The sequence below is a fragment of the Acinonyx jubatus genome, chromosome B1 (genome assembly GCF_027475565.1).
Source record: "Acinonyx jubatus isolate Ajub_Pintada_27869175 chromosome B1, VMU_Ajub_asm_v1.0, whole genome shotgun sequence".
NCBI lineage: Eukaryota > Metazoa > Chordata > Mammalia > Carnivora > Felidae > Acinonyx > Acinonyx jubatus.
The window spans coordinates 70,116,128-70,167,360 of record NC_069382.1 but is presented as its reverse complement, the minus strand read 5'-3'; the positions used below and the strand labels follow the sequence as shown (position 1 = coordinate 70,167,360).

At 37.0% G+C, this 51,233-nt stretch overlaps 1 protein-coding gene and 1 pseudogene across 1 annotated transcript; both read right to left on the bottom strand.

Annotated features, from left to right (window-relative positions):
- Positions 1-9,265: 9,265 nt before the first annotated feature.
- On the bottom strand, positions 9,266-9,611 carry LOC128314274 (non-histone chromosomal protein HMG-17-like; annotated as a pseudogene).
- An 11,343-nt stretch (positions 9,612-20,954) lies between these two features.
- Positions 20,955-47,332, bottom strand: ASIC5 (acid sensing ion channel subunit family member 5). The gene is given in 11 exon segments (XM_015080622.3): positions 20,955-21,281; positions 23,656-23,747; positions 30,559-30,727; positions 33,152-33,208; positions 35,713-35,860; positions 36,789-36,938; positions 39,531-39,656; positions 41,076-41,319; positions 46,901-47,138; positions 47,141-47,206; positions 47,308-47,332. Coding segments are annotated over 11 exon segments (1,506 nt in total). The 3' UTR covers positions 20,955-21,090.
- Positions 47,333-51,233: the final 3,901 nt, after the last annotated feature.

Below are 51,233 nucleotides of genomic sequence, written 5' to 3'. Positions count from 1 at the left end.
TTTTTAGTTTAGTCCCTGCGGCTGTTTCCAATTTTCCACTTTCTCTCCAGCTGCTTTCGGGGAGGGGTGCTTTTCCCATATTCTCTCCCCTCCAGTCCTCTCTCTGCTCACAAAAGCACCTCCCTTACCGCTCCCCAAGTTCAGCTTTCTGCGCCGCATACCTGCCGAATTCTGTGGTTCAGGTTGTGCAAATTGTTGTGTTAATCCTCCAGTCGGTTTTCTAGGTGCGTAAGATGGTTTAGTGTTGGTCTGGCTGTACTTCATGGACGCGAGACACACAGAAAACTTCCATCCTGTTCCGCCATCTTGGCTCCCCCTGCCTTTGTTTTTTAAGGCTAAAATAAATAGTTCCTCCTTTCCTAGATTTGTCCCTTGAGCCCAACACCAAATGGGCACTTACCGTATGTTGGGTGAAGGAGAGGAGGGAGCAGTCTCTTCCAGTGGTGGGGCCACAAACGAGAATCAAAGAGAATGATAAATGGAGACTGGACAAAAAGGGAAGCACAAAAGGACTTTAAAAAGTGGCATTGCATAATTTGTGTTTGGAGGAGACCATACTGTCACTGAGGTAGGGGCTGATTTAGAGAGAGAAGAACCAGGGTTGAGGGTGGAACTGGGGGGCCTCTGCTAGTTTGTGTACTACTTTATTGTGGTGGCGGGACAGAAGGTTTGCTGAAGACAGATCAAAGTTCAGTGAATCAATCCTACTGAAAACCATCCAAAAAAGTTAGAGCCAAATGTTATGAAAATGTTATGTCAGTTTGATTTGACGATAGAAGTACACATTTTAAAACTTTTACAGTCGAACACCGATTTATATACACACACAAAAATATCCTGCAGAAAGAATTCATTATTTTATTTGGTTTAAATAAATATAGGGGTAAGTCACCAAATGACATGTTCTGTTTTCTGTGTTATTAAAGTTTGTGACATTGTAATAAGAAATATCTATTTCAACTTTGTCTCCTCCCTGTTTCTAAACACAGGACTCCTTGGGGATGGCTGGGTGGCTCAGTTGGTTAAGCTTCTGACTCTTGATTTCGGCTCAGGTCATGCATGGTCTTGCTGTTCATGAGATCAAGCCCCATGTCGGGCTCTGTGCTCTCAGCATGGAGCCTGTTTGGGATTCTCTCTCTCCATCTGTCTCTGCCCCTCCTCCACCTGTGCTTACAGGCTCTCTCTCTCTCTCTCTCTCTCTCTCTCAGAAGTAGATAAATAAACATTTAAAAACAAAGAACTAAAACTCTTGGAATTTCCTGAGGGATGAGAGGACAAAGGTGTCTTTTTTACTTTAATGAGGTGACTTATTTATTTATTTTTTAATTTTTTAACGTTTATTCATTTTTGAGAGACAGAGAGAGAAAGCATGAGTGGGGAAGGGGCAGAGGGAGGGAGACACAGAATCCGAAGCAGGCTTCAGGCTCTGAGCTGTCAGCACAGGGCCCCACTTGGGGCTTGAACTCACGAATTGTGAGATCATGACCTAAGCCGAAGTCAGATGCTCAACCGACTGAGACACCAGGCGCCCCTATGAGGTGACTTTTAAATCACATGATTTAAAAGGATGGAGGCTGGTGCCAGTGGAGCCAACCATTGATTGGAGGGTTGGAACTTTCAGTCCCACATCTGAGCTCCAAACTCCGGGGAGGGTAAAAGGACAGGAAGCTGAAAAGAATTGCCAAATGGCCAATGATTTAATCAATCATGCCTATGTAATGAAACCTCCATAAAAGCTCAAAAGGACAGGGTTGGTGAACATGAAGACATAAAGGGTGAGTGATGCCATGGGAGAGGACTTGGGGGCTCCATCCTTCACCTTCACCCACCTTGCTCTATTCCATTTGACTGTTCCTGAGTTATACCTTTTATAATAAACTGGTAGTTTAGTAAGGAAAATATTTCTCTGAGTTTGCATGCTGTTCTAGGAAATCAATAAAACCCAAATAGGAGATTGTAGGAAACTTGGATCTATAGCCAGTTGGTCATAAACACAGGTGACAATCTAGACTTGCAATTATCCTCTAAAGTAGGGGACAGTCTTGTAGGACTGAGCCCTTAACCTGTGGAATTTGATGCTGTCTCCTAGTAGATAGTGGCAGAGATGAGTTGAATTTTAAGACACCCAGCTGGTTTCATGAGAACTGCTTGGCGGTGTGCAAAAAAAAAATAAAATAAAATACAAACAAAAACCCACATTGTAAATGGGCGCAGAATTCTTAAAGGGGAAAAGTCACTTACCTGCTTACCCCTAAGTAAGTTTCTCTTTTTGCTGTCCTCACTAATGAGTCTTAAAAGCTCTAGAGGGCAGCAGAGAATGCTATTTAGAATCTAAGTCTGATAAAGAATTGGGAGGGACACAGTACAGTACCTCTTGGAAGTACAGTTCACCACCTTGGCTCCCGACTGTCACTTCTTATGTGCAACCTTGAATGCCTCCCTTCCACTCATCCATCCTCCCCTAGGTTCAAAGGAATGTCATCAAAATAACTATTTCTATCTCATTATAACCGTTTGTGTAGCATGAAACGTATTCACACACATCTTGTTTCAAAATTTCACCCATGTGTTTCCTACCAATTCTGTAGGAAGCTGTTTAAATTTATTAAAACAGGCAATTGTGACAGAAGCTATAATTTTGTACAGAAGAATTATAGACAAACTAAGCTGTATTTGTCTCATGTTAAAACCTATTAAATACAAATAAGCAAGGACTATTTATTTACCAGGAGAAAATTAGAAAACCTCTTCTATTGTATTGAAAGTGTATTTAAATGATACCTCCTTGCTACTTCTACTATATTGGAGAGGAAATAGTGTAGGGTAGATTTTAAAAACCAAACGAAAGCAAAAAACACTGGACAGAAAGTTAAGAATCTGAATCCAGTTCTCATGAGTTTAGCCCTGTGGTTTTAACACATCATTTAACTTCTTAGGATTTAGTTTCCTAATCTTTAAAAAAGGAGTTGAAAAAGATACCTAAAGTTAATGCTTACTCTAAAATTCCATCATTTCTTCAGTAAAAATTCCAGTGGAGTGATGCTATGACTTTGGTGTGGCCCTTCTGGAAATACTTAGATAATCTGTACTAAATGTACTCTCTTGACAGTTAATGAACATTGAGTAGATCAACTGAGCCATTTTAAAGTAACTTCTAAGAAATGAACAAATCCAAGGCAAAGAGTTGATGAGGACTTTTGGCTGCAAGCTAAAACCAGAATGCCTAGATCCTGATTAGTGTATGAAAGTATTAACGTATGTATTTCTGTTAAAAATTGACCTTATATTATTTACCTAATTATGATACCTAAGTTTAAATTCTTTAAAAAAGTTTTTTTTTTAAATTTTGATTCTCTAAAATAAGGGGAGAAAATGTACCTCTATTTTAAGCAGTAATCCTTTTGAATAGAAAATTACCTCTTAAAATTAAAGACAGCAAGTGTCAATATTACCTGTAAGGTTTTTAAAATTAGTACTAGGGGCACCTGGGTGGCTCAGTTTGTTAAGCGTCTGGCTCTTGATTTCAGCTCATGTCATGATCCCAGGGTCGTGGGGTTGAGCCCCACATAAGTCTCTGCACTGAGCATGGAGCCTGCTTGGGATTCTCTGTCTCCCTCTGTCCGTCTCCCCTGCTTACACTCCCTCTATATATATAAAATAAGATAAGATAAGGTAAGATAAGATAAAATAAAATAAAAATGTTTAAAATTGTTACTAGTTAAATTTACTGCCCATTTTTTATTAACTTATGAAACATTTCCCTTAAAAAAAAAAGAAAAGAACTTCATTACTGAAACTTGAAAACAATCCGTGTCCATCAATGGATGAATGGATAAAGAAAATTGATACATACATACAAATGGAATGTTATTCAGCCCTTAAAAAAGAGTAATCCTGGGGCACCTGGGTGGCTCAGTCCTTAAAATGTCCAACTTTGAATCAGGTCATGATCTCACAGTTCATGAGTTCACGCCCTGCATTGGGCCCTGAGCTAACAGTGCAGAGCATGCTTGGGATTCTCTCTTTCTCTGCCTCTTCCCCACTTGTGCTCTCTCTTTCAAAATAAATAAATAAACTTAAAAAGACAGAGAGACAGAGAGAAATCTATTTGTGACAACATGGATAGATTTTGAGGACATTAAGGGCATTATGATAAGTGAAATAAGCCAGACACAGAAAGGCAAATAATGCATGATCCAACTTATGTATAGAATCTACTAAAGTTGAAGTCATAGAAACAGGGAGTAGAATGGTGATTACAAGAGATAGGGTTTGGAGGAAATGGAGGGAGTTTGGTCAAAGGTACAAACTTAAGATGAATGAGTTCTGGAGACCTAATATACAGCATAATGACTACTGTTAAGAATAATAATGTGTTGTATACTTAAAATTTGCCAAGATCTTAAGGGCTGTCACACACATATGCACACACATACACACAAAAGGTAAATATTAGAAGTGATAGATATGTTAATTAGCTTGTAGCAATCTTTTCATAATGTATACATATATACATACATCAAAACATCATATTGTATGCCTCAAATACATGCAATTTTAATTTAACATTTGTACCTCAGTAAAGCCAGAGAAAATGGTTTTGTCAACTTAAAAAAATAAATTAAAAAGTTTATAAATACTTTCCCTTTTGTGGTTTTGTGCACCACATGAATAAATTTCAACATAATTTATATATATTCACGAATATAAAACAATCATAAAGTTCTAAGCAACCACAACACGAAAATCTGGCAGTTTAGTTTAAATGTATTAGGACAAATAACAGAATCAAAGGGATTTGGCTCATCTCTGTGTAAAAATCATTACAGTGTAAGGCACAGGCTGAGCCAGCTTCTGGGCAATTGGCACTCTCAGTGGGAAGGGTCACAGTGTTTCCCAGGGAGTAAGGAGTTTGCATCCTGGAATCTGGGACAAGGTGATGTCAGGGCTGAAGAAAATATCAGTCTCAGGAAGTAAGCAGAAACCAAATTTAGGATCTGGCAGGAAAGCCTCATATCTTAGAGATAGGGGCCGGGAACCTAGAGATTGCGAGGCAGGAAAGATCTGGGAGTTAAAACGTGTCTTGGGGTCCAAAGCATTTTAAAAGCAGGGTGCCAATGTGTATGTACAATGATGGTTTTGAAACATGTGTGTTTAATGATTTTACATCCTCAATTTTAAATATAGAGCAGGATATAAAATAATAAGGTGGTTATAATTCCTTGATGCATTAGTAGAACTATTTCTGCATCCAAAGCACCATATCTTTTAAGCTTGTTTAGAAAATTGCAAGGGTGGTCTTTGTCCACATGGCCAAAAAGAAATATAACATCAGATGTAAATTTGAGTCACATTAAAATAGGGAAATTTTAAATGAAAAAATGTCTGGTAGCCACACTTCAAAAAGAAGAAAGAAACAGGGTGCAACAATTTTAATAATATGTTTTATGTAACCAAATATATACAAAATATTATCATCTCAATATGTAATCCATATACAATATTATTAATGAAGCATTTTATATTCTTTATATCTTCCTCAAATTTTGAAATCCAGTGTGTATTTTATACTCGTAGTACATCTCAATTCAGACTAGTGTTAAAATTTTATATGTTGAATATTTTAAGAGTCTATTTGAGCAGCACCTGGGTGGCTCAGGCTGTTGGGCATCTGACTCTTGATTCAGTTCAGGTCATGATCTCGCAGTTTGTGAGTTCAAGATGGTGCGGAGCCTGCTTGGGATTCTTTCCCTCTCCTCTCTCTACTCCCTGTCTCTCAAAATAAAGAAACAAACTTAAAAAAAATTTTTTTAAGAGTTTATTTGAGCAAAAATCCATTCCAAGTGGGCAGTACTATACTGGGAGTGGTTAGGAACACTCCACTGACTGGGATATCAGGGAGAGACTTTTCTAGAAAAAAGGTGGAAACAAAGTAAGGAAAATTTTGAATGGCTAATAGTTTAAAGTATAGATGGCTGTTTGTGATTGGTTGTCTTTGGGTTTCAATTTCATAACCCTGAGGCATTTTCAGGCTTAGATTTTGGGTTGCTTATGTAGACTTACATGGCCTTAGAGCCACATCAGTCTAATGACCTCCTCATTTGGAGGTCCTGCGTGCCTTGGTGGCTCAGTCGGTTGAGCATCTGACTTTGGTCAGGTCATGATCTTGCAGTTTGTGAGTTTGAGTCCCGCTTCGGGCTCTGTGCTGACCGCTCAGAGCCTGGACCCTGCTCCCGATGTTTGTCTCCTTCTCTTTCTGCCACCCCCTCCCCCCCACCAAATAAACATTAAAAAAATTTTTAAAACAAACAAATAAAAAACACCAGCCACTTTTCAAATGCTCGATGGTCACTCAAAGCTGATGGCAATTATCAGACAGTTCAGGTCTAGCTACACAGGATACTGACTGCATCTTCTATAAAAAGTGAATAGTCATATGAAATATTTGATTGTTTTGTTTCTTCCTTGCCAGCACGTTGAATCGTACCTTGTTATTTATAAAAACAAAACAGGGGGCTCCTGGATGGCTCAGTCATTTAAGCATCTGACTCTTGATTTTGGCTAAGAATACGATTTCATGGTTGGTGAGTCTGAGCCCCACCTTTTAGGGGGGAACCTAAAAGTGGGGAACCTACTTGGGATTCCCTCTCTCCTTCTCTCTCTGCCCTGTCCCTGCTCTCCCTCTCTCAAACTAAATAAATAATATAAAAAATATAAAAATATAAGAACAAAACAAGAAAAGTAGCTGAGTAGTTGAAAGTGAAAGTAGTCATGTGATAAAGAAAAAAGTATATGTATGCTTATACTTCCTATTTTAATTTATAATATGCAGTTTTGAATAGAGCCTTTTCTTTTAAACTTAACCACTCTGTGTACTACAACATAATAGAAATGGTGATAAGAAGAGTAATGAAGGAAAATGAGTTCTATCTGAGAGATTCTTAGAAAAATATTTAAGGAAAGAGAAATTGGACCTTTTCATAAGTTGCTAACATTAGCAACTTAATGTTAAAATATTATAAAGATTATAAGGAACCTTGCATTTCCACTTGACAATTCTTTTGCAAGTTTTGCGAAAGAAGCAATTATAAAGTACTAAGCAGCACCTATTATCTTTTGACAAAGACTATAAAAATCTAGTTTATCATTCAGTTACCACCCACATTCCATTTCTCCTCTTCATTTGTATTCTTGTTAAATGCTGCTCTTTCCCTGTCAACGGAGCCTATTTTTAACACCTGACAGGAGTATTATCAAAGTACTAACTGAAAATGAATAATGCAAAAGATAACTACTAGCAGTTTTGCACACCTGTGGACACATGAGCAATTTTTACTTCACTTGTGCTCAATAAAGTCCCCTGAAAGGTAGGAGTTCTTCAGATTTCAGTGGGAGAAAATATGCCTATCATACGGAGCTCATGCTCTCCTCTTTCGTGCTAAAAAGGTGTTCCTGATTTATAAACTTTTGGGGATTTAAAGCTGTTTATATATAGCTCATTGCATTTGTTAACATGTAAATCCCTTTTAAAAGTTCTTTTAAAAATAGCGTTAAAACTGTAATAAAAGTTACAAAATTCTTTCAGTATACGTTTCACAAAATTCTTTCAGCATACGTTTCTTTAAGTGTTGTACTGCACTGTAACAGTTATTTGAACTTGGCATGAAAAAGTTGAACAAAGAGGTGATCAGAATCCCTGCAGCCCCTCAAACTCACAAAAAAATCTACACTACCAATGGCATTTGGGGAGCAATACTACAGTCACTGGGTACCTCATGTGCCCAACACCGTTTTGAACATTTTCATGTGTTTAATCCTTAGAGCAACCCATTGGTAAATACTCTTATTATTACCTCCATTTATTTTATTTTATTTTATTTTATTTTATTTTATTTTATTTTATTTTATTTTTATTTTAACTTTTAATTTAATTTAATTTTATTTTATTTTATATGTTCAAACTGTATCCAGCTTTATTAAAGATACTTTTCATAAACAATCATGGTATTTCAGGCAGGACATAGGGAGACAACCGCTAACAGTATACAACAACTTTTGGGTTGCTTATGTGGCTTAGTCGGTTAAGCATCTGATTCTTGATTTCGGCTCAGGTTATGATCTCACAGTTTCTTGAGTTCGAGCCCCACATGGGCTCTGTGCTGACATATGGAGCCTGCTTGAGATTCTTTCTCTGCAACTCTCTCACTTACATTCTCTCTGTCTGTCTCAAAATAAATAAGCTTACACACACACACACACACAACAGTACACAACAACTTTCAAATTCTCTTCTTCAATGGACTACCAAAATCAGAAAGCCTCTATGAAACCCACTGAAGTCTTCATTTGATGTTCTGAACATCAAAGTGAAGGTTAACATTTCACATGTAACATGTTGTTTAACCACTTTTCACAAGTGGGTCCTGACTTTCAGGAAGTGAAATGAAAATGGCAGAATTACCAAGATCCAGAAGCTAAAAAAGAAATGGTTTTAAGAGATGCCATCTCCGTGGTGACACTGCAAAGTCCAGATTGCCTGGTGTGCTGGGGACCACTTCCTGGGCTCAGGTTCCAACAGGTCTTTGGGTTTAAGGGAGTCAAGTCTATGGTGAAGGCAGAAAGGGAAAAGAAGTCATAAAAAATTGAGGAGGAAAGCTGGTAAACGCAAGTAAAAAGGACCAGCCAGATGTCTGAGGCTGGACACTCCCCCTGCATGCTTTTGGCTTCTGCAATCTTGCTTGCCTCTTACATCAGCCAGCAGCCAGGAACCGGAAGCTTGACTATACTAGTCCTGCCCAACCCGGAAGCAAATATAATAACAGATCAGTAAAACCCGAGCCAGAGGCTAGGACTTTGAAGGTAACTCTGCCGGCCAGCAGCTGTGCGAAATAAACAGTCTTTTCTGATTTCCTGAGTGTGTGCTTCTTGTCCCTTCCTGGGCACCAAGTATTTGCTGTAACAAAATGAATTTCAGTTTTTCCACACCACAAGTGTTTGTGCCAAGGTGGCTAATGTGTGTCAACATCAAGGAATCCCCCACTCCTGGGAACCAAGAGGAAGTTTCTCAAAACTATAAGGCAAAGGCGTTTCACCCTTGTATCAATCCAGCTTCGGAAATATTCTATTAGTGACATGGGCCCTTTCCCCCAACAAAATGAAGCTTTCTGTAGACTACCAATATAGTTCAAAAAAAAAAAAAAAAAAAAAAGAGAGAGAGAGAGAGAGAGAGAGAAAGGAAGGAAGGAAGGAAGAAGGAAAAAGAAAATCCTGCATTTTTATAAAACTTGATGAAAAATAGTATTTCACCAGGAGTAAACAGTTGTCAAAAATGCACACACTTCACTTGGCGTCTCCAGGACCCTCACCTCCCTGTGCCTGGTCTGTTTGGGCATCTCTGTTTTCCGCAGGGTTGTTCCCATCCTCACCAGTATTTGCTTTTCCCTTTTCCTCTTTGGGTACCTTCTCTCCTTTCTTCACAGGGGTCTTTTGAGGGTTGGGCTCTGGCTTTGGAGGCACAGAGAGCCTGCAGACCTTTTCTGTGGCTCATCCTTCACCTTGGCTTTCCTTCTGCTAGCATCCCCTTCAACGATTCTCTTAGGTATGGTGGTCATGACAGGGGGATGTAAATGCTGGTTGGGGGGATGCAGTGGCCCTCGGTTTTAGCCGATCCGGGTCGTTCTTGCCTCTTCTTCACACAGCTCCACCTCCATGTTACTTAAAAGGAAATGGAGCACATAAAGTTTGGGTAATTTGCCAAAAGTCAAACAGAGAGTGAGTGGGAGAGCTAATAATTATACATGGCAACTAGGTGCCAGAACCTTCGCTTCTAAGCAGAATGTTCTGATGCCTAACATATTATAGGCAAGCAAAGCAGTTGGCAAGGGGTGAGCTTCTGATGAGGGTTTTAACATTAGATTATTATCTGTCAGGTGATAAAGTTCTAGTTGGACAAGTGTGCAAGGAGTGTGGGGGAGATATGACCGGTGGTTTTAGCCCTATACCTTATGACTAATACTGAAAGGCAGGATTTGGAGGGCTGGGGCACAGGCAGGTGACAAAAGCAGGTCCAGAGAAAGAACATGTGATAAAACTCAGTGTAGGTCACAAAGCAACAATCATAAGGATAGAACGAGAGGATCGTATATGTAGTAGGAGAGATGTCGTGATAGCGATCAGGCCTTCTAAGTATGAAAGGCTTACGCTCTGCCTGAAAACCAGATTTGCCTCAAGTTTTCAGGTTGTGGGACTGTTTAATTCCAATAGTATGCTTTGATGGGCCATAAAAGTAAGGATAGAAAGTCATTTACTGTACCTTTCCATTAAGGCATTTTCTAAGAGTGCGGACTCCTTGGATGTGGAGGGAACCCTCCGAACGTGGCCAACCTCACTCTCATGCTCCTCACCTTTATCGACTAGCAACTTCATTTTATTTGTAGCAGTTGTTGACTAAAAGAACTTTTACTGACTTTCCTTCTCAAGTCTTCTAACAAGGTCTGCCAGAAATACAGGAGACTCTGGTTTCCCATCTTAGTTTAGGTCTGTGCTTCCATTGTACCTGGGCATAATCCACTGCCATTCTTCTGTCTGATAAAATTTTGATGGTTTGTTCTCTTGTCAAATAGATTATGAAACAATGCATGTCCAAGACTGCATCTCCATCCACTCAAATCCCCGGCAGCCAGGCTAGAGCTTTGCCAGACGGCAGGAGTTCAGGATTGTCGATGTCGTTCTTCTGGGGGCGCCTGGGTGGCTCAGTCAGTTAAACATCTGACTCTTGGTTTGGGTTCAGGTCATGATCTCTCATTCATGGGATCGAGCCCCACGTTGGACTCTGCTTGGGATTCTCTCTCTCCCCTCTCTCTCTGCCCCTCCCCCCACCTCCCTCTCTCAAAATGAATAAATAAACTTTAAAAATAAATGACGTCCTTCCAAATACTAGAAAATCTACTGGGGAGGAAGAATGATATTTGCGCAGTTTCTAAAGCATCTGTGTTTTCCACTTAGCAGTTTGTTCTTTGTGCTGACTGTGGAGTTATTTATTGAAACAGCCTTCTCTTCACATACACATGCACATGGATGGTTAGTACCAAGTTGCAGTTTGAACAAAGCTTCACTGAAGATATGAGGGAAGAGATCAGATGGGAATAGCTGCAAAAAAACAAAAAACAAAAAAAAAAACAACAAAAAAATGTAACATTAAATTCATTATTCTTATTCTCAGGTGTCTGAATTTCACTGATTATACTCAATCACAGCAATCCAGCATTAGTCAAAAGACCACTCAGAATCTCTGCCATCTTGTCTCTTTGCCAACTTCTGGTGTCACCAATTCTCTGTTGACCACCTGGAGGAATTGTCTATTTCCTTTTAATCTCAGCGGAGGGCGGGGGGAGGGGCTGGGGGAGTAGGGAGGATGACAATTTATTATTATTTTAAGGAAAAAATTTTAAATTGTTAGCAATTATCCTTGCTATCAGATAAAATATTGTTGATACATATGAACAGATCTCATCATTCATTCAAGGGTATATGCGTATTTTCTTCTAAATGGTGCCATCAAAAGAAGACTTGATTAGCAAAAGATATATATGATGGATTTATTTTCATATAGCTCCAATAAATATACTCAATTTGACTACTGCAGTAAAATGCTATTATTAGAGCATAAGTATTTTATAATCCATTTTATTCATTTAAATTAACCTAGATTTCCCCATATATACCTTCCACTCTCCCCACTGGCACAAGTGTGTGTGACTGTGTGTATATGTGAGTACATGTATCTTAGAGAATTTAGAAGATGATATTAGCCAGATTTAAAACAGTAATTATATGTACCTAAAGAAAACTGACTCACACTTAGATATAAAAATTTGGATTTTAAAATCTTGAAACTTTAACTGGATATTCCTTGACTTTTTAATTTTTCTTTAAACAGAACCAAAACTAGTAACAGCCTTATTTGTTTACTTGTTTCTGTAACTCCCTAATAATATACACATTTTGCTTTTTCATACGGTTGTAAGAGAAAAAAATGGAAAAAGATGCCAACACGTCTCGATCTGTGGGCTTGAAATAAGAGAAATGCCAGGCAAGTCCTGCACTCACTTCTGTCAAGGTGCTGGCTTTCAGTGTTAAAATTCATCCTTGAAGCTCAATGAAGATCTCACAAAAGGCTCACTGCTTAGCTCTTGCAATAGTGCTGATTCAACTTTTGTTGCTATATTTTCCCTTTCATTTTTAAAGGAATTTTAAATTAGATAAAATTTGTATTGCATCGTAAACCTATATTTAACAAAAAGGCAAAGTCTTAACAAGTTTCTAAAACTTTCAAAAATATGAGATCCCAACAATTTTGCTAAATAATTAGCACTTCAATCAGTATCTTGTATATATAAAATATTTTATTGTCTTCAACCTTTTCTTTTTGTCAAAAGAAGAAAAATTATTCTGACCTTCATTCTAGAACTAAAGCATCTATTAAATTATTTCGGAAATTTAATCACCCAATATTTTTCTCAAAATTTTTAAATGTCATGACCTGGTTTGCCCATTTACTTTTCTTTTTTCCCCTGGTAATTTTTCTCAGATGTTTGCCATAAGCAGCAACTACTTTAAGTGAAAAGAAAACAAATCTTTCTCCTGCTTCTCAGTCAGTAATTTGATTATTACACATTATTTATATGGGATTGTATATTTTTGTCTACATTTTAATGACTGAATTCAAATAGCTTTTTCAATTACTATCTACTGTATTATTTTAATCACTCAAAAATCATCAAATTGTTAAAAATCATTTCTAAAATGTTGCTCCTTATTAAAGCACAAGTTAAGCTAAATAACAACAAAAGTATCAACACTTTAACATCACTAACATCAAATAATATTTCCATAATGGAAAAGTACCATTCTCCAGGCATAAATTATTTATGTGGCCAAACTTGACTGAAAACAAATATCGTCATGACACTGAAATAGGAAATCTTTATTTGTTCTTCCACTGTGAGGCATGATTTATTGGGGGTCACCAACATAAGTGTCCACAAAATAACATTTCTTTACTAATGGACTACCAAAATACCCCCAACTCCCAACTTTGTAATGTATGTATATTTCTCTTCATGTTTTTATGCGTGAATTCTTCCCTTGGGAGATTATACACATGAACAGACACACACTTGTATGTATGTATGTATATATATAGAGAGAGAGAGATAGATATACACACACACTTTTGGAAGAAATACTTATATATTTACTTTTTGAGATTTTTATATATGATATATGTGATACGGTATATACATAATATGAATACATAACATACTGCATAATATTAAATATATGTTATATATAATATGTATTTATGTTTTCAATAGTAAAATTTCTGGGTCCTAATTAATGTGTAACTTTAATCTGCCTACTACTTGCATAGAATCTGCCAACATTACTATTGGCATTGCATGGAGATTCCCATATTCTGTTGGTATCATACAGCCTATTTTTCCTTTTGATCTGCAACCACAATCTAACCACTCCATTCAAGAAACGATAGTGTCTCTTCCTCAATTTGCTGCAGGGCAAAGATCAATTACCTTAGAGAAGAATTTAAGGATTCCTATAATCTAATCACTTCTTTTATTCAAAAGCATTTCTAGTTCAACTTGATGTCCTTTCCACTCTCTCTAAACTAATCTCCTTGATGTTTTGCAAACACACTGTACAAATCTGCGGCTGTAAAGTTTTGTTTCAAGCTTCTATGCTGAAGACCTTGCCTTCTCTCTGTTTATCCAAGTTCTACCAATCTGATCTGCAGGATTCAACTCTGTTTAGATATCTCCAAAACTGTGAATAGTTATTTCTCTTCACCTTTTCTGAACTTTTTTTTCAATAAGCTTTCTGAAACTTAACCGTGTATTAGTATAGATGTATATATACCATATTATTAATATATATGTACATATAATCATGTATTAGTTTTCTTTTCTCTCTCTCTCTTAAAACAAGAATGATTTAGTGGATTTTGTTGTAGGAAAGCTCCCTTTAGGCTCAGGAAGTTAAAGGGGCTAGCTTGAAGGAGATTTTAATTTACTTTTAACAGAGACAGAAATTTTGCCAGTGCCTTAGAGAGATGTGCTAATTTATTGAGGACCTCCAAATGGTCACTGACAGAGTTCATATTTAATTGAATGGTACACTGTGTTTTGGTAACATGAAAATTTTAAATTCATTTAATACTCAATCTCCATGAGTATGACATCAGGGGGGAATTTTGGCTTCACTTCTGAAAATACAGCCTCATCCTGGGATCATTGTCTACTCAAGTTTCATTTACCTTTCAATCCATAATTAAAACTCTAAATCTTTTATTGTAACGTACAACTGCAGTGGAGAGATGAAAAATCGTCTTTCTATACCATATCTCAGTTAATATTATCATGTTATTTATCAAACCGTCCCCAAAAGATTTCTTTCTATATAAAAATGCATCCCCTGCTACAAAAACAGTTACCAGAGGCCACTGCTCACTAAACTTCAGGTTCCATCTGGGATAAGAGGGACAAAATTCTAGAAGCAAATTTCCAACAACATAGGTTTTCAGGTATCACTTTGAAGCTCTGACCATTTTCCTCTCCAACAATCTGACATCTACCTCCTGAGCAACTGGATGTACCATGGGGAAGGTTCTTTGTTGATTCATGGCATTTTGGAGAGGAAATAGCACTGATATATATATGTGTGCTCTTACCAGAAACATATCATATTTTAAACTGTACAGGGTTTCCACAAATGTATTCCTCTAGCCTGAGTCTTCTCTGTATGAATATGATAAACATGGCTTGAAAAGCAAAACCCAAAAGATGATTCCTACTTGCTCATTTTGCAGGCAGTTTACCAAGGGCTGCCAATTAATATCTTTTCTTCAAATACCTCAAATAGCTTTATTGGGTCAACTTTATAGTTTGGCTTCAGGTCATTTTTCTGTCTCAGAGGAAAAGCACATCAGCATGAATCATGACCCATGACCATACCTGAAAGAATTAAGAGTACTAGGTCTCTTGTTCTGAGCCCCTCTCTCTGGAACAGAATGACAGTATTCTTTCCCAAGGTTATTTGTCATTTATGTGCTCCTTTTCCATATTCCACAGCTTCTGCCTATCTGTTTTTCACCTGGAGACTTGACCTCTCTAGGCTATAGTTTCATATGCAGCCATGCCACCAACCCCTCACAGGCAAGTAGCAGAAATCTTAGTGTCCCTTTTGTCCATTCCCAATAAAGTGTACTGTTAGAAAGGGAAAGATTAGAGGACTATCACTACACAGGCAGTGGGCCAGGACTTCCAGTTACTCCAGGTGAGCCACACAGTGTGGAATCTTCATTCAGTCTATTTTTCCCCTTAGAAATATTTATACTTTCAGAAAAATTGGTGGCTCTTCCCTCTTCCAGAACATACAAGTACAGTCCTCGACCTGGTACAGCTAGACACAGTAGAATAAGGAAGATATTTTTGAGGTGAGAAAGTCAGATAGTATGTGCTTGCATCATCCTCCAACATTCATTCTCATCCCCATATTCTTTACAAAGAATGCTTTGCAAAGGTTCTCCTTCACTATCCCTCATATTCAGATAAAATCTGAATTTACCCATGAGTCAGATCAGCTTTTCATACCTCTATCATACTCTTTCCATTTTTAATAAAGGTTTTTGATTCCAGTTTGAAGATGGTAGGAGATATATTAAGTCCATATGATGTTAAGCTTCTTATCTCATTTTGCTACATTAGCAGCAATGACATGTCTCCTTGATCTGTGAAATGCAGTTGGTACAATCAAATAGAAATACAATCTGTTGTTCCAAATCTTTGAGGGGATTGACTTCAGTCAAAGGGTACTAAAGCCCAAAGTAGTAATCATGCCTATTCCAGTCAGAACCTGTTTGAAGTCACATGGGGTCACTGGTAAGAGTTCCCCTAACCTACCTGCTAGCTATTGTCCTTGAGAATCTTACCCAAAGCCTTGTAATCTTTTCCTCTTGGCATTCTGGGAAGTGTTTTATACAGGAGAAAAGAATGTCACTTTTATGCCCATCATTGAATAGTTTAAACATCTCTGTATTCTTATATTTCATATACCAAGTAGCCAGCTTCAGGGGCCAGAACAAGCCTCAGACTTCGCATTCCAAATTCCTTTTGAATCAGCCACTAGGCTTTTCCCAGATAGACATCTACATGACCCATTTAGATTTTTCTTCAGAATTCTTACAGAGATTTCTAAAATTTCATTCTCCATAGAGAGATATTCCTAATTGTCCTAATTGAAGGCTCATTTGATTGGACACACAGCAAAGCTATTGACAAATTCCAATTGTCTATGAATATCCAGATGTTATTCTGGTGGTGGGAGTCCCATGCTTCAGTATCCCCAAGTATAATGTCTTCTATTATGTCCATTGTGTGGACTTACTGTGCCTTCTTCAACCAAAGATTTATCATTCACAGGGTGAATGAGGGCTCATTTCTAAACTGACTTACATCTTTCAGTGAAGAATTTTCCATCAGTACATCAAGAAGCTTGTTTTGTTTAAACAGAGAGGAAATAATGATGTTTGGGCCATTCAGTAATAGGAACTCCCCATTTTGGGGATTTTTTCATGGCCCTAAATGCACAACTACAACCTGTTCTTGGATGCAATATATTCCCACCCTTCCCTTCCTTCAGAGCTGCCATTGAACATGCTTCTGTAAAGACCATTTCCATTTTATCATACAGTCCTTCTGAATTGTTCTGTCTTTATTGGATGGCGTCTCTGACGTTGCAGCTGAATTGGGGCTTAGAATTATTTGATGTGGTTCTGTCTCCACTAAAGCCTGGTAACAGATCAATGATTGACTCCTATGAGGATCATCTGTAGTTGCTGCATTCAGCGACTTGCAACCCTAAACTTCCACTATTTTATGCTGAGATGCAATATTAGGCTTCTGTCAGGGAGACGATAATCTTCATACATCTATTTGACAATATTTTCAAAATTACCTGTGCTTTTTTTAAAGTTAAAATATTAACTGTGGATGAAAATTGGGTAATTCTAAAGGTTCTCACTTAGCATGACAAAATGGAGCAAAAGGTTAAATTGACTTATTTAAGCTACAAGCCATTAATGGCAAAGCCCTCTATTTTATACAGTAAGTGCATTCCATTATGGTAAGTGCATTCCATTCCTATCAGGTATAGGCAATGCCACAACAAGATGTTTTTGTTTTTCTTTTTTGCTCTCCAATGTGCAATTTCTTATTAATACTTATGTCATCCACTGCAGCACCAATGCAACCTCCAAGTTGTTCTTTCAACTTCTGGATATTGCCCTACATAGCTTCAAGTTCCTATGTGACCTTGTCCCCTTTCAATAGGAGGGCTATGTAAAGGGCCCAAACATTTATTGATATCCACTATTATTGGCCTCAGGGTTGTATCACTGGAGGGTTTGCTGGTTATCATGTCACAAGCCTAGAGTTCTTTGCACCCACAATATTTCAAATGCTTCAGAACTATTCCATTTTTCTGTAGGTGCACAGCCTCTGTATTTCCATCTTCATCAATTCCCAAAGAGGTAACATTTAAAGTTCTGCAATTGTATGCTTAATTATATTTACACTTAAAACATTTGGGATTGTGTATTTAAAATTCTGGGATTTTTGTTTGGATGCTGAACATGGCAACCAACCAAAATTAATATTCATCCTGAATAGTCTCCTCCATTCCACGGTGTTTACCATTCCATTATTTGTCTCTTGATCATTTAAGCAAAGAAATGAAGAAAGCAAGGATTCATTTGCAATTGATGGTACTTTTCAGCCAAGTGGTCCAACTGTCCTCTGGCCTGTTACTGTATAATACTGCGATGGTACATGTGTAATAAAGTCCTAAATAAGTAGCCTCATGGGGCACCTGGGTGGCTCAGTCACTTAAGCGTCCCACTTTGGCTCAGGTCATGGTCTCATGTTTTGGGATTTCAAGTCCCACATTGACTCTGCTGTCAGTGCGGAGTCCATCAGATCCTCTGTCCCCCTCTGTCTGCTCCTCCCTTCACTTGCTCTCTCTTTCTCTCTCAAAACTAAATGAACATTAAAACAAAATAGCCTCATAGTACACTATGTTTCCAAGTTCCCAAAAGAGCTTTGAGCAGAAATGAGGCCCATTTTGTTTGCATGTTTGTTTCATGTATCAGTCTTGATTTTACCTTGTTTGTGTTTCATTTTCTTCCTTTCCCTTTCCTCATCAGTAATTTCACTTTTACAAAAGTGATTAACAGACACAGCAGCCTCCTCTTTTCTATCATTTCCCCTTTCATTCATCTTCTTTATTTCAATCAATTTTGCCATTTTTCCAGAGGTCAAAGCTATATCAGGCAAAGTCTATGGATGAGATTGGTCTCTGCTTAATCTGTTTTAGAGCTTTTGCTACTTTTAACCAAGGGTAAGATGACAACCCTTAGGCATCAAAATCTCATGAAATCCATAATACCTATTGTTTTCCCAAAGTAATTCTGACCTATTGATTTAGGGGTCCAAAAGCTACTCCTTATACTGCTTGTGTTGCTCAATTCTCTTTACTGACTCTATGGTCTAGGGTCTCGGAGCTTAAGTCTCAATTACAGGAAGTGAGGCTTACATTCTGAGAAGTTCTGTTCTTAATCAGTTGCTTCTTTTATTACAACAATCCTTATGTAATTTCTTTTAAACAGTATATATTTGTAATGTTTAAAGCATAGGAATATCGGAAGATAAGTTAGTGAAGGTCATGTGAAATACTTAAAATTTGTTATAATTCAGGATTCCTCAAGTCCAAAACATAGGAGTTATCTCAATTATATTTTGTGACTTTCTCATTTTATGTTAGGCATAGGATAATGTTTGTGGCGTTTTTCCTGATGGATTCAAATCAGTTAAATATTTTTTCAATGTGTTGAAAAAAGAGTAAGAATAGTATCTCCTTGGTTTCACTTAACAAATTTGAATAAGTAGAGGAGAAAAGAATTGCAATACAAGAAGTAAGAAGCTGTCCTGCAGTAAGCCTGAGATTCAGTCACACTAATATTAGCACAACAAATGATTTTTCACAACGGTCACAAAAACAAAAACAAAAACAAAAACAAAAATAAACAAAAAAAACTCATGGCTTTGCAGCCAAATATTTTATGCTAGATTTTGGTCCACAGGGCAGAGAAATGAGTTACTTTTCACTCTGCACTATCATCAGTCTTATATTTTCTGTTCATTGGTTTATTTACCTTATTTATTTTTTATTTTATTTCTTTTTATTTCTTATTCTTATTTCTTATTCTTTATTTCTTATTTCTTCACTTCTCATTCTCCTTTCCACTACAGGCAATCTTTCTGATGTGTTTTTATGTAAATATTTAACGTGATATTTTTGTTTACTTTTTAAATATGTGTTCTCTTGAAGACATAACATACTTGCTCTGTGTGCATGCATATTCAATTTACATAAACTATTGCATTATAGAGTTTTGGAGTCTTATACATATATATGTTTTATATATTATAATATATATGTTATATGTATATACACATTAAGTTTATTTATTTTGAGAGAAAGAGAGAGACACTGGGGGAAGGCAGAGAAGGAGGGAGAGAGAGAATCCCAGGTAGGCACCATGCTGTCAGTGTGGAGCCCGATGTAGGGTTGGATCTCACAAACCTTGAGATCACAACCAGATCTAAAATCAAGTCAGATGTATAACCAACTGAGCCACCCAGGTACCCCAGGAGTGTTTTATATTTTAAACTTTTCTTTACTTAACACTTTATTTTTTAAGATTTATCAATATATCAGCATTTGGGGGGGATCACATTTAATCCATAGTGTCCCTCTGCTGCTTAGTCTTGCATGGCATGTACCCACGCCATTGCCATAGGTCTCCCCAATGATAGCTATAAGGATGAAGCAGCTTCTAGCCTGTCACATCTCTGGGAGAGAATTTCTCTGAAGTATTTGTCATGATAGGGATGGCCAGGTCATGAGATAAACATATTCCTCATTCGACTGAGTCCTGTCTGATTGCACTGGCCTTATCTCCACAGCACTAAGCACTTGCTTATAAATACACTTGAAAACAACACCTTAAAACTTTTCAGATGTTATTCTCATGTGGCTGGAAAGGAAATGACACCTGGCAACACTAGAATGAGTTTGGGGTTAGAATTCTATGACTTGATGATTATTTCTTAAATGTTTTTTGACAAGACTTCTGAATAATTCACCATTGATTGAATATTCTGAGAGGCTGAAAGCAGGTTGATTGATTAAATAAGCACATGGAGATATGTGGAGAAACTGACAAAACACCATGTACTCCCAATATACCAATATACCAATAAAGTTAAATAAATTTAACTTTATTTTTAAATAGATTTAAATATCCACCTGTACAGGAAATACATAGAGATTCCTGCCCCTACAAAAGTTATACAGTTATACAGTATAACTTTCCAGACAAAGTAAAATAAAATTACGTTGAATTTTAGTGAAAATAAATATTCTCAGAAATTTTGTAAAGCACAGATTGCACATATTATTTCCAGAATAAAAAAGTATCATTTCTCCTCACATACAGCTCATTTACCAGGTCCAGTTTGCATTTTTAGATAGGACATAAGAACATAAAGGACATAAAGAATGTCCTTTTACATTATACATTCATTCATTAAAAAAAAATTATGAAATGCCTACTACACCATCTCTACTGTTGCAGGTGCTGGGAATTCAATGTTGAAAAAAAAAATAGTACCTGCCTGCTCTCTCTCTCTTTTCTCTCTCTCTCTCTCTCCCTGTATGTGTATGCATGTGTGTGTGTGTGTATGTGTGTGTATATATATATTATATATGTAATATATATATATAATATATATACACATAAGTATAGGCAGAGATAAAGATGTATAGAGAGATACCTACAGTGGCTTTTACTGAATTCCCAAAATATAAGATAAAATTACATAACAGTGAATTAGTCATGAAGAAATTTGAAGGTATTATGAAGAGAAAAGCAAAAGCTTTTGTCCTATGTGAACATTAGCATTCTTCTATGTGATTTCTCTTCTTCAGATGATGCTGAGGTGGAGGAGACCCCTGGGTCATTTGAGGTATCTTCAGCAAGAACAAAATGCATATCCAGTAGAAATTGGTGAATATATATTCAATAATTTATATAATTGTAATCATGCTGGCCCCACAAAATAGGTCCAGTTGACCACCAACATCTGCTTTAATAAATCCAATAATGAAATCAAATAAATAATGTGTCTTTTATAAAAGGCACATCAAACATTACTAGAATTTAAATTATTTGAAGCTAATAGATTAACCATAGTTGATATTATATGAAAATGAATTAGTTGTATTATGTGAAGATTGGTATAAAGTAATAGAAATTAATGATATCTTAAAATAATATTTATGTAAATCATCTCAAAAAGGAGAGAGTTACAGAGAAAGAATTAACCAACTGATGATTTGAGAGAGAGAGAGAGAGGGAGAGAAAGCAATTATAAAATCTGTTTCCAAAAATACAACTCAAAGATTTTGGAAGATAATAAATTGAGGCAAATCAATAAAACATCCTAGACAATTACAAATTCATTTCCATGTGCTAAATGAACAGAAATGTAACATTCAGGTGACTAATTGAATGATGATGTTTTCCAGAAACAATTTGTGAAGCAATTTGTGAATTCTAGTGTCCAAACTATTTCTTTTTAAGCACTTGTAATATTTCATCTAACTAAAATATGTTAACACAGTATTGCCTTCTCTTTAAGAAGTTTTTAAAATCTATATTTGTCTTTATTGATTGTGCTTAGTTGTAGTAAAATGTAACACAAAATTTGCCATATTAATAGATTTTAAGCATGTAGTTCTGTGGCACTACGTACCTTCCCACTGTAGTGCAGCCATCACCAACGTCCGTCTCCAGAACTTTTTTATCTCCCCAACTGAAACCCTGTACCCATTTAAAAATCTCTCCAGTCTCCCATTCCCCCCAGCCCCTGGCAACCACCATCCAACTTTTTGTCTATGAATTTGACTACTGTAGCACTGACTTCTTTTTTTTTAATTATTTTAAAAAATGTTTATTAAAATTTTTTATGTTTATTTATTATTTTAATAATAATAATGAGTGAGGGAGGAGCAGAGGGAGAAGGAGACACAGAATCTGAAGCAGGTTCCAGGCTCTGAGCTGTCAGCACAGAGTCTTATGCGGGGCTCAAACCTATGAACTGCGAGATCATGACCTGAGCTGAAGTCAGTCTCATAACTGACTGAGCCACTCAGGTGCACTGATTTCTTAAATAGATTACATTATTAATCTTTTTCTCATTGCCTTGGACCATTCTTAGAGTCATGCTATTTTTTGTACAGTTTGGTAGTGAGATATAAGTTGCCTCTAGACCTTTGAGAAATTTGTATATTTCCTCCCCATTTAGGGTCTTAGCTGCCCATGTGTGATTGCTGTTATTTTGCCTGATTGATACTCTCTACTGTCTCCTACATCACTTCCTGTAAATATGCAATAAGATCTACGAAATCAGCAATTAAATTTAAGGACATGAACAGACAATGCTTGTAACTTAAAGATTGAATTTTACTTGAGTGCTGATTCATGGGGGCACATGTACCCCAATGTTTATAGCAGCACTATCAACAATAGCCAAATTATGGAAGGAGCTCAAATGTCCATCACCTCATGAATGGATAAATAAGAAGTGGTACATATATACAATGGAATACTACTTGGCAATGAAAAAGAATGAAATCTTGCTATTTGCAACAAGGTGGACGGAACTGGAGGGTATTACACTAAGTGATATAAGTCAGTCAGCAAAAGACAGGTATCATACGTTTTCACTCATAGGTGAAAGTTGAGAAATGTCACAGAAGATCATGGGGGAAGGGAAAGAAAAAACTATATACTTACAGAGAGGGAAGCCAGCCATAAGAGACTTTAAATACAGAGAACAAACTAAGGGTGGAAGAGAGTGGGGTGGCAGGGGGATGGGCAGGACAATCGGTGGTGGGCACTGAGGAAGGCACTTGTTGGGATGAGCACTGGGTGTTTTGAGTGAGTGGTGAATCACAGGAATCTACTCCCGAAGCCGAGAGTGCACCATGTACGCTGTATGTTAGCTAACTTGACAATGAATTATATAAAAAATAAATAAATAATAAATTGGAAGTACAAAAAGATTAAATTCTACTCGCTCAGTCTCTTCTTTTCACTCCAGTCTGAATGGAGTTCTGTGTGGATGTCTGAGATGCTTATCTACTCAGAAGCAGGATTGCTGAAACACTCTGTAATAGTCAGTTGCTTGGCAGGGAGGAGTGCCCAGTGTCTGAAAGGAAAGCAAGATGCTGAGTTCGAATATGAATGTCAGCCTTTCTTGGTGAAACCCGGTGTGAGGTTTACTGGAGGTGTGTCTAGGGAGAGAGAAAGTGTCAGATTTAAATGACAGACAAAGACTAGCACTATCACTTCTCCATTGAGAAGCTAAAACCTTAAGTACAAAAGGAAAAAAAAAACAAACAAAAAACAACCTGAGAGAAAATGTCTCAAAAATTGAAGAACAAGTAAATTAACACCAAGTAACTCAGACACACTCACTGCCTTTTGCTGCTGAGTTATCTTATAGTATAAGTCACTGTAGTTTATTTCAAGGGTCACAAGATTCTCCCTGGGGATAAAAACAGAGTTAATCTGGCTCAAGATTGTCAGCATTACTTTTAATGCTTATTTGATGAAATTAATATTCATTTTTAATTCAGTTGTCACTTAATGTTGAATTAAACACAGCACTGTAATCACAATAGCTTGTTACATTTGGAAGGTACTCTTGCCATGTTGGTATTTAAGGAGAAGAATTTTTCCCCAGATCCAATAATTTTTCTATGGCTTATTCCTGAGAAAATTGGGAAAAGACATTAAATGTCAATATCTATTGAGTAGATTGGAATATTTACAAACATTTAAGTATGTGTCTGATCTGAATTCAAATCTTGTCTTTTGTTACTTGTGTGATCCTGGAGAAACCATGTGGGTTTCTGGAACCTTGGTTTCCTCATCTGTAGTGGGGATTTTAGAGTCAGGATTGGATTGGATTGGATTTAATTTTTTTAATGTTTATTTTTATTTTTGAGAGAGAGAGAGAGTGAGTGAGTGGGGGAGGAGCAGAAGAAAGGGAGACACAGAATCCAAAGCAAGCTGCAGGCTCTGAGCCGTCAGCACAGAGCCTGATATGGGGCTTGAACTCACGGACTGCGAGATCATGACCTCAGCCAAAGTCAGACACTGAATCGACTGAGCCACCAGGCACCCCTAGAGTTGGGATTTTAAAGCTATGGGAGGAGAAATTAAATAATGTATGTAAAGAATTGGCATAGAATCTGGTATATACTGGGTGTTCAATAAATGGCAGTCATTTATATCATTAATATATTAGGGCAGACTGTTTTCCTAGTGTCTTCTAGAAATCTTTACTTGAGACCAAAGTGAATAAAAATTACTTTAAAATATCTCTTCAGATAGCCTTGGATGCCCTCACACTCTGTCCCCACCCCAGCTCAGATCTTACTTTGAACTTGAATAACATATCCAGTTGTCTCATGGTATTTTTCTTTGAATGTTCAATAGGTGTTTCAAATTGAACATATTCCAAGTCAAACTCTTCACATTTCCTCCATTTATAAGGTATTAACAATACACAGCCAAATCCATCGGTAAATATTTGCTTTACCTTCAAAATATGTACAGAATCCATTTCACCTGGATTTTTCCAATAGCTTTCTGACTGGTCTTTCCACTTCCAACTTTAATGTATTTCACTGCAATATCTACATATCCTATATTCTTCACACAATGATCAAAATAATACTTCTGCAACTAACAAATCATATCACTCTTTTGCTCAAAACTCCCTAGATACTCCCCAGTATACTCTAAGTAAAACTCCATGGCCCTACCTCTGTCACCCACCCACTTTGAACTTTCTCAACTCATGCCCTACCATCCTTGGTCATTGCTTATACTGCTTCCTGCCACACCAACTTCCATTGTGCTCTATCCGTACATGAGATGCTGTTGGCTTAGAATCTTCCTCTGCATTTGATTTTCCCTCCTGCTGGAATGTTCTTCCACCATTTATCACTGAGGCTAATTCTTATATCTCCTTTAGATCAGTAGTTTTCAAAGTGTGGTCACAGACACTTAGGGGTCCCCGATATCTTTTTGGGGGGTTCATGAAGTCAAAATTATTTTCATAATAAACGAACATATCATATCATGTGATATTTTCACTGTGATTGTTATTTCAAGAAAGCTAGCAAACTGGCAAACTATGGTTATTCAGACTATGATATTTGGTGGACATTGTCACAGAAATGAACACAATGACTTGTTGCTTCAATAGCTGATAAGATTTGTAGTTAATAATAAATTTCGAGGGGCACCTGCGTGGCTCAGTTAAGCATCCAACTTCGGCTCAGGTCATGTTTCACAGCTTGTGGGTTTGAGCCCCATGTCAGGCCCTGTGCTGACAGCTTGGAGCTTGCTTCAGATTCTGTGACTCCCTCCCTCTTGGCCCCTCCCCCATGCACCTTCTGTCTCTCTCAAAGATAAATAAACATTAAAAAAAATTAATAGAAAATAATAATATAAATTTTGAGCCTAGGTTTTAATGTGACAGTTAGAATTTTGGAGAATTTGTGTCTGCTATGATGAGCTTGACAACTCCCCAATTTTTAAAGACTTTTCTGATAAATAATGATATTAAAATGAAATATATATTATATAATAAAATGGATCAATATTTGGAAGATCTGCACAACTCAGAGAATTTTTTCTTTTTTTTAATGCTTATTTATTTTGAGAGAGAGAGAGAGAGAGAGAGAGAGAGCATGAGCGGAAAAGGGACAGAAAAAGAGGAAGAGACAGCATCCCAAGTAGGCCCTGTGCTGTCAGCGTGGTGCCCAATGAGGGGCTCGATCCCACGAACTGTGAGATCATGACCTGAGCTGAAATCAAGACTCTGATGCTTCACTAACTGAGCCACCCAGGCTCCCCTAGAATTTTTCTAATGACCAAGAAATAACGTTCAAAATCATTCATGGATGAAAGATCCATTAAAAGTACAAGACCAAGAGATATTAATATATTTAAGTACAAAAACTTCATTGAGATGTTTTGATATATCACTACTTTCAAATGGTAGCTTTCCAGTGCCACCTTGCCTCTTCCTATCCCATAAGAGATAAAGTGATAGGAAAGCCCATGCAATTCTCCTTTGGTACCTGGGAAAGTTCAAACCCTTGGGATTTCTAAGCCAAGTCTTAATTCATAACCACATTGCAAGGCAAAGGTGGCTGCCTCTCCTTGTTCTCTCAAGCCAACAGAGGGTCTGCTTGGGAGACCCCAGGGACTTCCCAGAAAGTCTCATTATATGACTATGAATTTTTTCATACTCCCTTGATGCGAGTGTGACATCATGGGTGCCAACATTCAAATCAGATTTTGAGTAGAGAGTTAATTCCACTCCCCATGGGGCAACCACAAGATGCGTATTATAATGAACATGTAAGAAACTTCACTTGTTGAGCTCTGATGTGTTATCAAAGAAAAGTGTCACATATCCACAAAAGCTATTAAAATATGCCTGTCTTTCCCAACTACATATCGGTTTGACCTAAGGTTTTCTTCACAGTCTTCAACCAAAGCAACATGAACCAACAGATTAAATGAAAAAATGAGAATCTAGCTGCCTTCTATTAAGCCAGACACTGAAGAAATTTACAATATTCTAAAACAATACTACTCTTCTTCCTAAATTTTATGTTTCTGAAAATAGTTGTTTATAAAAATCTTTTATCTAACATTGCCATATAGTAATCTATTATTATTGTTTGAAATGAATTAATAAATAACATTTTTATAGTTTAAATTTTCAATATGACAAATATTGATACAACTCACACAAATAAAAGCTCATTGGACTCTTCAGTAACTTCTAAGAATGCAAAGGGACCTTGAGATCAAAAAGTTTGAGAACCACTGCTTTAGATCTTTGCTCAACTGCCACCTTCTCAGGAAGATCTTACTTTATTGCAATCCTCAACCCTAAGAACAACTCTTCCTGACTCTGGCTTCTCGGGCCCTTTTTCTGCTTCCTTTCTCTCCACAGCACTTAGCACCATCTGATATGACTATATATATTTATTGTTCATCTTCACCCCAGTGGGAATAAGTGCAACAAGTCAGGGTTTTTGTCTTTTGTTCAGTGAGGAAAACTTAATGCCTAGAACACCTCAAATCCTGACACAGAGTAGGTGCTCAGTACATACTTGTAAAATGAAGAAATAAGGGAACAAATTGAAGATGAAACCAATGAAGGAAGGGGTAGATATTAACCTGTCTGTTTATAAGCTGAGGTGGAAACCAACCACCTGACGATTTTTCAGATGGCAACAATAAGAATGAATCCTATTAGCAATGTTTCTTGGAATTATGTGGTGTTTTCTCATATATCAAAGGAACATGGCTGTAAATCACTCTCCTAATTGTTCACAGTTAGAAATCAATATTCCTAAGTACACTTACTTCAAAATATATCATTAATATGTTTACTTAATTTCCACTGGTTTAACCCAGGGTGACAGGAGAATGTATTTTATTTAAGTTGATAATCAGGAGGCACTGCCATATTTACAAATAATAAAACAGCTGCCAAAGTGAAGGAAATAATAAAGTCTTGGAAGTCCAATAATTTTAGCAATACTGCAATCTTCTTGCTCTCCATTGTGCTCCTAATTTGCATGTACACTGATAATATTGTTTAATTTCCTAAGCACAAACCTCATAACTGTTTCCAATCATTATCCATCTGTGTTTTTGAGAGAAGATAAATTCATCCCTTACAAAATAGTGTGACATTTATTCTACTTCTCGCAGGCATGTGCCTTGCCTAGTAATTTGGCTCTCATTGAATCTATGCTTCTTGAAGATAATGAAATTGTTTGGGATTTAAGTCCAAGAATATTTGTTTGTGTCAGGGGAGGCACAATTATAACATCTTTGGGTTTTAATAACAGTAAGGAGATCAACATAAAAATCGAGAGTATATTGCGTTTACAAAACACTAAATAAGGACTTCCAGTTGCTTGAGTACGAGTGCTGTATTAAGGGGAATGAATTAGTTTTGCATAAAACAAACAATTTCATACAATTTTTACTTGAAAAATTGTCAAATTAAAACAGAACAATTCACAAAGTTCATTTGTTTTGCTAATGGAATTGGCCTGGATTCAGCCAAAATTTATCTTTATATTCACTTGCAAACTGCCTACCTTAGTCAAGCTAAGCTTCCTATCATCTTTCTAATGGGGTTTGGCAGCTGCCACATGAGGCCCTGGATTGGTCATAGTCTGAGGTTGGCTTGTGTGCACGGAAGAAACACAGACAAGTCTTCACGTATGTTGGAAGTTGCTTTGTTTCAAATCTTACCGCAGCTAAGATTTCACATCTGCTCTCCTGGCATTTGTGTTTTCTGATTTATTACTCTTTGATTTCTGGTACCTGTGCCCAAGCCAGTTTCCTAATTATATGTGTGGTTTCTAACCACCAGCTCCATCTATGATTTGGACACCCTGCATTCCGCTGCATCAGTTCAGCGACTCGCCCTATTCCTCGCAGTAATGGCCTCAACTCTTCACAACCATGAGGTCCTCACATATCCATTGTGTGATAAGATTAATTGGAAAGAAACTTATAATAATCTAAGTTTTAGGGAAAAAAAACCTCTCAATGTTCTCTAGGATCATCTTTGTTATACATGGGTTCTTTTCTGATTCACCGATATGTCTCCAAAATCATGCCTACATTCTTTGCATATTAAATAATGATGAAACTCGGGAGATCTCTAGCAGCCAAAAGTCACACAAAGTACTCTTCTTCGTCATATTTTAGCATAACAGAAATAATACCATACATAAATCACTTTCACATATTAAAATGGAATACAAAGAGACATCTGTACTGGATACAAAACCATTAACAGAGATCATTGCAAATTTTCTAGCCTTTTCTTCTTTTCATCTGGTAAGTATTTGAAATCATACCTTATCAACCCTGTCTTGATGAAAGTACTTTCTCTTTCTGATTTAAAAATGTTTTAAATGTTTCTAATTTCTGAGAGAGAGAGAGAGAGGGAGAGAAAGAGAACGTGAGCAGGGGAGGGGCAGAGAGGGAGAGAGACACAGAATCCAAAGCAGGCTCCATGCTCTGAGCTGTCACCATAGAGCCTGATGTGGGGCTCAAGCCCACAAACTGTGAGATCATGACTTGAGCCAAAGTCAGACCCTTAATCAACCCAGCCAGCCGGTTGCCCCACTTTCTGATTTTTAAAGATCACTTTATTGTTTGGGTATTTACATGGGGAGAGTATTTTATTTATTTCATTAAAATAAATACCAGGATAACACTGGATTCAAAACACGCTTTTACCGTTAGATACCCGGCTGTGCAAAAGTAAATCAGCTTTTAATTAGTTAATATATTTTAATTATATTAAATGAAATTGCAAACACCAATGTACTATGTTGCTGTTTCAGGTGCTCAACTTAAAAATATAAACACGAAACAAAGAGAAATGTTAAGGCTGCTCCCTGATTTTAAAAGAGTTTTCCATGAAGTTTGACTTGCAATTTCTAATGGTGTAGCAGAAAGAGACCTAATTTAATTCTCAGTTAATGAAACTTGGAAGTATATATCTGTGTGGAAAAATACAAGGAATCTGTGGTCATAAGTCTTGGGCATAAGTTCTTTCTGTGCCACTGACTACCTTTATAGGACATTTACATGAGATACAGTGTGCTTCAGTTTCCTTACCTGTAAAATGAGAAAAATAATTTGTGTTCCATCAACCTTACAGTTATTAAAACAAACTATGTGATATGCAGGTAAGGAGTTTTCACACTTTAATTTTTTTAACGTTTATTTATTTTTGAGACAGAGAGAGACAGAGTGAGCCGGGAAGGGGCAGAAAGAGTAGGAGACACAGAATCTAAAGCAGAATCCAGGCTCTGAGCTGTCAGCATGGAGCCTGATGCAGGGCTTGAACTCACAAATCGTGAGATCATGACCTGAGTCAAAGTCAGACACCCAACTGACCGAGCCACCCAGGTGTCCTGGAGGTTTTCATACTTTAAAGCATCAACTAATATTAGTCAGTACTATTATTTTCTCCAGTTGGCTCAACAAGGGTGAGATCATGAGCAAATTACTCAAGTAGGCCTCATTTTAGTTTTCACACAATTAAAGGATTCAAGGGCATGACCTTATGTACTTTTAAAATTCTAGGTTTTCATTGTTAATTGAGTGACATAAGTCTTTGCCTCCTTTGATTGATCAGAATTTTGTTTTCTCGGCCTTTAAGAGTTTTGAGTAAACAAAATATTCGTGCTGATTTCAAGGAATATACAAGACTAAAAAAAGATTACCTGATATATTCCTGACTTTGATTTAACTTCTTGGAAAGATATTTCGAAGCTTTTTGACTTGGAAAAATAGAATAAGAAATAGTAGCAGGGTATTCTGTTTCTTCACAAGGAACAGGGCAGCTAGAATTATATTTTCCCATTGTACATGATTCCTTAACTTTAATGTAGTCTGAAATGAAAATCAGGACAGGATATTGAGAAAAGGGGATCATTTCACAGTTGGGAGGAAAGAGCTTTTTAAAATTTTATCATTTGATTTTCAATGCTAAAAACGTGGTTAACAATTTCTATCATCACTGTCTTAACAAATGGTGTTTATATTTTATATTTTAACATAAATACAGTGAAGGAGACAGAATATGAAACATAGGAATTTTTATCTTTTAAATTCATTGAGTCACTGGCTTCTGACCTTTGTGAGAAATGAGAAGTTTTTTTCTAGAAATTCTTTGGGTTTATCTCCATAAAATAGTATGCATTTGGACAGGAGAAAGATGGAAAGTTGTTTGTGTGACCTTATATCACTTTGAGAGGAACTTTGAAATATAATCCTGAAAGCCAATGACTCAGGTTTAAAGTAAACTTATCCTGCGGTTTATCTCAAGTTCTAACAGCGTAAAATACATGGCTGGGTGTTCAGATTATCTTGTAGCTGTGGACCTAGTGACTTCTGACTCAACCACCGAGGTTCTCCATCCTCTGTCTTGTCTTGACTTCTGTAGAGCAATCAGGCTATCGATGCAAATGTATCCTTGAAAAATCCCCTGCAGGAGGTGGTATTTGTCTCCAGCTTTCCTTTGGACCACATCCTGGTACCCAATCTCTCTGCTCCTCACTCTGGGTAAATATTCCTTTCTTGTTCTTCCCTGTAGTTTTGCTACTGAAACTCTTTGTTCTTGTGAATGCTTTGTTTACCAAGACTCCCTGATTAATGGCAAACTTTGGGTTTCTTCTCTGGAATCTAAGTATGATACTTCTTCAGGGCATGACTTTTGCTTGCTTTCTCTAGTTCTTGATTCTGGTAATAAACACCATCCTTTCCTTCAACTCACACAAACACATCCACTCACACACACATGCTGTCATAAGCACACATTTTTCTGTGTAACCCATTATCACTCCACACTCCTTGAAGGACTGCATGCATGATTTATTTCCCCAAACTTTCTCTCCAGCCTCCATCAGGGATAGGAAATCATAAGAAATTTGACAACGTAACTCCTAACTCCACTGGTCAATAATCTGACTTCTGCATATTCAGCTTAAAAGATATTAAAAAATACATCAGGTTCCTTCTACCCGTATCCATTCCATGAAATATTTTACAACAATGGAAAAGAAACTTCTCATTCTATTCCTGGTGTCCTGGAGATATTTCCACAATGGGATAGAACAGCAAGTTTTATTGAATATTATTCTATTTTAATTTTAAAAAGCAAAGATTTACCATCACAAATACGAACATATTTATGTGGAAAAAAATAAAAGTAGAATATACTAGAGTATTAACATTGGTTCAGAGTTAAGATAAATAATATGAAAGTAAAAAAAAATATTGCTTAAAAAGAAGTTGTACCCAGTAAAGGTGGCGTGTATGGTATTGGTCTCATTTGCATAAAAATTTATATAAGCATTTACATATAATGCGGTGTATAGCGAAATGAATAAATGAGAGGATGGTCACCTAAATAATGATAATAATTCTCAGAGTGATGCAACTTGTACTGATCTCCGCAAGATTTTTCTCTGTTCTGTAATGTTGGAACTAGTCACAACAAGCATGCTTTATTTATGTAATAAGAAAAACAAAGCAAGGCTATTTTGATTATACAAAACTATAAAATTGAAAAAACACAAAATTTGGAAATAAAAATCACGCGGTGCCTGGGTGGCTCCGTCAGTCAAGCATCTGTCTCTTGATCTCAATTCAGGTCAGGATCTCACAATTTGTGAGATAGAGCCCCACGTTGGGCTCTGCACTGACAGCACAGAGCCTGCTTGGGATTCTCTATCTCTCTCCTTACCTCTCCCCTGCTCATACTCCCTCTGTCTCTCAAAATAAATACACTTTTTTTTTAAGAAAACAAATAAGAATCAAAGGTTTCTGCTGTGACTTTGTCACTGAATATCTGTTTTTCATAAGAATTTTTTAATGTCTATTTATTTTTGAGAAAGAGAGAGAGAGAGAGCATGCAAGTGGAGGGAGGGCAGAGAGAGGGAGACAGAGAATCTGAAGCAGGCTCCAGGCCCTGAGCTGTCAGCACAGAGCCTGACATGGGGATTGAACCCACACACCGTGAGATCATGACCTGAGCTTAAGTCTGACACTTAACCCACTGAGCCACCCAGGTGCCCAGGTCAATGAATATCTTTAATTCAGGTTCATCGTGAATTCAGAGGGTTTTGTTTTGTTTTACTGTCTATGTCTATGTAAGCTACTGTTCTTAATTTTAAAAACATTGAAAAAGTTCCTCTTTACAGTCTCTATTCTGTTTCATCTCAAGACTAGCCATACTATGGTTTAATGTCTTGTATCACTCTGAGCAATTTTCATATAAATCGTGAGAATAAAGAAATAAATTAAACCACTTACCAAGTGTAGGTGAAACACAGTTGTAAAACTTTTGTAGGTCACACTCTATCCCATTTCCTTAAAAATAATAAATCTAAACATAAAGACTTTACATTTCATGAAATAAGTGACCTAATGACAAAAATATATTTTATCCATCCATCTTGTTGTTTGCAAAACAGCGAGAACAACAACAAACTATGAAACCATGCTAATACTTAAGGTAAATATACATTGGAAGGAAAAATAGTAATGTTTTTGTTAATTTCCATGTGTCTTTTCCTCCATCTATATCAGGCAAAATCATTTAAGTGGAGATAATGTCTTAAAACATAGCTTTGAAATTTAAAATTATTCTCACACTTATCATCTCATTTGTCCCTACACTAATCCTGTGATGTGGGAATCATCGTTATAAATAAGAAACTAAGGTTCAGAAAGTGGTTTGTCCAAGCAGTTGCAGGGGAGCTGGGCTTGGCTCATTTTGCTCACCTTCTGTCCTGTTCCTTCTATCCATTGATTGATTGCTTGATTTTTTTTATGGTATTGGAAGATGCATAGCATACAGTATACTTTCTTTAAAAAAAAAAAAAGTTTTTATCTAAGTTCCAGTTAGTTAACCTGCAATGTAATATTAGTTTCTGGTGTACAATTTAATGACTGAACACTTCCATATTTACATATGATTTAAACTTACCTATGATTACAATACTTACATGTGATTTAAACATACATATACACACTGGCACATCTGACATGTTGCCTTTCTAGCGGTAGTATGGGGCGGGTAAGGACCAATAGTGTTAATCATTGGCTGTGGACATTGCGAGAAATTGTAAAATCAATATGTAGCAGAGCTGGGATTAATTCCAGGCTGATTCTAAATCTTTAGTCATTGCACCTTAACATAGCTAATTGTCTACTGCCGTAACCCCATGCGGTCTCTGGGGTTAGCCTCAATGTTTAGTCAAGGATCTTGAAAATAACCAAAAGGGATTGTCCACTTATAATTTGCAGATACATTTGGCTAACTATGAGGAAGTGCTCTTGGTAAAGGAAATGAAAGGAATACAAAAATAAAATCTACTTTCAGCATGAAATTGATAAAGAAGCCTGTCTTTCCCAAAGTATGCTGGGCTTCTTCAAATGCTGTTTTTCTCATTGCAAAGAACAATGACGTTTTGGAAACAATCCATATCTGAAAAACTGATTTTGGGGATTGGCTCTGCAAGTTGTTAGTAGAGGTACTTTCGCTGCTTCATTTAACGTCTCTATATTTTTAACGTCCTCGTTTATGTTCTCACATAGATGGATATGTGAGGATCAAACCAAATCGGATACCATTTTGGAAGCACGTGGGATATGCAAAAGTTTGCACAAATGCCATGCTTTGTATTTTATATTTCACTTTGTCTAGCTCCTAGTTACATATTTGTAATTAAATTACAAAATTACATATTTGTAATCCAGTTTCTGACTTGTAAGAAGTAACACATTTTTAAATTATAAACATTATGGTTCATCCATCAGTTCAGATTTTTTTTCCCCAGAAAATTTGGAAAGATAATTAGGAATGATGGATCAGATCCAGCATTAGCAGTTTTACAGAATGGCAGTTTTTGAGGGGCCAGAGGCCAATGATCAGAATGCTTGAAAGAAGGAAGTGATGATTCTCAAAATTCCTAAGAAGTTTGCCAAGTGGAAACCATTGTTAATAAGAGCAGAGTTAGCATTAGTATATCCAGTGTGTGTGTGTGTGTGTGTGTGTGTGTGTGTGTGCGCGCACGCGCGCACGCGTGAGATGGGCCATAGCAGCAAATTTAAAGGGCCAAACTGGTATTGCCTTTAATGCACTCTACACTTCTTTATAAATTTGCCAGAGAAGGGGGATGAGGCAAATCTGAATAAAAATAACCAGTGTTTATATAGAGTGTATTCTGTGTCAGGTGGGTTTCAAGCTACTTACATGCTCCTTTCATCCTTATGACAATCCCATGAACTAGGATACTATTATTATTCTTCCCAGCTTATAGGAGGTACAGAGAGGTTTAGTTGAAGGTCACATAGAGGAGAAATTGTGTAGCTCAAATGAACAGCCTGGGTCAGAGTCTAGCTCCTATCCACCCTGCCCTACTGCATCCTTCGGGGCTTGCTTCCAATATCCATGACTTTGGAAATGTTCCAAATTCTATGCAAAGGGAGCCTCAGTTGTTTTTCTAACCACAAAGAAAAGAATTCCCCAATGATGAAATATTTGGGGTTGATTAAGGTTTATATAGATGATCTAATTTTGCTTTCAAACTGAGAAAACTGTGATGATCGGTTTTAGATATTTAAGAGCACCAGACTTACATGCTCAAAAGAAGAATTGGGGCCTCGTTCAATTTTCTTTTCTTTTCCAGAAATCTCCACTATGACTCCGGGATTTAAAATCTGTCAGTGGAGGTTGTATTTGTTAAATGGATGACTTTCTGGCATAGAATTTCATAAGAATGGAAAACAATTTTCTGATACGTTCATTTCCTGTGACTCAAATTAAGTAGGAAAAATTAAATAAGGGAAATTTGTCATTCTTTATTTACCAGGAAGCAGAAAAGGTAAACATCCACATTGCTCTTGTATGTGCTGAGCCATGCATTCCTTCAAGCAACCAGAAGTGCTGTAGGTACTAAAATTCTGCAGCTTGATGTTAGGGTTGCATTCTCCCCAGGGGTATTCTTGATGGACTGTCTTCAGATAAAATAAATACCTGGCTCAGGAAGTTTATTTGAGTCAATCCATACATCTCCATTCCAAGAAGAGAAGCTAATATACATTTTTACTTTTTTTTCTCAGATCTCTTTGATTCTTTTTTTTTAATTGACTACATTTGCCTATTTTGCCTGCTCTATTAACGTGAAAATCCCTGAAGGTAGATATAACAGGGGTCCTTTCACACATATCCCAAATGCTCTGTACCTGTAGTGAATTAATAAAATCAGACAGACTGCTCTAAAAATTAACTCATATAAGAAAAATAGTATCATTTATGGAAATAATGTTAGCATATTAATCAGTCCACCCACAAAATAGGAACCAAAATCATACACACACAAAAAATCCTTTATTGAGTACTTATTTTATGCCAGGCAGTGAGTAAGTGCTTTCTTTATGTCATTTCACGTAAACCTCATAATAACCATGAAAACACAATATTATCTTTATCAGAGAAAGGAGATGGAATTTCAGGAAGTTAATTAAGGAAATTGCAGAGCAAGAGGTTGGCCAATGGAAATCAGCCAGACATGTCTAACTCCAAACTTCCTCCTCTTCCCACTTATTTTTCTTCTTTCCGGAACATCTCATTGAGAAAACGCACAGTTCAGCAACTTAGGAGTCTCTTCATATTTACTGATCCTTTCCATCTCTAATGGAATTTAAAATTACATTGATTTTACCAGGTTTCCCAGCTTTCACTTATGTTGTACATGTGAATTCATTGTTTTTGCTAATTACCTCCTAGTAATGGGAAAGAATCCGAAATGAAACTATGGAATTTCCAGAGGTCTTCTGAGAGCATGGCAGAAAAAGGTTTCTAGTGGAAGTATTATTTATGTGTATATACATTTATTACCTTACCTGATTCCCTCAGACTCTACACCTTGTGAATATTATTTACCTTGACTTGGCGGATTGTTACCTGTGCATGCATTCCCACAGGTGACGACAAGCCTAAACCATCAGTCTGGGGCACCTTCTGTGGTGAATGGATAACAAAGATGATTCCAGCATAAACAAAACCAAGGGTTTGTTCATAAGTGAATTCCTCCTGAAACAAACAACAATTTCCCCAAGTTACAAATTGATATCAATTCTACAAAAGTTTAAGAATTAGTTATACTATCTCATGATAGCATTTGACTTACTTAAAATCAAACATTTCATATCAAACATTTCATATCACTGTTCAATTTTTATATAAAAACTGAAAATTAAACACCTCTAAGACATACTTTTCATGGTTGAATCACATGTCAAGGTGTCAAGAGTTTCCATAGATTACTTTTCACCTTAGATGAATGCCACAGTACGTATCATGACTGTTAATCATCTGATTTCCTGGAGGCCCTCTCTTCACCTTGTTGCCTTTTAGTTGCTTCTTCCTTGGCTGTTCTCTTCGCTTCATTGGTTTTAGAAAATCATTTGGCTCCTTTCGTCTCTTTGCAATTAAAATCTCTGGCCTTCTTTAAAACTGAAATTCATTTCCTCCTAAAAGTGAAGACTTACACTATTTCTTTAACATCATGCTCTTCTATAAATCCTATGCCAGATGAAAAAAACGAAGAAACTTCTGGTGATTTTGTTAGTAAAGTTCCTCCTTGACGTACAATGAGATTACATCCTGATAAAGCCATTGTAAGGTGAAAATACCATAAATCAAAAATGCATTTAATACTCCTAACTTACTGAGCATCATAGTTTAGCCTCGCCTACCTTAAACATGCTTAGAGCACTCACTTTAGTCCACAGCTGGGCAAAATAATCTAACTCAAAGCTCTTTTTAATAATAAAATGTTGAGTATCTCATGTAGTTGACAGAATATGGAACTGAACATGAGAAACAGAATGGTTGTATGGGTGCAGAATGGTTGTAAGCATATCAGTTATTTATGCTGGTGATTGCGTAGCTGTCTGGGAGCTACTGCCACCCAGCATCACGAGACACTGTCACACCACATATCATTTGCCCAAGAACAGGTCCAAATTCAAACTTCGAAGTGTGACTTTGACTGAATGTGTATCACTTTGCACCATTGTAAAGCTGAAAAATTGCAAGTGAAGACATTGTGAAGTCAGAGACTGTCTGTAGTTGTAATTTCAGGTTATAAGGAGAAAGAATGGGCTTGGGGATACGATGATTTTTCCTGTGAATAGGTCGATTGTATCTGTAATTACATTTAATGAACGTGCTTAATATTCTATTTGTAACTCAGGACCCTATTTCTCCTGGGTCTGTTAGGACTCTAAAAAATACTCAGTTGGCGAGTCTGGACAAGTATTTAAGAGCCATTCACTTATGGAATATTGCATTGCATCTGCAGACTTCAATTGCATCCTAAAAATATTTGGGAAATTCTAGCTTGTATAATCCACAATGTAATATTGGAACTGACCATATAGCCAGTATTGAAATCACCTAGAAATATTTTTTTTAATTTTTTTATTGTTTATTATTTTTGAAAGAGAGAGACAGAGAGCAAGCAGGGAAGGGGCAGAGAGAAAGGGAGACACAAAATCAGAAGCAGGCTCCAGGCTCTGAGCTGTCAGCACAGAGCCCAACACGGGGCTCAAACTCACAGACTGCGAGATCATGACCTGAGCGGTAGTCAGCCGCCCAACAGACTGAACCACCCACGCTCCCCTGAAATCACCTGGAAATATTAATCAAATATATGTACAAGCAAATACAGTATAAGTATATAATCAAATATATATACATGCATTATACTGTGCAGTACTGTGTTGAGCAAAAAGTATCTTGAATGAGATACAAGAGGAAGTTATGAAATATACCTTAAGAAAAATTCTTTGAAAGTAGCCAATGGCCCCATTCACTTGGATTGGAAGATAGGATAATTCAATGGGATTTGGGGAAACTACATGTATTTCTCAACTTTGCCATTAATTGTGTGATTTCGGATACTTAATTTATCAGCATTTCAGAATCCTCATTTATAAAACCACTATAATGAAGTAGATTATCTCTAAATGTGTAATACTAGAAACAGCTGTGTAAGATAAAACTTAAGAATTAACCTTGGGTGGGAGCTACACCAGCTACGCTTGAAGCTGACGTCTGTTGAATTTCTTAGGTGTCTGGACATCTGCCTCTCAAGCTTAAACACTTAGACTTCTTGGATCAATTTACAGAAGCTAGGCTTAGGCAAAATCAATTTATACAAAATTCTTTCCATAGCAAGTATTTTTAAAATAATCCTTCAGACTATAGGTTCCATGGTTTGTTAAATATGTGTGCATGGCTTCTTTCCAAAACATATTGCCTTCTTTACATAAAAATCTTTCTAAAAATATTCTTAAAATATATAAAGTCATCTTAAATTAACTACACACATTGTGATTTAGAAACGTCTGGTTTCCTTATTTTGTGGCATAAACGTTTCTGGAGTCACAAAAGTGACAGTCAGTAGTATAGCTAAAAATGTCCAGGTTAGCCTCTAAATTATGAATTTTTAATATTAGAGATAAATATTTGCATACATGGGACTCCAGTCTACATAATCAAAAATAGAAATAATATACAATTCATGGGCACAATATGACGGGGCAAAATGTTTTGATCAAGTCTTTTGATCATTCTTTTTTGTCTTGAGCCCTGGCTAGGTTTAGGGAAATTCAGTACCTGATTGAAATTGAAGAGCAAGCTTAATCCTCTTCCAGAGACACTCACTTTGTTCCTTGCTCGGATATTTTCACCATAATTAAAAGTAAAACAATTTCCATATTCAGTGAAGACAAGTGCAAAGTCCTCCAATATGAAAATGAACCAAATAGGGGCCCCTGGGTGGCTCAGTCGGTTAAGTGTCCAACTTCGGCTTAGGTCATGATATCACGATTTAGGCTCTGTGCTGACAGCTCAGAGCTTGGGGCCCGTTTCAGATTCTGTGTCTCCCTCTCTTTCTGCCCCTCCCCTGTTCATGCTCTGTCTCTCTGTCTCAAAAATAAATAAACGTTACAAAAAATTAAAAAAAAAAAAAAAAGAAAATGAACCAAAGAAAATACAATCAGCTGGGTAGTTTGGTCACTTTTGAAGTTTGAATTGCTCAAACTTTTTTTTTTTTTAAATCAGATGTCTAAATGAGAATGCATAAAGATGAGAAAGAATAGATAATGTGGTGACTCTGGTTTGTGCTCAATAATAGTTTTTATTTTTTTGTATGTGATTATCTAGGTGGGACATTTTAATATGTAAATAAGCAAGAAGAACTAATCAGTCTTCCATGGAATTATTAAGAGGATACTGGAGTATTAATCTATGGTAATGAGAGGCTAGAGTTGCCAGGAGTCATCATGGCTCTGGGAGGGAGAACTCACATGGGAAAAAGCCAACGTGAGTCATGAGACAGAGAGAGAGGACCTAATACATGTTTACTATAAAATTTCTTGGTGACAAGTTTAAATATGTTGGTTGGTAAATAACAAGCAACAGAGAAGAACTTCTTCTCTAAATTAAGAGTACAGCAGGGCTTTATCTCTGTCAGATGTCTGTCAGGCATTTTTTTTTCCTGTTTTCTGTGTGCTAAAGAAGGCTACCAAAAGGATACAGAATTGTGTCCCAAAATCATGAATTTATGAAATTAACTTGGAATCACCTGACAACACATGCTACAGAATTGCTGATACAAGAAACAGGATGTCAAATTGCCTTTGCTAGTAGTTTTCAGGTATATCTGAAACTTTATCTTAAGTGTAGATCAATCCTATAAAGGATAAAAACAGGATGTTATGAGTGATCAGAGAAATATACATAATTTTCACAGTCAAATGCTGGTGCCTACTCATTTTCTATAGCCCCCGAGCCAAAAAAACTAAATGTTGGCTCCTTAATGATAACAAAAATGCTACCTTGGAATAAGTTACTGAAGAATGGGAAAAATTAAAATATCCCCTGGGGTGACAATTGTTTTTGTTTTGGAAAGATTATCCTTCAATAAAGGTAATCGAAGATTTCTGTTTTCTACCTTTTCTTATCTAAACTACTTAAGAAAAGAAATATGTCTCGTGTGTATTCCACACCCCTGATGTCATAATGCTCAACTAACTAAACACAATCTTTGAGCAAGTTTCAATTGATTCCCCATGAAAGTAAACTTTATCTCAGTGTGAAGCAGTACTGTGCTATAGTTTTATTATATTGATGATATTGGAAGAAATATCAAACCATTACCTGTGGGCCACATGGCTTTCCAAAAAAGTCACATTCCAACAAAGTGCTATTGTTGAGATAAAGACCTTTTTTTTTTTTTTTTACAAACTCTGTAATGCTGAAGTTCTGATAACTTGCAAAAAAATCAATAGCATCTTTAAAGCCAGTATAATTAGACCTGATTTCCTGAAGATAGAGGACGTTGGATACAATATTCCATAAGAGAAAAATAATACTAAATTTGGCTGCAGCATCTGCTTGGAACCTATTAGTAGAAATAAAGGCAATATTTAGAAGAGCAAAAACTTTCTATTATCTAGAAGACACATTATCTAGGAGCCAAACATCTGGCCCCTATAAACTTCTCAGGCATATCTGCTACGCTCTCCTTCATTCATAACACATTCAAGCAAAATTGAATCCCTAAGAAGTCTTTGTCACATCCTGCAATTTACCTTGTATTTGTACATACAGTTTCATTTACCTAGAATACTTCTCAGACATTGATCTGGATACGTCCTAACGGATCTTCGAGACGCAACATGAAGAGAATAGGAACACGAGGTCACTAAGAATATAGACTTAGGGGCCAGATTTCCTGAGTTCAAATCCCAGCTCTGTCATTGTTGTAGCTTTGTACCGTGCCCATGTGGTTATGTTGGAACTATTTTCCAACATCTTCTTCCTTGGATTTATCTGGTTACAATCTGAGGTCATTGTAGGGTCGGAGCTTTGGTCTGGTACACACATTGTTGTAGATCTCCTGACTCAACTTGTTGGTGTGGGACAGCAGCCAGGAGCTTCCTGGCCTCCTTAAGCTTCTTCAGATCTTGGGTCAAGAAGGAGTACAACCTGGAGAAGGTGCCAGCTTATCTTGTAGGTCTCCTACGCTACCAAGATCAGGGCTTGTGAAAAAGAGAGACACGCATTTCTAGTCTGTGTTTGTTTCCTTCACTTCAGATCTATTTTCCTTTCTGACTGCTGATGTTGCTGACTTCAAGCCCAGCACCAGAAACAGAGGCAAGAGACTTACAAAGACTGCTTAACCAGCCCCTACGTGTAGTGGACTTAATCCCCAGAATAAATCCCTTATTCTGTGTCACTCACAGGGCTTCTTTTTCTCTTATTGAGCCCTGATTGTTACAGCCACTTAATGGGATGACTTAGCCAATTTCTTCCTCTCACTGTGACTCAGTTTCTTCACTTGTAAAATTGGTGTATGTTAAAAAAAAAAAAACAAACCTGTCTCAAAACGTTATTTTGATGATTAAGTTATTTTTCCTAAAAAATTTAGAAGAGTGCCTAGAATACAGTGAGAGGTAGGTAAATATGCATTAAATAAATGAATGCCTCATTTATGGTCAAAGTGCTTTCCTGGCAACTAAAGCAGAAGTTAGCTATTTTCCCTAACTACAATAAGGATTTTGTAACTCCCTTATTCTGCTTGAGCAACTTCTACCCTGCCTTATGTATGGTTGTTTAAATGTATACTCTATATTCTTTTCAAAATGTGATTGGTATTTCATACTTTGGATATTATAAATCTTGAAACTGAACAAACATGCTCCATTCAAATTTACTGCGAGAAAGCATAGAATAAAATGTGTATCTACCCTTGGTAAGTAAGTACACAGAGCTATGTGGTGCATGGTTTGTGTGCATGTAACCACACTCTTGGACTTCCTTTATGTCCCAGATTTTATATTATATTTTATCTTCACTTTCAATTATATTTTATATCCTTTTGCTTTCTCATATAAGCCACGTGAAACCCTTTCTCGGTCAGGGTAGAACACACACAAAACCAAACATAGAAAATAGAAAACAAACCCAAGCCAATATACATCCTTTCAGAGATGAGAAACTGCTTTAATGGCCAGGTCCTAAGATAGTGTCTTACTTACCCAGCTTTGACCCTTGCAGGGCCTGTCTCAAATCCACCAGCCCAGGTTCTAGAATCCTATACATAGCCTCCTATGACTTCCTCTTCTCTTAAAAACACAGCTAACTCATGGTGGTATTCTACTAAGTGTATTAGAGCCAATACCTTGCTTTTCTTGGTCAAAAGTGTTTGTAGTGATCTTTGAGGAGTTAGCCATCTACATTTGCAGAGGATTTGGGAGAGAGTCATGGTGTTAGCCCTAACTGAGGGATGGACCTTCCACTTCCTTCAGCCTTCTGTCTCTCTGAATGTTGACAGCATACCAGGGATCAGCTCCAAAGCCCTGCAATTTTGGGTCAAGAATCATTACTACTTCATATAATGTTCACCGGATTCTTTTCAAAAGGATTGTGCAGAGAAGTGAAGGAATTACCACACGTGTAGGAGGTATGAATACAATAGATAAAATGAGTACAAGGGAAGGCGTTTTAAAATAATCTTTTAAAATGTTTTGTATTACATAATAATAGTTGAGACCATGAGGGTGATTTAAGCAGATGAACTAAACTTAATGAATAAAGTCTAACAATATTTGGAACAAAGGAAGTAAAAAAAAACTGTGAGACATATTGTTCAGCATAAAACCGAAGGGCCTTGCTGAGTTTATTTTCAACTTTAATTCAAATTTTAAAACCTTCCTGTGTCTAATCTTTCAGAAACCTTGCTTAGTTTGAGTGTGCTTACTCTTTCATTTAACATACACTGGTAAGAGGCTAGCAAAAGAAAACATAATAAAAATACACTGATTTGTTTAAACAAGTTAATAAGTGATAGCCAGTCAACGAATCTGTCCTTCTTGTGTGGATTAATGCCCTCTCACTACACATCCCCAGGTTATGTAACCCAAATGTATATGCTTCATCTGATGTCCAAGTTGATGCCTGACTCAGCCCTTCACTGAATCCCACCAAAACAGATTTAAGTCCACCATGCATTAACAAGAAATGAGTCTTTTCCAGATCGTTTTATGGAGAGTAAAAATGGGGAAGAATGTCTGCTGGTTGGATCTCCTAGGAGCCAATTTTAATATCTTATCAGATCTCTCACTAAAATAAAATCTTTGACACGTGTTCATTTTATATTTGTATAAGAGTCATGCTTTCATCTTTTATTTAAAATCCCTTAAATCCCTGTCTTTGTTTTTTAAGCGTTTATTTATTTTTGAGAGGCAGAGAGAAAGCATGAGTGAGGGAGGGGCAGAAAGAGAGGGAGGCACAGAATCCGAAGCAGGCTCCAGGCTCCGAGCTGTCAACACAGAGCCCGACGCGGGGCTCAAACTCACAAACCACAAGATCATGACCTGAGCCAAAGTCGGTCACTTAACCAACTGAGCCACCCAGGCACTCCATATTATATTCTAATTATTGTAATAGATACAATGATTTTCTCTTTTTTGCTACTAATTTTTAAAAAATTTTTATGTGGTAGGAACCCTTAATATGAGATCTATTCTCTTAACAAATTCAAGTATACAATATTGTGTTGTTGATTATAGGTACAATGTGGCACAGCAGATCTCTAAAACTTCTTTATCTTTATAAACTGAAACTTTATGCATATATTTTTTAATGTTTTTATTTATATTTGAGACAGAGAGAGACAGAGCATGAGCATGGGAGGGGCAGAGAGAGAGGGAGACACAGAATCTGAAGCAGGCCCCAGGCTCCGAGCTGTCAGCACAGAGCCCAGTGCAGGACTCCAACTCACGGACTGTGAGATCATGACCTGAGCTGATGTCGGACGCTTAACCTACTGAGCCACCCAGGGGCCCCTGAAGCTTTGTGCGTATTGATTGCTAACTCCCCAATTCCACTTCCTGTCCCCTCAGTCCTTAGCAACCACTGTTCCACTCTTTGATTCAATGAATTGGACTATTTGAGAGACATCGTATAAGTGGATTCATGTAGTACTTGCCTTTCTGCGACCGGCTTATTTCGTTTAGCATAGTGTCCTCAAGGTTTATATTATAAGGTTTCATATTGCAGAATCTCCTTCTTTTTTAAGGCTGGATAATATTTCAGTGTATGCACATATCACATTTTCTTTATCCATTTTTCTATCAATGGGCATGTAGTTTGTTTCAGATCTTAGGTATTATGAATACTGTTGCAATCAGTATGGGAGTGTCAGTATCTCTTTGAGATCTGTTTTAAATTCTTTTGGATACATACTTAGAAGAGAAACTGCCGGGTCATATGGTAAATCTATTTTTAATTTTTTGAGAAGCCTCTACACTGTTTTCCTAGCCAATGTTCCCTTATGCATTCCCACCAACAGTGTACAAAGATTCCAATCTGTTCACATCCTCACCAACACTAGCTGTCTTTGTTTTTTTGTTTGTTTTTGTTTTTTTGATAATAGACATCCTGACAGGTGTGAGGTGATATCTAATTGTGGTGTTTATTTGCATTTCCCTGATGGTTAATGATGTTGACCATTTTTTTTTTCCATATAACTATTCTCCATTCGTATGTCTTCCTTGAAGAAATGTCTACTCAAATCCTTAGTACATTTTTTAACTGGGTTATTAAGTTTTGTGGGTTTTTTTTGGGGGGTGGGGGAGAGTTGTTTATATTTTGGAGATTTACCTCTCAATGGTTACTTTTTTAAAAAAAATAATTTTTTACCAGTTATGGTTATTTCTCTGAAGAGAGGATCTGTGAAATTCCTCACACTGCCATTGTCAAAATAGTATATACATTTTATTTTAAGAACAGATATCTTCAATCAGCCTTTGCTTATGTTAGAACACAGACCATTTAACATAGTACGAGGCAATAGTATTAAAAATCTCTGGGGGATGGGGTTGATTTGCTTTTACTCTTTGGGACCTTGATGCACACCTTGACACATACCTAACAGTCACACAAGTGTGCTAAAATATCTAATATATATTGAACACCTGTCCAAGGAAAACCCCAGGAATGAGACAAAATGGTGTATGTGTCACCTCATCTGATGCAACAGGAAATGGGTAGACAACGCCATATCATTTTACACATACAGAAGTTGAAGCTAAGATTAAGTGACTTGTCCATGATCAAGTAGTGGATCAGTGGGGGATCTTAAGGAAATCGCCCTCCCCGTCTCTAGGGTAAATCCAGCATATGCTCTTCCAGGCCATCCATTGGCAATTACAGGGCTTTTCTGGAAGGCGTCATGGAGCACAGCCACCCTCCTACAGGAGACCTGATACAGTCATTGAATTGCAGTTTTCTGGAGGGAGTTGTAGCCAAGGACTCAAGAACAGCAGAGTATTAAGCCAAGTGTAAAGCTCTTCTGAGCTTCGGGCCCCGTGTGATGGCACAGGTCACTCATCCATGACACTGGCCCTGCCTTGGTTACCTTAAAGGTCTCATTATGTACACATCAGAACATTGCCTGTCTCCATACTACTTTTGCACAGTGGCTCCCTCTTCAGGTTCTTCTTCACCTCCATCTAGGAACTGCCTGGGCATCCTTGATACTCAGAATTCCATGACACTCCAGACCGAGACTGTCCCCTGTCCCCTGTGCTTTCAGAGCCCCTGCACATACCTTTATGGTACTGCACAATTATCATACACACTGCATGGTGACTGTTTATGTTTCTCTCTTTCTTCCTAATCAACAAACTTTTTAAGTGCAAGGATCCAGACTTTTACTTTTATCTAACTGCAGGATTTGGTGTGATGCCTAGTGAATAATTGTGGAAAGAAAGAAGAAAGGAAAGAAAGAAAAATTAAAGAAGAAATCAAATAAGCTCCTTTGCCTTCCTAAATTTGGGTTTTTAGGTATAATTTAAGAACTTCAAAGGTTTTATATACATTAAATATCACATAGTAAAGCCCAACTTACGTTATACAAGCAAGATTACCCTAGCAAAGTGATAGAGACCTATCACTACTAAAAGAGTAATTGTTACCTGTTTAAACGACAAAACGTCACAGCCGGGAACTCGATCTTTTCCACATACTGAACCTCGATGGACATCGTGGTGGACCATGTGAAGTAGCTGACCAAGCAACTGTAGACCTGCCACACCACGAGTGACACTGAGCCCGGGACCACCACCAACCAGATCAGCTTGCGAATTTTGCTCTGGCTGCGAACAAGGTTGTGTACTCCGTGGAAAGAAGTGGAGATGGCAAAGTCATGGTTGACTTCTTCCGGTCATTGGCAGATGGCAGCGGTTTCTTTGAGAGGCAAAGCTTTATCTTTTCCAAGAGTCCTTAAGTTGAACAAAATAATGAAACAAACACAAGTAATGAGTTAGAAAACCTTAATGCAATCTGTGAGAAACACAGCCCAAAGAAAGTTTGAACAGGTTACCCTTTTCACCTTTTTCAAAATCCATCTTGAGTTACATGGTTTCTTTAGAAACTAAGAAGTAGACGTGTTGATTCCATGGGTCGAATCGAATGGGATGCTTACAACTCATAATCTTTAAAAGAATTAGCTCTCAGTTTTGAAATACAGTTTCCCCGCCCCCCTCCCCCCCCATGAAACACAAAGTCTCTTAGATGTCTTGAGCAAAGTCAGGCTGATTCTTCTGAGAGTTATAAGTGGGGTTAAAAAGCAATCTTTAATCTTTGACTTTTAATTGATCTTCAATTAATCATAGTCCTACAGTAACGCGTGTGTGGCTGAACGTAACCTCTGCAGCGTCACAGGCGTCGAAACACAACTATTTTACTTCAGTTGGTTAATCTAATCAGAATGTTTAAAATCGTGTTATCAGTTAAGCAATCTATTTTCAACCTCTTCAGAGAGTGAGTTTTTTCAATACTGTCAGTAATAAATCAACTCGTGTTTATTTATATTGATTGATAAGGGCTGGTGAATGTGGCCCTAAATTTTTCCTGGCAATATATAACATATTCTGAATCTTATGTTGGAAACAAAAAAAAATTTGTTTTTATTTTTCTGTAGAAGACATTCAGAATTTCTTCGCTGAAGGAAGTCTGAAATACAGCTCAGAGGATGAGATGGCCTTTGACATGGAAATAGCATTCGCCCGGTCAGGCCTGGCCTCTTATAACCTGTGCTACTGTTCAGAAACTGTGCCAAGTTTCTTAATCTTTCTAGTAAGCGGTTCCTCTTCCATCAGATGGGAGAACAGTATTTGCCTCATGAGTTTGTTGTATTAAATAAGACAATACCTGGGGATAAATTGGCACATCGCCTGAACCATGCATGAAAAGTACTCAATTAGTATTACCTATTTTTATTATCCTGCTAATTTAGTAGTGATGTGGCAAATGGCGAAATATTCGGGGATTTTTAAACATTGTCTAAAATTCTCATTTAAGAAATGAGTTCTTAATGGCCTCACAAATGCTTATAATCAAGTGAATTGACTTATATTTTTTGCTTCAATTCAAGAAGTATCGTTTGTTTCAACTGGTCAGCATTTGTTTCTAAAAGGTTTCAAGTGTGGCTTATCATTAAATCATTACTTAATACATCATAGGTCCCAATCAATTAGCTGAGCTTACATCATGATATATAAAAGGCACTTATAAACATTTTCTAAGGGACTCCATTTCATTTGTAAAGTCTTAGGGCACAATTACAAATTATATTATGATTATTTTACAGACTAGACACTAAGCAGGAAATTATGTATTAATCTGAGTAGCCTAACTTTAGACAAAAATTTTACAATTGTCCCACGTATCGTTGCTTTTAATATTGAGTTAGGCAATGTATATATAAAGTAATTGGCCCAGTCCCAGGGCAAAATTAGAAATATAAGAAAAACTATTGTGGGGCACCTGGGTGGCTCAGTTGGTTCAGCGTCCAACTTCGGGTCAGGTCATGATCTCACAGTTCGTGGGTTCAAGCCCCACCTCGGGCTGTGTGCTGACAGCTCAGAGCCTGGAGCCTGCTTCGGATTCTGTGTTTCCCTCTCTCTCTGCTCCTCCCCCACTCATTCTCTCTGTCTCTGTCTCTGTCTCTCTCACAAAAATAAACATTAAACAAAAAAATTCTTTCTCTTTCTCCATCTGCACACCTCTCCCCACTTGTGATCTCTCTCTCTGCATCTGTCTCTAAAAAAAAAAAAAAGCTATTGTTATTTTTATTTCCTAGCAAAATAAATTAACAATGCTCTTTTGTGTGTATTACTTAGCCATCAGTTTACAAACACAAAGAATGAACTCTTACTGAAGGACAACTCAGTCTCTGGGCATCTGGCACCCTTCCTACTCCAGGGCCCAAAGCTGTTAGAAGGGGAAGAGTGATCTAGTAATTAGTAACTGGCCAACCAAAGTATTGCCAGTTGCAAGCATACCCTGAAGAATCAAAGTTTTCAGGTGTATCTGTCAACTTGTTTAGTATAGACCCATTCCTTGACAATTACTGCGGTTTTACTGGAATATTCTTAGCCATTTGCGAAGACTTTAAAAGAGTTTTGGAAATAATTATTATTGCTCATGAATAGTGAAGAAACAAGGTGAAATATTCCTATGAGGAAGGTTAAAATTGGTTTAATAAATGACACACCAGCCTGAAAGACAAAGCAAACGTCTTACTTTCCTGACTGAAGTAAACCCTACAGAACTACGGCAAGTGGCCCTTGCATTGAATACTGATCTTTAGAGAAGCATTTTAAGGAACATCAAACAAGTTTTACTGTATTTAAAAACAAAACAAAACAAAACAAAAAACTTAGAGGCGCATGATACATAGAAACAACAACAACAAAAACCCAAACAAGATAAAACCAAAAAATAGATCCTAGCATACAGTGATATTTCACAACGATTTTTGTTTGACTCCTTCATAGAAATTACTTCATTCCTACATAACAGAAACTCCATTACTTATATCCAAGTCATATCAGAAATCAAGTTTCCTAAATGAAAAACATAATCTCCCTTTCCCTTGGCTAATTTCTAGCCTGTGGGAATGAAAATGGTAACTGGAGGAGTTCACTCCTTACCTTTCTCAGCATAGGCTTTTGGTTTCTCAATCTGCTTTATTCTCAATTTCAGCCTGTGGCGTCCTTGAGGTATATCCAATTTGCATTCATAACCGTGTTCATTTTGTGGCCTTTATATAAAATGCACCAATTGAGGTTGTAAAACGTGGGGGCAGTATAAATGTTTGTGTTGCTATGTTTTGCCTCATAAAACACATAATCTGCAAACCCAAAATGCTGGCAGAACCAGCTATGAGTATTTATGGACTGACGAGAGGCCATCAGAGAGGGAAACAAAATACATAATTGGGAAATCTTTTTCTCTGAATGAAAGGGACAATCCCTGCAGATATCTTTGGTTTTAGAATCACCCCTGACCAGCCTCGTTGACACTTAGGCAGTGTACCTGGAAGAGAATCTCTTTAGCTTTTGTTTCTACCTCTCTCTTTTTACCACTTTGAACCAAAACGTGGTTGAAATGAAATTTGGGGGGTAGAGAGGCCTTTTCCTGGCTGAAGTGACTTTCTTAGTAACAGATGTAAACTGTTTTAAACAGAAATAGTAATCAATGAAAATAACAAAATAAAACATTAGAAAATTTCTCCTCAAGAAGTAATGATTGCTGAAAGCATACAAATTCAATAGAGCACACAGGCCAGTTATTTGTCCATATTAACATTTTTGAGAAATTATTATATTAAATAAGAAGTGAGAAAATACATTGTTGTGTATAAATGGCACCACCTATTGACACAACTGAGGAACTGCATGTATCACTACTCCGAGCCTTTTAGAATTTTTTAACACTGACCATTAACATGGTTAGATATATTTCACATACAGTTTCTTGGAAACTCAGTACTGTAAGCTGAAACTAGTGTTATATGGAGGCAAAGTAAGAAGTTTCAAGGGATGTAAATGAAAATCCTGGATACTTCTCCAACAATCAAAGATTTCAGGAAGAGGGTCAATCTCATGGTGGATAAACTTCTCCATGAAAGATCTCTTCTTTGGGGTTAAATGACAACTTCAGTTTTTAAAATTTAGGTATTCCTGAGAGGAATAACAGCTACTTACCTATTCACCTTGCCTTCCTGGCCTTCCTCCCTTTCTTCTCACCATCTCTCCACAGCAGCTGTTGGAGCCCTTTGGTTAGCAAGGTCATAGATTACAGTATTAAATAGGCCTAATTATTTATATCCTATATTTTCTATCCTATATAATCCTATTATTTATATTCTATAAATAAGGTAATTATTAGTTATCCACTGTTTGAACTTCTTTTTTTTAAATGTTTATTTATTTTTGAGAGAGAGAGAGAGAGAAGGGGAGG